This window comes from Hyperoodon ampullatus (genome assembly GCF_949752795.1).
Source record: "Hyperoodon ampullatus genome assembly, chromosome: 13".
Taxonomy (NCBI): domain Eukaryota; kingdom Metazoa; phylum Chordata; class Mammalia; order Artiodactyla; family Ziphiidae; genus Hyperoodon; species Hyperoodon ampullatus.
The window spans coordinates 6,383,951-6,454,581 of record NC_136926.1 but is presented as its reverse complement, the minus strand read 5'-3'; the positions used below and the strand labels follow the sequence as shown (position 1 = coordinate 6,454,581).

Below are 70,631 nucleotides of genomic sequence, written 5' to 3'. Positions count from 1 at the left end.
AAAGATGGAAACAACCCAATGTCCATCAAGAGTTGGATGGATAAAGAAAACATGGTCCATCCATACAATGGAATAGTATTCAGCCATTCAAAGGAGTGAAGCACTGACACAGGCCACCACATGGACGAACTTTGAAAATATTGTTCCAAGTGAAATAAGCCAGACTCCAAAGGCTGCATATTACATGATTCCAATTATATGAAATGTCCAGAGCTGGTAAATCCATAGAGATAGAAAGTAGTTTGGTGGTTGCCAGGGGCCGGGGGGAGGGGTGAATTGAGAGTGACAGTTAAGGGGTACATGGGTATGGGGTTTCCTTTTGGGGTGATGTCAGTGTTCTGGAACTAGATAGAGTCGGTGACTGCACACCATTGTGAAGGTACTAAATGCCACTAATGGTGAATGGTACGTTATGTATATTTTTAAAGGCTAAAAAAAAGTGTGTGGGAGGGTGATTACTAGAGCTACATTTCACCGAACATGAATATATTTCAAAAGAACTTTGGAAGGAAAAGCCCAGCTGCAGGAGAGCATGGAGCAGTCAGCAGCCCGGATCCCCTTGGCCCCCTGGGCCCTTGCCTGCCGCTCCCCCCCGACCCAGGCACTTGCGATCCCTCCCCGAGGACTCTCTCTGCCTGCGGGAGTGACCTTCAACTTTGAGGGGTGGGAGGGGATGTGTACTCCAGCATCCCCGCCCTCAGCGGACGCTCTGAGAGTCTCTCTACACGCTCAGAGCCCCCCGGGGACCCAGCCTCAGCTGCCTAGCCGCCCCTGGCCGGCTCAGCCTTCATTGCCTGTCCTCCCACCCCCAGTCCCTCCCTCCCCAGCCTCCCTGGCCTCACCTCCCACGTAAACTCTGCCCCAAATCCTCTTAGCCTCTGCTTTTAAGGGAACCCAAACTTAGACAAACGCCCATGATATCGTATCACACAGATAAGGTGTTAAGCCACGCAAAACAGTACTATAGATATTGCTTGGGGAATACACACACAGGTAGCAAAATGGCTAAGACACGTCTGGGAATGTTCAACCCCCAATTCAAGGCGGTGGGCACGGCCAGAGGCGGGGAGGGGCAGGTAGGCTGGGGGTACCCTCTGAGTAGGGTGCCCAGAGGGTCTCAAGAGATTTGAAATGTTTTATCTCCTAAACGTGGGTTGTAGGCACAGAAGGGCTTGTTATAGATATATTTCTTGAATGTTTGAAATAGATCATCATCATTGTGAAAGGAGGCATGAGGTAGGTGTGTTTGGCAGGCGGTTTAAGTTCAGAAATGCTGGACGATAAAGCCGAGCCTGGACTCTCGTCCCTGTGGTGATGGGGAGGCCAGGTGACACCACTCTTTTGCATCATTCTGCTTGTGATCCGAGGACCCAAGGCAGCGAGGAGGACCCGGGGCAGGGAGGCCACCGTCACAGCTCGAGTAAGTGGGCATCGGTGAGAGCAGAGTCAGAAACACAAAAGGCCTGGGAACAGGCAGGAGCCCGCGGCCAGCTCTGCTCACGGTGGGGTGGGAACCAGGAGCAAGCGAGGAGCTGGGGCTGCGTGTCCGGGGGACAGGTGACCGGGAGGACCCCTGCAGCGCTCTGGACCCCCACAGGGTTTTGTTTATTTGAATCTGTCAGAGAAGAGGGCTGGGATAGGTCTGTGCAGGTCCACACAGCGTTTGCACTTGCTGGGGAGGAGGGCGGAGGCGGGAAGCCTTCTGACCTCAGCACGTTGGATTTCCAGGTAACAACGGGGCTGTGTGCGCCCCAGCTCTGAGCCCCCTGCGAGCCAGCCAGCCCCTGCCTACAACACGCATGTGACCACCATCTCCAGGACCGCCTGCCAGAGGGGAGGAGAGACTCCATGGTGGCGGGCTCTGGGCGGGCACCTGACTCAACCCTCCTCAAAGCCATCCTGTTCTGGGGCTCAGGCACTCGCGGGAGATCTTAGGATGCTCTGCATCCCCACCCAACCCTGCTGGTGGATTGCATTAATGGCTCCCATTCTTCATCTCTCTTTGTAGCCACACTCTGCTCTGGAACTTGTTTTTCCGGCTTTATTGGGCTTTATTTCAGAGTACAGTTTGATAGATTTTGGTAATTGTATACCAAATTGGCATCATGACTTAGAGCTTCCCAATCACCCCCAAAGTTCCTTCGTGCCCCTTTGCAGTCAAACCTCATCCCCAGCCTCCAACCCCAGGTGATCTCTGATCTCTTTCTGTCACTATGATTTTGCCTTTTCTAGAATTTCATATAAACAAATTCACGCAGTATGAGCCTTTATGGACTTAAAAAATTAGTCTATTTTTTTCCAGCTTTGTTGAGGTATAATTGGCAAATAATCATGGTATATATTTAAGATGTACAATGTGATGCTTTGATATACATACACATTGTGAAGTGATGACCTCATGAAGCTAATTAACACATCCATCACCTCCCATAATTACCTTCTTGTGCATGTAGAGAGAACTCAAGATTTACTCTTAGCAAATTTCAAGTATACAATACAGTATTATTAACTATAGTCACCATGCTGTACATTAGATATCCAGAAGTTATTCCTAACTAAAACTTTGTACCCTTTCACCAATGTCACCCTCTATTCCAATCCCCAGCGTCCGACAGGTAACATCCTATTCTGTTACTATGAGTTCATCTGTTTTAGATTCCACATACAAGCGAGATCATACAGTATTTGTCTTTCTGGGTCTGACTATATTTCACTTAACATAATGTCTTCCAGGTCCATCCATGTTGTCGAAAATGGCAGGATTTCCTTTTTTGTGACCGAATAATATTCCATTATATGTATTTATACCATGTCTTTATCAGTCGACAGAAACTTAGGTTGTTTCCAGATCTTGGCTCTTGTGAATAAGGCTGCAATGAATGTAGGAGTACAGATAGCTGTTTGAGATACTTTGGATATATACCCAGAAGTGGGATTGCTGGATCATAGGGTAGTTCTATTTTTAATTTTTGAGGACCCTCCATCCTGTTTTCCACAGTGGCTGCACCAATTTACATTCCCACCAATGGTGCGTGAGGGTTCCCTTTTCTCCACACCCTCTCCAGCACTTGCTATTCCTTGTCTCCTTGATAATAGCCATTCTAACAGCAGGTGTGAGGTTATATCTCATTATGGGTTTTTTTTTTTTTTTCTTTTTTTTTTGCAGTACGCGGGCCTCTCACTGTTGTGGCCTCTCGCGTTGCAGAGCACAGACTCTGGACGCACAGGCTCCGGACGCGCAGGGTCAGTGGCCATGGCTCACGGGCCCAGCTGCTCCGCCACACGTGGGATCTTCCCGGACCGGGGCACAAACCTGTGTCCCCTGCATCGGCAGGCGGGCTCTCAACCACTGCGCCACCAGAGAAGCCCTCATTATGGTTTTGATTTGTATTTTCCTGATGATTAGTGATATTGATCAGCACCTTATTATATACCTATTGGCAATTTGTATATCTTCTTTGGAAAAATGTGTATTCAGAGCTTCTGCTCATATTTTTATCAGTTTATTTGTGTGTGTGTGTGTGTGTTTCTTGTTTTTTTTTTTTTTTTGCTATTGAGTTGTGTGAGTTCCTTATATATTTTGAATACTAGCTCCCAGTCAGATATATAGTTTGTAACTATTTTCTCCCATTCCATAATTTGCCATTTCATTTTGTTGATTGTTTCCTTTGCTGTACAGAAACTTTTTGGTTCATGGATTGGAAGAATTAATATTGTTAACATGTCCATACTACCAAAAGTGATCTATAGATTTAACACAATCCCTTTCAAAATTCCACTGGCATTTTCACAGAAAAAGAAAAAATAATTCTAAAATTCATATGGAACCACCAAAGACCCCAAATAGCCAAAGCAATCTTGAGAAAGAAGAACAATGTTGGAGGCATCACATTTTCTGATTTCAGATTATATTATAAAGCTATAGTAATCAAAACACTACAGTAATGGCATAAAAACAGACCCATAGACCCTTGGAACAGAATAGAGAGCCCAGAAATAAACCCACACAAATGTGGTCAACCAATCTTTGACAAGGGACCCAAGAACACCCAATGGGGAAGGAATAGTCTCTTCAATAAATGAAGTTGGGAAAACCAGTTATCCCCATGCAAAAGAATGAAATTGGGGCTTCCCTGGTGGTGCAGTGGTTCAGAGTCTGCCTGCCGATGCTGGGGACACGGGTTCGTGCCCCGGTCCGGGAAGATCCCACGTGCTGCCGAGCGGCTGGGCCCGTGAGCCATGGCCCCTGAGCCTGCGTGTCCGGAGCCTGTGCTCCGCAATGGGAGAGGCCACAACAGTGAGGGGCCCGCGTACCACAAAAAAAAAGGAATGAAATTGGACACTTATCCTACACCATACACAAAAATTGACTCAAAAAGGATTAAAGACTTAAACATAAGACGTGAAACCATAAAAATTCTGAGACAAGGATTTGAGTACCAGGGGATAAGGATTTGGGCGGCAAGCCCAGGAAGCAGCCAGAGGGAAGTGTGTGCAGTGAGATGGGGACCGGAAGGCTGCAGGAAAGGTTGCATTTTCAGGCAGGTCACTGCTGGGCTACTGAGGTTCAGTAGCCACTGGGGAGCCCTGGAAACCAGGATGGAGCATGCCTTAGAGCCATCCCCCTAGGGGGCTGCCCTGGTCACACCGTCCCCTGGGGGAGGGGCACGAACTCCCCGGTACTTCCAGCCCAGGAGCGCCGAAGGCATGAGTATGTAGCATCCAGGGCATCTGCTCCCCTCTTGGTCCCCTTCTGGCCCTGGAGGATGACAATAGGGAAGCACCAGGATGCTGAGTGGGTGGGAACCCTGTTTGGGCCTCGGAGTCCTCAGGCCCAATCCCCACCCCCCTTTGTCGCCATCTGATATCTTCAATACCCGGTTTCATGAGCTCCACAAGGCCTGCCGGAGCCTCCCAGGCTCCAGGCAGGGTGGGGTCTAGGCCTGGTGCCCACGCATCTCTGGGCCCTCCACCTCTACCCCAGCTGTTCGAGCAGCGCGAGTGAGCCCAGCAGCTGAGTTTGTCTCTGAATAAGGTGTTTGACTCACTCACAGTGATTGCGGCTGATAATTCCCGAGGGTCCCAGACCTTGTTTGGTTTGCATCCCTCGTTTATTATCTATGATAGGTAGGAGCTTAAGAGCATCACGGCTGCCTATGGAAACCCCTGGTCCCTCCTGCCCTGGGATCATCTGGGTCCCCAGGGCTCAGACTTTACAACCTCTGCTGCTGGGTTACCACCTCCCACGTGGAGCCCCTGCTGGTCTGGAGACGAACTGCTGGACGGTTCACCAGCACGGTCCAGGGAGCGTGCTGCCAGACCGGGCGGGGCTGGGTGAGTCACGCTGGACCTTGCTTAGTCATCCAGGTGTCAGGGCTGGTCTGTCCTGGATCATCCTGGGGGGCAGTGGGGGAAGCTCCCCAGCAGGGCCTGTCAAGGGTAATAACCCAGCAGGAGGGTTTATTTGCCTTCTCTGCACGACATCCGGGAGGGCAGAGCCTACATCCCAGCAGAGCTTGCTGCCCGGGGGCCTGTCCTCCTTGGGGGGGCCTCCTGCCTCTTGGAAGATAATCAGCCTTGATGGTTTGGGATGTTACCTTCCCTAAATGCGGGGTTCTCATTGTCAGAGTTTAACAGCAAACGAAACCAGGGTTTCTCAGAAACAGTCACTGCAGGGGAGCAGGTGACTTCAGGTGGAAAATTGAACGGACTTAAATGAGATTAACTCACATCATGAGAAAGTTACCCCCCTCCAATGCGCTGTAATCCAGCTGATTCTTAAAGGAAAAAAAACTCAGCCTGGCACTAATGAGTCTTGCCTCTCTAGGACTTCCTAATTTTTTTTTTTTAACAAGAAAGCTTAGGCTTCAGGCTGCAAGTCTTACACAGTCCATCCACCTGGTTAGAATTTAATAACCTTGTTTCATTTTCATCGAATTTACTTTTGCAGTTGTGTGTGCATGGCATGGTTTTCCATTTAGAGGACGGATATGAAAAAAATTTAGATTAATTTATTTTACTTTATTTATTCTTACACGGAGTCCTTAATATACTTTGTAAATAATAGTATGAATTGGGGTCTACAGACTGTGGCCCTGGGCCCAATCCAGTCTGCAGCCTGTTTTTTGTCAATAAAGTTTTATTGGCACTTAGCCACACCCACCATTGACACATTATATTGCTCTGGTTGCTTTAACAGTACAGCTGCAGAGTTGAGTAGTTTCAACGGAGACCATCCAGCCCACAATGCCTGAGATATGCACCATCTGGCCCTTTACGGAAAAGTTCACTGATCCCTGCTATAGGTGGTACACTGATATAGCAAACAATTTGGAAGTGATAAACAAAGGGCTAAAATTTGGAAATTATTGATGGAACTAAATGTGAGTTTCAGGGCCTTGGGTAATCATAGAAAATTACCAAACGTCTGCTTGTCTGATTACTTATCACCCTGAGATACTGCTATGATGACCACATGAGCTGGAATTCCATGTGTTATGTATCCTTCCCTGGTTCTGGGCAGCTGGTATTGGGAACAGGGGTGTAAATATCCAATTTCTCCTTCTCTTTTCCTGTCTGGTTAGACTTTAATTTTCTCTACTAACTTAAGGCTCTAGACCTATGCCTGGTTTCCCATTTAGTCCTCTGGTAGCTCTGAGTAATCCTCTTTTCCCAGTTAATTATTTAATTACAGTATCTGCCTCCCATTCAATAAGCAGTTATTGAGCTAAATTCTGAGTTGGAGATACAAAAATGAAAGACACGACCTATCCTTGTAGACAATTCACACCTTGTGGACAATTCACACCTTGTGAAACTCACCACCATCACTGCCACCATCACCACCATCACCACTACCACTATCACATAAATGAGCCAACCTGAAATTGCCTCAATGGTTGAAATACCCCAAGGGCACCACAAACAGTGTTAGAGGTAAAGCTTCTCAAGAACATTAGGGAACCCCTATCTTGCCAAATCACCAGCCCCCTTCTGCAATGTCCACTAGGCTGGAAACAGACAGGTCAGGGCTGTCCCGTGTCAGGAAGATAAATCTTCTTACGGCTTTGCTCAACTTCTCCCGGAAAAGTATTTGTGGCTGAGCAAGTTGTATTTTATATATATAGTTTTATAAATTTATTTATTTATTTGTTTATTTATTTATTTTTGGCTGTACTGGGTCTTCATCGCTGTGCGCTGGCTTTCTCTAGTTGCAGCGAGCGAGGGCTACTCTTCGTTGTGGTGCGTGGACTCTAGGTGCACAGGCTTCAGTAGCTGTGGCACACGGGCTCAGTAGTTGTGGCATGCAGGCTCAGTAGTTGTGGCCCACAGGCTCTAGAGCACAGCCTCAGTAGTTGTGGCACACGGGTTTAGTTGCTCTGCGGCATGTGGGATCTTCCCGGACCAGGGCTCGAACCCGTGTCCCCTGCCTTGACAGGTGGATTCTTAGCCACTACGCCACCCAGGAAGCCCCTGTATTTTATATTTGAGTGGCCCACAAATACATTTTCTAAAACTCCTTTTTCCTTTTATGTATTTGCTTACTCTAATTTAGGCACTTAGAAAAGACCCAGAATTCAATGAGTGAGTCCCCATCAAGCACCAAGAATAGAAGCATGACCAAGGCTCAGAGGGCTCTCATCATCCAGATGCCAAGACAAACACACTCGTAGCCATTGCCTGGGAAGCGGTGGCTTGTTGTTCAAGTGCCAAAATGGGGGGAATAGGAAAGACAATCAAGAAATCAACATAGAGAACGATTTCCCTCCCCAACTTCTCTGCCAAAAATGCCCGTGGCATTGCCAAGTGCTCCTCCAGTAGGCAGAAGACCTACAGACTATATCAAGGCCCTTTTTCACCAGAGGTCAAACTGGGATCTAGAAAAACAACGGCAAGGCCTGCCCCAGGCAAGTCTCCATCTCCAAAGCAGAAGCCGTTGGCTTAAGCCAACCGTTTTGGCAAAACCTTGTCTGGGTGAAAGGTACAAAGCCAGGAAAGAAGGCTGATGAGAAAACCAAGTCTGAGTGCTGCTCGGGGATGCAGCGTCATAATCTAAAGTTATTCAAATTTAAAAGTTTAGTTTTTAAAAGTATATAACAAGTCTTGGACTTGAAACCAACCAGAAGACCCCTTATTTTATGTCCGCAACATATGGCTTAGTACTTTCTACAGGACTCATTCTCTTGCCCTTGACTCATCAACATGGTAGCTACTGGCCACAGGTGGCTATTGAGTACTTGATCCACACTGTAAAGTACATCATGTTTCAAAGGCTTAGGATGGGGCTTCCCTGGTGGCGCAGTGGTTGAGAGTCTGCCTGCCAATGCAGGGGACAGACATGGGTTCATGCCCCGGTCCGGGAAGATCCCACATGCCGCGGAGCGGCTGGGCCCGTGAGCCATGGCCACTGAGCCTGTGCGTCCGGAGCCTGTGCTCCACCGCAGGAGAGGCCACAACAGTGAGAGGCCCGCGTACCACAAAAAAAAAAAAAAAAAAAAAAAAGGCTTAGGATGAAAAAATAATGTAAAGTCTCTAATTAATAATCTGTCTACATTGATTACATGTTGAAAGGATAATAGCTTAGATGTATTGGGTTAAATAAAATATATTACAATGAATTTACCCTGTTTCTTTTTATCCTTGTTAACGTGGCTACTAGAAAATTTAAAATACACATGTGGCTCGCATTTGCGCCTTGCGTTTTTGGCTCTTATCCTGTTTCCATTGGACGGTGCTGCTCCAGAGGGTCCTTCCTCCATCCTTGGTGGGTGAGATGTTTCCCTTCTGATGGACGCACATGAGATCGCATTCTGAATCCACCCAGTGTGACCACAGACAGATTCCTTAACCTATGTGAGCCTCGCTTTTGTCATCTGGAAAATGGGTATTATAATAGTGTCCACGTCAAGGAACTGTTATGAGGGTTACAAGAGGTGTTACATGTAAAGTGCTTAGTGCCTTGCCCGCCACACTGCAAGCCTTCAATCAATAAATAAAATGTTACTTTTCATCTTGAACCCCCTTCCTTTCACCTACTCTTAAGTCTGACTCCTTTTACTTTCCTTCAGAGGTTGGTTTTCTCTCTTATCCCTCCTTGGTAGCACCTGGTCCTCTTTCCCTGTGAACGCTTCCATCTTCCAAGATGCTTGGTCTCCCCCAGTTCTCAAGGGGAACATACCTTTATCTGGACTTGTTTTACGACTTACTGTCCAATTTCTCTCCTTTCTTTTGCAACTCACATGAGCGCCTACATTCCGTTCCTCTACTTTTTTCTTCAAGACTTCACTTTTTTTTTTAGAGCAGTTTAGGTTCCCAGCAAACTTGAGGGGAAGGTACAGAGATGTCCCATGTGCCCCCTGCCCCACCCAGGCATGGCCTCCCCGTGATCAGCATCCCCACCAGGTGGTACATTTGTTACAACTGATGAACCTACATGGACACACCATTATCACCCAAAATGCATGGTTTACAATTACAGTTCACTCTTGGTGTTGTCCATTCTGTGGGTTTGGACAAATGTATAATGACACGTCTCCACCGTTATGGTCTCATACAGAGTGTTTTCACTGCCCTAAACATCCTCTGTGCTCTACCTATGCCTCACTCCCTACCCTCTAACCCCTGGCAATCACTGATCTTGTTATTGTCCCCATAGTTTTTCCTTTTCCAGAATGTCAGAGAGTTGGAATCTTCCAGGGTATAGCCTTTTCAGATTGGCTTCTTTTACTTAGTAATATGCATTTAAGTTTCCTCCGCATCTTTTCATGGCTTGATAGCTTGAAAGCACTGAATAATATTCCATTGTCTGGGCGTACCAGGGTTTATTTATCCATTCACCTACTGAAGGACATCTTGGTGGCTTCTAAGTTTGAAGGAATAAAGCTGCTATAAACATCCATGTGCAGGTTTTCATGTGGGCGTAAGTTTTCAACTCCTTTGGGTAAATATCATGGAGTGCGATTTCTGGATGGTGGGTTCGCTCCTCCACTTTTGATCCATCTATCCCTTTCAGGATCCCTGGCAAACCCAGCTTCGGCTCACGCCCTCGGGCCAAAACCATCTTAAAACGTAGCCAGTGACTTTTATCTCACCTGCCTCTTGCCCAGTCTCATTGTTGTCAACCCTTTAGAATAAAAAACAAAACAAAAAACAAACTTAGGGATGCCCTTTTTTTTTTTACAAGTACTTTTTATTACGGCAATCCAGCTTTCCTGCAAAGGGTATCTGAGAGGTTGCCTCTTCCTGGAGATGGGTGGTGGAGGCTGCCTCTATCTTCATCTCTAACCTCCTTGCATGTGGGGCATGAGGACATTCCTGTTTGCAGATGGCTGTTTGTATTCTGGATGGAGCCCTTCCCAGTGGCCTGGAGGCAAGAGGTGCCCTGTGGGGGGCAGAGCCCCATCCTGGGGCCCCTCCAGCCCAGGTCCCTGAAGAGCAATATTAGCATCTCCAGTCCAATCGTTTTTTTCTGCCACGTGTGCTAAGCAATAAACAGCTCTCTGGGACCAAAATAAAAAGGTCTTTATGGAGAGAACAAACACAAGTAAATGCCAGAATGCAATTTAAATGAATAAATAAACCCAATTCCAAAAGCTGCAGGCCACAAGATTACAGCAAGACAAGCCAAGCAAGTTGGTTTCTCATGACTTGGCTTCTTAATGTGAGGGAGAAAGAGTTGTCCCAGGCCCTGTCAGCAAGTCCCAACATCTCCAAATCTGAGGGTCCCAGCCCCCTAAGAAATGAAAGCACACAGCACCCGTTTTCTCAACCAACAAGTAGCCTTTCAAATTTTGCATTTAGAAATAAAGGCAAGTTGAATCTCAGAGCCTCGGGGAAAGAGGGCATTCCAGCCTCGTGGAGACTGCAGGGGGGATGGGGGCCTGGAAGGTGATGCTGGCCCCAGTGATCCATCTTGTCATCTCAGGAACCCTGCCTTGGATATCCCCTGCCTGTATGGGGAGGGGGCCCTTTCTTGGTCTCCATTCGCTCCATCAACATTTATTAAGCATTTTGGGTGCTGAGCAGTAGACAGGGAAACTCACAAGGATTAAACACCATCCTTGCCTTGCAGGAGCTCTCCGTCTGGAGAGAGAAGCAGAATCACCGTCAGCTTCTAAGACGATCTCCCCAATGAGTGAGTGAGGTGGACGTGGTGAGCGCTGGGAGAGAGGGTGAAGGGGCAGTGAAGACCACCCGAGGTCTGGGGGCCAGGTCAGAGTGTGGCCGGACTTGTGCTGTGAGAGGAGAGAGGCTGAGAGACACTGCTTGGGTGGGGAGGTGTTGGGGGTATTGTGACGTAAACCAAAGAGGCAGGATATGGGTCTGGAGGGATTTTGATGCCATTTTAAGAAGCTGGCTCAGCATCCAGCAAGTGATAAGAGAGTCCCTGAGAGATGTGCTGTCCATCCTGGCATCTTCTATGAGTCACTCTGTGTGGTGGAGGGTGAATTTGAGGGCTTGATGACAGAGACTGCCAGCTGCCCCTATATCCCTGCACTCCCTTCCTTCCTGGGTGCCCCCCCCACAAGACTACATTTCCCAGAACCCTTTGCCCCATCACTGGGGTCATGTGACTAGTTCTGGGCAAGAATGATGCCAGCACTTCCAGACCTGGCCCCTAAAACGTCCCTAGAGAAGCTCCAAGCACTTTCCAGTCTCCCGGCTGAACACAGAAGATCCAGTGGAGGAGGCTGGATGGAGCCACAATACTGAAGGCATCTGGGTCCCTAGATCACGATAGCAAAGACCAACCTATGTCAGCAAGAGTGAGCCACACATTTTCATTGCTGTCAAACCACTTAGATTTTGAGATTGTTATTGGAACAGTGAGCTAATCTCATATGTCATCTGATTCAACATCTGTGATTGAGACATAATAGGAACCTAAGTCAGCGGATGGAGACAGGGATGAGAAGGAGGAACAGATTAGGCAAGAAAATGATCACCACCTGATAATGAACGAGACACGGGACGTGACAGAGAGGGAGCCACATCTAGCGTGGGGGCTGGTGGACTGAGAACCCAGGGGAAAGAAAAGTCTTGCCAAGGAAGGTGATGCATGTAAATTCACACTTGGTGAATCTGCGGGAGCCCCGTGAGGGCGCCTTGGAGACCAAAGTGAGGAGTTTGTGCCAGATGTAGACAGATGGCAACTGGGGCCGAGAGAGAAGTTAGAGCAGCATAAGCAATGCTTCAGAATGATTCCAGCCATCACAAGGGGTATTAGCAGACACCAGTTATTTTCCTCCACCTGGTCCAAAAAAAAAAAAAAAAATACAAGGAATACTGTGAACAAAAAAGAAAATTCACATAGGGTCCCTAATCTCTAGAAGTTTAGATTCTTAAGAGTTGGAGTCGGTCTTTGGCAAAAACCCCACTTTGTTTCACCAACTAGAAAAACACGAGTTAAAAATGAATGTTCTCAGCTGAAGCAAAATTTTGAAGAGAGAAAAAGTCTAGAGCTCTTCCCCCAGCTCTTCAAGCGCTCGCCTGGGGCACTTTCCTAACCTGAGGGTGGGTAACAGATCCTCAACCAGCAGAGATCTGGGAAGTTGCGGGTGTGGTCGGCGTCTGGTCTGCCCTGCTCTAGTGCAGAAATAAAGCGGTATTTTTTTGAGGGCAATGGGGCATCTTTGCCACTCCAGGCCATCAATTACACCTCTGGTTTGAACCTACAGTCTGGCTTTTTGGGGGGCGGTGGGAGCTGTGGCTGCCAGCATGAGGAGAAGCCCAGAATAATAGTATCTGTGTCTTTGCCCCAGACATCCCACCCACCCACACTGGGCCCTTGTGCAAGAGAATTGGAGCAAAACCGAGAGGCAAGGTCCCGGGCCTCGGGGGCCGCTCTGGACTCCCTGAAATCCTCACACTATTTTTCAAACACTGGGGGATTGGTTAAAATCCAAAGTCAGTTTTTCCAAGTTATGCTTTTTCCCCCTCACTTTAGCCTTATTCGTAACTCCACGGGCTTTTTAACCTTTGTGTGGGTACGGGTGTGTGAGTGTGTGCATATATGCACGGGTGTGCATGCATGGGTAGGCCTGTCTGCACACACATATTACAGGGGAATCGGACAGAGAATAGGAACTTGGGAACTTAGCACCATAGAGAATTGTAAGTAATGAATTCGTCTCAGTTTCCTTGGCCCTCTGGCACTCAGCAAGGGTAAGTTGGAAAAACTGGTAGAAGTCAACACTATATCATTCTATAGTAAAGAGAAGTTGTGATGGATTAACTGTGTCCCCCTCCCCAGATTCGTAGGTTGAAGTCCTAACCCTCAGCACCTCAGAATAAGACCTGATTTGGAAGTACGGTCTTTACGGATGCAATTAGTCAAGGTGAAGTTATACTGGAGTAAGGCGGTGCTAATCCAATATGACTGGTGTCCTTATAAACAGGGGAATTTGGACACAGACATGCAAACAGGGGGATGGCCCTGTGAAGGCTGCAGTTACGTTGCCACAAGCCCAGGAACTACCAGAAGCCAGGACAGGAGCCTGGCACCTCCAGTGGGAGCAGCGCCCTGCCAACACCTTGATCTTGGATCTCTAGCCTCCAGAACTGTGAGACAATAAATTTCTGTTATTTAAACCACTTAGTGTGTCATTGTGGCAGTGCTAGGAAACTAACACAGGAGTTATGATGTTGATGTTCAAAAGTGAATCATTAAAAAGGCATTTCTTGGGACTTCCCTAGTCTCTCAGTGGTTAAGAATCCGCCTGCCAATGCAGGTGACACGGGTTCAAGCCCTGGTCCGGGAAGATCCCACATGCCACGGAGCAACTAAGCCCGTGCGCCACAACTACTGAGCCTGTGCTCTAGAGCTGTGAGCCACAACTACTGAGCCTGCGTGCCACAACTACTGAAGCCTGTGCACTTAGAGCCCGTGCTCTGCAACAAAAGAAGCCACCACAATGAGAAGCCTGCGCACCGCAACAAAGTAGCCCCCACTGGCCACAACTAGAGAAAGACTGCATGCAGCAACGAAGACCCAATGCAGCCAAAAATAAATAAATAAAAATTTTTTTAAAAAGGCATTTCTTTTTGGTTTCTTGGGATGCATTTTATGTTTTTTTTCTAACAGACTTACTTTCCTTTTTTGTTTGTTTGTTTCGTAAAGGTAGACAAACAATGAATCTGCATTTCCTCACAATGCACTACAGCTGTATCGTTTCTTCCTTCTTTCCAGGGAAGAAGGAACTTTCTTTTATTTTTAATTTTTTTATTGAAGTATAGTTGATTTACAATATTGTGTTAGTTTCAGGTATACAGCAAAGTGATTCAGTTATACAGATATATTTTTTCAGATTATTTTCCATTATAGGTTATTGAATAAAGGTCCCTGTGTTATACAGTTAATCCTTGTTTTTATATATAGCAGAGTGTATCTGTTAATCCCAAACTCCTAATTTATGCCTCCTCCCTCCCTTTCCTGTTTGGTAACCATAAGTTTGTTTTCTAGGTCTGTGAGTCTGTTTCTATTTCATAAATAGATTCATTTGTATTATTTTTTAGATTCCACGTATAAGTGCTATCATATGATATTTGTCTTTGTCTGACTTAGTATGATGAACTCTAGATCCATCCATTTTGCTGCAAATGACAATATTTCATTTTTTATAGCTGAGTAATATTTCCTTGTATATATATACCACATCTTCTTTATCCATTCATCTGTCAATGGACACTTAGGTTGCTTCTCAATCCTGTTATCTTTCATTTGATTTTTGAAAAAATTAAAACTAGAGATGATCAAGAAGATTTCAAGATGAATATAACAAAAGCCACATGCCTGCCACTGGCTTAAGAAAGAAAACATCACCAAACAAACAATTGAAATCCTGGTGTCTCACCAGAGTTAACAATTATCCTGAATTTGGTGTTAGTTAATCCTATGCATTTTTAAAAACATTTCTACATATAGATGAACATCTCCTTAAACACTATACATTGTATGTGTTTAAGCATATATATACATATTATTATATATATACATATATACTATGTACATATATATGCTTATATATATATAGTACTGTATCTATTCTTACATGACTTGTGTCTTTGACTCAGTATTGTCTTTGTAAGTTCATCCACGTTGATACATGTTATGTTAGTTCCTTCATTTTCACTAAGTACAATATCCCCTTGTTTGAATGTAGTATCATGTATTTTTCCATCCTCCTGTTGGTGGATACTTAAGCTGTTTCCTGGTTTGGTTTACTGTGGTTTGTTTACTGTGTTTGTTTTCCTATCACGAACAAAGCTGCCAGGAATACTCTTATCCGTGTCTCCTAGTTTCTCTAGGGCAGTTTTGTTTTCAAAATGAGGGTGGTGCCCATTAATGAGGGTTGAAATCAATTTAGTGAGCCAAAGTCCACTGTGCCATGAAACAAAGGGATGAGGAAACAAAGCATTACAGTGCATCACACATAGTAAGACCAAGCATGGATTCATGAAACTTTATATCAGAAATGTGTGTGTGTGTGAGTGTGTGTGTATGTGTGTGTGTCTGTGTGTGCTGCCTGGTTTGAGATATAGAGTTCCTAAATGTGAGTCATGATGAAAAGTTTGAGAAAAACTGCTGTCTTAGTTCAGGCTTCTGTAACCAAATCGACTGATTTTACAGCTGGTGACACTGAGTCTTCTTAGTAACATACCTGAAGTCTTAAAGCTAATAGACTACAGAGCAGAGATTGTGAAGCTGAAGGGTTTGTCCTCAGAACCACATTTTGACCATCAAGACATAGTGCTTCATAGGGTTGCTTCCTACTTTATAAGGTTGAGGTGTTTGGGTATTTTTTAACATGATCAAGGAAAACAATGAGGTGAACGTGGGTTAAATATGTAGTTTGGACAGGGATAAAGAAAGTGTTCATGAACAGAGGAATGGATAAAGAAGATATGGTGTATATATATATATATATATATATATATATATATATATATATATATACAGTGGAATACTACTCAGCCCTAAAAAAGAATGAAATAATGCCATTTGCAGCAACATGGGTGGACCTAGAGATGATCATACTAAGTGAAGTAAGTCAGAAAGAAAGACAAATACCATATGATATCACTTATATGTGGAATCTAAAACCTGACACAAGTGAATTTATTTATGAAACAGAAACAGACCCACAGGCATAGAAAACAAATTTATGGCTACAAAGGGGAAAGCGAGGTGGGAGAGGGATAAATTAGGAGTTTGGAATTAGCAGATGCAAACAACTGTATATAGAAGAGATAAAATACGGGGACCTGCTGTATAGCACAGGGACCTTTACTCAGGATCTTGTAACAGCCTATAAGGAAAAGAAAAAAAAGAAAAGATAACAGGATTGAGAACCTGATGTCCATTTCTTTTCCGGCTGCCGAGTTGCCATTTTGCCTGCAGTTTGAGTAGTTTCTGCTGCATTCCAACCCTTATTAACTAAGAATTTGCTCCAACCCTTTATAAAATCTTAAGTTACAAATGCTGCGTGGAAGACCCAGCGAGCGCGGCAGCTCCACCGTGTTCAGTTCACTGTCTATGTTAAAGTGCAGTAATTTATAAGGGAAAATCTGCAGCACGCCCCTTGGCCCTGGGCCCATAACTAAGAAAGACTGCTCAGAAACATGCAGTCTTTAGTGCTTTTAATGGCCTAAGGAATGAAGTAAAGGAGAGGGGGCTGGGGGAGGGACCTCAACTTAAATTTACTATGACTCTGCCGCCACGCCTTTTCCCTCCAAGAAATTCTTTCCAGTTCTCTTGTAAAAGGCTTCATGGTGAACCAATGAATAGAGATCCCCGAGCAGGCTGGCCTTTATAAACAACACAGCTAGGTACTGTGGAGTAAGTCACTGACTGAGCAGCTAAAGCACCTGAGAAAGGGAACAGGGATATAACTGGGTCTCCTTGGAGAGCAAATTAAGGCAGGAGACATCACATGATGCACTGACCCAGCTTGGGAGGATTCTGGAATGTTTCCAAGAACAGAAATAAGGCCCCACAAGTGTGGAAAACTAGGGGGTTAGAGAGTGGATGTAGGCAGGAACACTCTCGCTTTTAACCAGCCCCATCGCTGCTCCCATCTTTCGCTGGTTTCTTTGTGGTCGGCCAGAGCAACCCACAGGAACGCCACCATTTCCCTAGGACATTGATTGGTCTCTTTAGCACACATCTCTGAATGCTGGCCCTCCATCCTGCTTCTGTTGCCCAATTTGGTAGAAAAAAAAGTCAACCCTCACCCTACTGAAAATCTGCCTCTGCGGTCCTGTCTTCCCAGGTGGGTGACATGAGGAACCTCCACTCTCGGAGGCCCCGTCCTCGCAGGCACAGACCCTGAGACCCTGGGTTCTCGCCCCCGGTGACCTATCTCAGGCAAAGTATTGATCATGCTGGAACTGTCACATCAGCTCTGGGACAAAAGCTTTGCCTCCATAACGGGTTGAACTGGTGCCACGACCTCCATCGAGGTAAGAGGCAGGAGAGGTTGGGGTCCTTAGAGAGGAAGGTGAGGTGGACACGCAGAGCAGGGAAATGGCTAAGAAAGGAGATTTGAGACAGAATGCCCCGCCCTGGCAGGATGACCTTGGCCAAGTATAACCTTGGGCGTTTACGGTACGCCATGCCTCCGTTCCCCTCCTCTGTATGTTGGGACGATACTAGTACCCATCTCAGGGGCCGAAGAGGATTAAGTGCGATCTCGGACTTGAAGCCCTGAGCAGAGCACAGGGCTGTAAACAGGTGCTCAGGCAACACCAGCTTCATTATCGTTGGAAGAGAACAGAGGGGCCCCGGTGGCTGGGGAGAGGCTGGGCAGCACCAGCAGGGAGTGTGCCCCTCACACTGGAGTCTGCGCCCTGAGGCGGGAGTGGGGCGTGCCGTTTTTCTCTGCCTCCTCTTTCCCCTTCGACACAGACCAGCGTCTGACACACACTCAAGCTGCATCGCTTTGGGCTCATTCCAGAGCTTACCTCCCAGGAGAATCCAACTCCCTGAGCCCCGGCATAAAAAACAAAGGTCTAGGTCTTTCTTTCGGCACATCCTTCATCTCGAGAGCAGACGCGCTAATGCTTCCTCCGCTTAGCAGCCCAGGTTGCCCTCTAACCCTCTGTATTTATTCCTGATGAGCTGTGTTTGGGTGGACGTGAGACTCAAAGAATCCAGCTATCAAATTGCTGAAGTACTGAGTGGGGCTGGGAGGCAAGGGAAGGAGGTAGGTGGAGCAGAAGTCAAAGGTGCTACCATTTCTCAGCCACTAGAGCGATTAATGCTAAAAAGATGTGAGCAGCTGGAACGCCTGTTCTCAGCGGGTCGGGATGCCATGCCGCTGGTAGGCGTTCACCCAAGAGAAATGGAAACACGTCCACACAAAGGCTTACACCTTTACGCCTAATAGTGCCACACTGGAAACAACCCAAATGTCCACAAGTCGGGACCCACTTAAACTAAAAAAGTATTCATTGATGATCTGAAATTCAGATTGAACCGGGCGTCCTGTATTATCTGGCAACCTTCCTTCAGAGGCACCCATGGGACCGCTGCCAGGAGGTGGTATTGGGGATGAGGGGAGGACCCACAGCAACACATTAAACATGATGTAGGGTTAATATTTGTTGGGCATTTAGTCTGTACAGTTTGTTCTCTTGGTTAAGAACAGGGGCTGCTTAGCTTGGAATCCCAGCTCTGCAGCTTTCAAGCTGTGTGACCTTTCGGTGCCTCTGTCTCCTCATCTGTGAAATGGGTGTAACCTTAGCCTCATAGGATTGTTTTGAGGTTTAAATGGATGGATACAGGTCGAGCACTTGGAATCATGCTTTACATGTAAAAAGTGCTCAAAAAGTTCAGCTACTATTATGGTTGTTGTCAGTTTCTTGTTAGCCGAAGAAAACCGGTATCAATAAAACTTGCTTGAAGTCATCTCCTTGAGCCAGGAAGCAAATTTAATAGAGAAGAGCAGAGGACGGGGATTTTTGCCTGGGACTTTATGCTGAAAACTGAAACAAGGTGATACACGTTTATCAGATGATAATTGTACTAATGCACTAAGACTTAAAAATAACAGAGGATAACTCAACAGGGGTTTGGGAGGGGGTGTGATTTTTCCGGCAAAATCACGTGGGTGCAGAATAAAATGTCCTTCCCTTCGGCAGCCTCCTACCTGGTCCCCCTCCCCCGCCTGCTACCTCTCCTCTCCTTGAAGCGTGCATCGCCACTGCAGCCCCAGTGCTTTGTAAAACACAAATCGCTTGTGTCCTTCTCGTCCTCGGAGGCATTTGGAGCCACTGGCCTACAGGAGAAAAATCCAACCTCTAGCATAACTCACAGGACCACAGTCTCGACGAGAAGAGATAAAAAGCAAGACAACAAACCAAAATGACAAAAAGTGATCTGGGTAAGAGAAGGGGACATGAAAAGGGAAACTACGATGACTATTTAAAACAGTGTTTTGGCGGGACTTCCCTGGCAGTCCACTGGTTAGGACTCAGTGCTTTCACTGCTGTGGCCTGGGTTCAATCCCTGGTCGAGGAACTAAGATCCTGCAAGTTGCGTGGTGTGGCCAAAAATAGAAAAAAATTTAAATAAAAACCAGTGTTTTGGAGAAATCAAAGGAGAGACAGCATCTGAGACAGAGAATGAACAAGGGTTTGCCCAGATTGCAGAAGGAGAAGATAAACAGATAAGAGGATGTCGGTAGAGATGGATGACAGTATCTAAGTAACTGGCAAAAGTACGGCCGCCAACAAAATCAGATATGTCGGTCAAAAATGGTCATTGAAAGAAAATCTCATGATGTTTGAAAATAGAAATAATACTCTAAAATCACACTTTACATACAGACAAAAACTGGGAACTGGCAGCAGAAAGTGGAAACTAGTTTAATGTTCTTTGTCTCGTTTTACACAGAGACCATTTCATTCCTGATCTTGATAATTACAGAGAGACTTGAATCCTCTTTATTTAAAGGCTTACATTAGTGTAACCAAAACCGTTTGACATCTTTCACATCACTAGAGGGAAAAAGAAGACAGTAGTATCCGTAGATAAAGGGTATTAAAGAGTAGAAATTGCAAAGATGACTGAAACAGAACCTAAAACAAGAGGAGAGAAGGGAGATAGTGTGTATTCGTTGTAAAAATAAATACAAGTTGGTTCAGCCACACAAAGACAGACTCTAATGCTGATTCAAAAAACGAAATCCAACTGCACGCCATATACAAGGGACATGCCTCAACAAAGTGACACGGTGAGGTTAGAAATACAGCGGGACAAAAACGTGAGGGGACAAATGCAGAAGAGAGAACAGGATTGGGAGAGATGGAGGGACACAAAACAAGTAAAGCAGACGAGGCACTGAATTCTTCAGAGGATGGAGACTTTTCAAGGGCAAAGCCTCAGGTCGGTCCCTCCATATTGATAAAATCTCTTAGCACCAAATAACCCAGCTTTGGGTCGCACTGCAGAGAAGATAAAGCTGAAACCAGCCTGAAATTTGATCTCCATCCTTTCCTTTCCCTCCCCACCCCCCACCCCGCACAATTCCCTGGTCCTCCGTTCTGACAGTGAGCTAAATATTTTTCAAGTCTTTTACTCAGAGACCTCCCTTTCTCTCTCTCCAAGGAGCTGATATTCAGAAATCATTCCAGGCATTTGGAATTCAGAATATAAACATCTCCGAGGCAGCCCCAGGCCCCCAAACTCCCCAACACGCCTTGTTTTCTCCCTGACACCTGCCTTCATGGTTCACTCCTGTTTTCCCCAAGCTGTTGGGTCTCGTCCTGTCCCAGGCATGTCATGCTTATTCATGAAGAGGCAGCTTTCTCTGGGGATCAGAAATAAATTCGTCCTTGTGTGCATTGTAGGAAACCAGCCAACACACCATTTGGGGATTCGAGAACGCTGAAGTGTTCAGCGGTACAGCCTTCCTTTCACAACAGCCAAAAAGTGGAAACAACCCAGATGTCCATTGACGGATGGATGGATAAACAAAATGTGGTCCATGCATGCAACGGAATATGATTCAGCCATAAAAAGGGCTGAAGCCCTGACACGTGCTACAATATGGATGAACCTTGAAAACATCATGTCCTGTGAAAGAAGCCAGACCCCAAAGGACAAAAACTGTATGATTCTATTTACACGAAATACCCCAAATATGTAAATTCATAGAGACAGAAAGTAGATTAGAGGTTGCCAAGGGCTGGGGGAAGGGAAAATGCGGAGTTCCTGTTTCATGGGGACAGAGTTTCTGTTTGGGACGATGACAAAAAGAAATGGATGGTGGTGATGGTTACACGACAGGTGGACGTGTGAATGCCATTGAACTGCACACCTAAAAAGGACTTACAAGGTAAATTTTATGTCATGTGTATTTTATTACAATGTTTTTAAATGGGAAGAAAAGTGGCCTTTCTGCTCTTGGTGTATGGAACTGCGCGCTCCACACTGGGGACGGCCCTCAAGGAAGCTGGGTGGACAGTGTGTAGCTGTGACGGACATTCTATCAGCCCTCCACCCCCCAACCCCTGCCCCAGGTGCCCCTTTGATGGGCCTCTGCATGGGAAGGACCCCTTCCCCCTTCCTCCCTCCCTCCTCCGCCCTCTCCTTTCTTATTTCTGTCCCTCCCCTTCTAATGTTTCTTTTTTCCCCAACATTCAGTTGAGAAAATGTAAAATCTACCCAAGTAGTGCCCCTTCTCACACACAGAGTGATGCTTTATTGAGCCCTCTCTGTGTGGCTGCTGTTCACTGGGCACAGTGAACACATTTAACCCCTCAGCAGCCCTCACGGTAGGTACTGTCATTGCTCCCATTTCACAGATGAGAACACTGAGGCTCAGAGTCAGCCAGTAGGTGGAGGCGCTGGCCTGTGAACCTTGCGGTCAGGCTGCTGTGTCTTCTCCTGGTCCCTGTCCCTTTCTGGTCCCTACCTTAGTGGGTAGATTCACCACAGACCTATGGAGACCAAGTGAGAGCACGCTGTTCATGGTGTGCTTTTTCCACTAGGCTCTGAACAGAGGCAGCCTTTTCTGATCTCCCTTCACTTCATTTCCTCCCGGGAACGTCTGCAGGCACTGAAGGAGAGCAGAACCCCTTTCCTCTACCCCTCGAGTGTAAACATTTCAGCACCACGCTGCCAGAGGAGAAAAAAAACCCTCCCCACCTCCTGTTACAAAACCAGAAAACCAGGCTGTGGAGACTCAAAGGGAGCTTTGTACCGGGAGCCACCGTGGAGAGGGGAGATGGGAGCCCTTCCAGGGCCAAGCCACGCCCTACCCCCGCCCCCGTAAGACTGGAGTCACAGCCTGATGGCTCAGGAGAACAGGCAGGACCAGAGCCGGGAACAACTGCGGATCCAGCTCTGAGCACTGAGATGGGTCTTTCCTTGCAGGCAGCGCTGAGGTCGCCAGCTAGGGCAGGGGGCTTGGGTTCCGCTACAAGGCGTCGAACTTGCTTGACTGGGGCCCCCAGAGCAGTGAGTCTCCCCCTAATTCTGTGGTGGCAGGTCCCCTCACCCCACCCCGTCCCCCGCCTGCTTCTTTATCTCGGGTGGCTTGAAAACAAAATAATTTTCATTTTAAGAAATAGAGGCCTGTGAAACTTTTGTGGCGGAGGGAAAGTGGACACATTCAGTCAAACCTATAGGAAGGGGCTTGGGGGCTTTCAAGAGGTTGGAAATGGCCATTGACTCTTCTGTCCCCCGAACCACACACTTCATGGAGGTCTCTTCACAGTATAGGCAGAGAAGGGTGTGGTGGGCTGGGCTCTGGGTAGTTCTGTAGGCGCTGTGCTCACGACTCTGGGAATTTAACACCAGGCACATAAGGCGCTCTCATTATGAACGTTCCCTGAAGATTCGAACGAAGTAGGGGACACAGGACACCATCAAGTCACGCTCAGCTCCCAGGGGACTGATCGCAAGCTAGCATCGTGCTTCAAAGGTGACCGTACACGCCGTGTATTGAGTGCCCGCCAAGTGCCAGGCACTTACAATTATCAGAAGTCGATACATCCCCACCACAGACCAAGGAGGCAGGCACTGTGAGCGCCTGTTTTACAGGTGAGGAAACTGAGGAACAGAAAGGTTAAGTAACTTGCCCGAGAACACATAGATAGTAAGCCGTAGATATGAGATTCAAAACCAGGCAGTCTGGGAGCCCGTGCACGAAAATCCTGCATTACACGTGTGCCCAAAATATTGATGCTTTCAGACAGAGGAAAGCATGGAGAAGCACAGCCCCCTGGGCAGACAGACAGACATGCAAGCACACACACGAATAAAAGATTCCTCCCTTGGACAACCTGCATGGCAGGAGCCCAGAGATTCTGCTCTTGCTGTTTGTTTTTTCACTTTATTATGACTTTTAATTTTAGCATAGGTTAAGACTCACAAGAAGTTGCTAAAAAAAAAAAAAAAGTACAGAGTCCTGCCTGCTCTCCTGAATCCCATGTACCCTTCACCCAGCTTCCCCCCGTGCTGACCTCTGACACCCAGAGCACGTGTCAAGGTAGGGAATCCACACAAGTAAGATGCTATGAACTCTGGCATAGACCTTACTCGGATTTTAGTTTTTAGAGGAATGAAAACATAGTAAAATAGCCCAGCCTTTTGGTTTGAACTGAGGAGGCTGGACTCACCGAGGGTGGCAATCTGAAAGGATTTTAAGATTTAGCATCTCTACAGGTGTCATTTCACAGAGCACCCCGCTGCGGGCTCAGGGCTGGGAAAACAGGCTAAATCTGCCCTTCCCTGGTCCAGGGACTCAAATCCTAGACTGGAAGGGGAGGGTGTGCCAAGAGCCTCAGGGCAGCAGGGAGCAGACCCCGCTCAGGATTCGAACCTGCTTCCTGCCTACAGTCTGTTCAGGGCATCCCCACAGCAGTGGAATAAGAGCCTGGGAGGAGAGTGAGGGCCAGGAGGTGGTAGCTGGAGGTGGGGCGATTCCACGGGTCCAGAGCTTCATCTGCTGCCTCCAAACCCTGGCCCGGAGCTGTGAGCAAAGGATCAATCTAGGGGGAGGAGGCGCGCCCTGGGGGCACAGCTTCAGCCTCAGCCATTTCCTCCGGATTAAATCTGAAAAGAGCTTTTTAAAAGGTGAAGCGTAATCTACATATAAAAGGTGAAGCGTAATCTACATATAATGAAATGCGCAGATCTGCGTTTGACACTTGTCTCCCGTCCCCCACCCCGCAGAGAGAATCCAGCCTCTTCCGCTTTAATACCCCCAGAGGTAACCGCTAGGCTGACCTCCATCACCTAAGCCAGGTCTCATCCGCTCTAGAATTTCCCATGAATGGAATCACGTGGTGTTTTTGTAACCGGCTTCTCTCCCTACGCCTCGAGAATCGGACGCTCATCCGCGCCGTGTGCCTCCAGTTCATCTGGATCACTGGCTAAGGCCTTCATCGTATGAACACACCGCCGGTGGTTTATCCATCCACCTGCTGATGGATATTTGGGTTGTTTCCAGATTCAGGCTGTTACAAATAAAGCTGCTGTAAACATTCACACACAGAGCTTCGCGTGAACATCCGCGCTCCATTCTCTCGGGTAATTACCTAGGAGTGGAGGTTCGGGGCTGGGGTAGGGGTGTGTTGAACTTTGATGGAGGGCCCTTTAGGATCGAGCTGCTCTTAGGATCACTGCCGCTGTTCTAAGCCACCCACTTTGTGGTCGCTTGTCACAGCAGCCCCAGGAAAACGAATACAGCCAACCTTTCCAAGGAAAACCGAGGCCCAGGACAGGACGTGACTGGCATGGAGTGTCCGCGTTTCAGCCCTTCACACAGACCTGGGGGAAATGCAGACCCGCCCTGGGCCTCGCGGAGGGTGTCTTGGCGATCGGCCAGCCGCTTTCCCTCCCAGCTCAGCTACAAGTTTCTATCAAGCGCTACTCTGTGCTGCATCTGAGCAGCTGAGCCCTCGGGAAGGATTCAGGCGTCAACAAACCTTTTGGAGCAACTCTCTGAGCCTCCGGTGATGCAGAGGTGAATAAACTACTGTTTTGTCCTATAGAGCCGGTAGCCTGATGGGCAAAACAGTCATAAAGAGACAACAAAAGTTAGGACGCTGAGTTCTAAGCACCATAAGGAGGGTGGGTCCTCACTGAGGTCGGGGAGACAGGGGCCGTAGAGGTGACAGTGGGGGAGGGAAGTGGTCTTTGGGCTGAACCTTAAAAGACCAGCACCGATTAGCCAGGTGGGTGTTGGGGAAAGGACTGCCAAGATGGGGAAGAGCCTGTGCAAAGGCCCAGAGGCTCGCCCAGGGGACCATGAGAGGAAATAACAAGCAATGGGCCAGCGGAGGCCAGATCATGCAAGGCCTCACCTGTCATGCCGTGGAGGTGAGACCCTGAAAGCCACGGGGGAACTTTGAAGACTTTAAGGAGGAAACTGACATGCATAGATTTGCTCTCTAAAAAAAGAAAATCACTACAACACAAAACAAAACACCAGGATGACAGAGTAGAGGGTGGCAGTATAGGGTAGTGGTTAGAGCGTAGCCCTGGGAAACAGCCTGGGTTCACATCCTGGCTCTTCCCCTTGTTATGTGGTCTTGGGTGAGTTCACTCTCTGTGTCTAAGTTTCCTTCCCTGTAAAATGGGGATAAAAGTAGTCTCTACGTTATAAGGTTATGAGGAGGCTTAGAAGAGTTAAAACCTGGAAGGTTTAGCCACCACCTGGCACATGGTAGAGGTGAATAAATGGGAAGTATTTAGGGAGGGGAATTGGGGTCATCGTCCAGGTGAGGTGTGAGGGCTGGAGCTAAAGCAGAGGGTGGGTGTGCAGAGGAGGGGGCCTGCACCTGTCTGGTGATGCCCCTGACCTAGGAGGCCAAGGGGAGAGACAGGAGCGGGGTCTCAGACAACCCCTAGGTCTCCCTGTCGTTGGCCACACTGCCTCCCCCGCCTGATCCCAGAAAGTCTGTACAGAGCTCCACACTTCCACGTGTGCCAGATTCTATAAAACCTTGAGCAGCAATTTATTGAAAAACCAAGAACCCCAAAATATAAAGAAGTCATCAGAATCACCCACTCCCCATTCTCAGGAGCGAGCAGACCCCGTCTCCAGCGGGTAGGCGCCCAGCGGTGATCCAGGGCCCCTCCAGCCTGTTTGCTCTGCAGAATCCTGACACATCCCAGCCCAGTGTCGGCTGCCTCAGCGTGGGCCTCACGTGGGCAAACGGACGGGTTTGGAAGAGCGAGCTGGCCGGGTTGAAGGGATGTTCAGCCCTTCTTTTTTTTTTTTTTTGCGGTACACAGGCCTCTCACTGTTGTGGCCTCTCCCGTTGCGGAGCACAGGCTCCAGACACACAGGCTCAGCAGCCATGGCTCACGGGCCCAGCCGCTCCGCGGCACGTGGGATCCTCCCGGACCGGGGCACGAACCCGTGTCCCCTGCATCGGCAGGTGGACTCTCAACCACTGCGCCACCAGGGAACCCCTGTTCAGCCCTTCTTTCTCCCACATGGGGACTGGGAAGGGGAGACGGTGCAGGGAAGGTGGGTTCCCACGCGGAGAAATAAGGATACAAATATATGGCCATCACCTCCGCCCTCCCCCCACCACCAACCACATCCTATCCTCCAGGAGTTCCTGGACCAGGCTTCTGGGAACCAAACAGAGTAAGCACAGCCTACGTATTGATTACGTGACAGAGAAACAGAGGCAATTCCTTCTGTGTGGAATCTCAGAAGCACGAGGTCAGCTTTCTTGAAATCATGACCCATCATCTTTGTCACTGAGACCCTGGTTCAAATTTTGGAGGCAAATCGTGTTTCCGTGATGCTTGGGAATTTGCATTTCTTGGGGCTGGCGTGTGCACTGGGGCCGTGGTGGGTGGATAGGGCTCTCCTGTGCTCCTGGGGACAGGAGAATGGCTAGAACTTGGCATGTCCTGAACGTGCCGGCAAGAAGAATCTTTATTTTATCGGCTTCAGTGAAGCGCTCGTGAAGACAGTCCTCAAGCTCTTTCCAAACTGCCATGTTAGCTCAGGACCCACACTTCTACCTCCTTTGTGTGACATTTTCCCTGTTAAGGGATTTCTAATGATTCTTCCCTTCTAAACATCTTCAGAGGGGCTCCCTATTTTTTTTTTTGCGCTACGCGGGCCTCTCACTGTTGTGGCCTCTCCCGTTGCGGAGCACAGGCTCCGGACGCACAGGCTCAGCGGCCATGGCTCACGGGCCCAGCCGCTCCGTGGCATGTGGGATCTTCGCGGACGGGGCACGAACCCACGTCCCCTGCATCGGCAGGCGGACTCTCAACCACTGCTCCACCAGGGAAGCCCCGGGGCTCCCTATTTTATGCATTATGTTGGTGTATGTATGTCGATATCCCTTCCAGTGGTTTGTCTGTAGAGCTTGCCTGCTGTAGAGGGTGAGCTCAGATCTCCCTGGGTCATCAATTACAATGTTAATTACGAGGGTAGCAAACATTTACCGAGCACGGACTTGGCGACGCTCCGAGGAGAACCTTCCCATCATCCCCGCTGACACCGCCCCCTCCCAAGCCACCCCAATAAATCTTCAGTATCGACAGTCTGCTTGCTGTGTGTGGTAGGATGAATAAAGGCCCCGCAAAGACAGCCACATCCTAATTCCCAGAAATGATCAGCAAGAGGGCCGGCTGGCTGGCGCAGCTTTGAGCAAAGGCCAGATCTGTAGCCTCAGTCAGAGCACGAGGGTGGGACCAGATCCTGCAGGGCCTTCTGGGTGTAGCAATGACATTGTTATCACCTCTGAGCAGAGCAATGTAACCCTCGTGCTTCACATAAGTCCAGGCAGCTGGCCATGTGGCAAATGTTCAAGCAGATAAATATATGTTTGGGCAAATAGGACTCTGGCAAAATGAAAACTGTTCAAACGCCAGTACGAGCAAAGGTGGCAGGGGATGGGAGGGGTTTCTTTCTTTTCCTGCCTCTCCTAAGGCCCCGTGTTAGCCTCTTAGGAAGGCTAAGTTACAACGAGGCAGCTGAAAACAAAATGTATTTTCTCACAGTTCCAAAAGCTAGAAGTCTGAAATCAAGGTAGTGGGTAGGGCCACTCCCTCTGGCCTCCAGGGAAGGATCTGTCCCAGGCCTTTCCCCCAGCTTCCGGTGGCACCGGCCATCCTTGGGCCCCTCAGCTGGTAAGGCGCATCACTCCGGTCTCTGCCCCCATCTGCACGCGGCCTCCTCCTCTGTATGTCTGTCTTCTGACCTTCTCCTGAAGACGCCTGACATTGGGGTTAGGCCCACCCCACTCCAGGGCGCCCTCATCTTTGCTCGATCACATCTGCAAGACCCTATTTCTAAATAAGGTCACACTCACGGGTCCCAGGGTTAGAACCTTTCTCTAGGGGGACACAATTCAATCCACTACAGGGCTCTTCTTTGCCTATGATTTGTCTCCCTCTGTGTGCACGTGTATGTGCACATGTGTGAGTGTGTATTAACTCATGGGGAATTCATCGCACCAGCTTACACTTCCAAGAACCTCAGTGTTTTGGTTTTTGTTTTGCTTTTGTTTTTTTGGTCGTGCCATGCGGCATGCAGGATCTTAGTTCTCCAACCAGGGATCAAACCTGTGCCCTCTGCAGATCCCTAACCACTGGACCGCCAGGGAAGTCCCCAGAACCTCAGTGTTTAATTGGGCTGCACTTCTCAGACGCCCCAGCCACAGGAGCTCACACTCGTAGATGCTGTCCAGGCTGCCAGCCGCATCACTGGACCCTTCCTTGGCATCTCCTCCCGTGGCCAGGAGGGCGCCGGGCTACCCGACCTCTTCCGGTCTGAGAGCCACGGCTCCGGATTTCTTTTTGCTCATTCCTTTCCCGGAAGACACCAAGCCCATACTTGCTGTCCTCAGGCAGGGCTCAGAGAGCGTCTCTCTGGTGCTCCAAAGAGCTCCTTTCCCCACCAGCTCCACAAAGGGAGGATTCAGAGCTGTGGAGGTAACCAGACAGGTGGAGCGTGTGATCAGGCTGTGGGCAGGAGAATGGACCAGTTCACAGGGCGGATGGAAATGAGGTCAGATCTGCAGAATCCAGAGGAGTGGAGAACAGGGAGCCGGGATAGTGGTTCCCCAGGGCCTCCGGGACACCGTCTCCCCTGGGAGGACAAGGATCCAGCCCACGCCAGGGCTCCGCACCACTGAATAAAATGAACAGAGCTTCAGGACTCAAACCGGGGGCCTCACAGCCGATGGGGAGGCCCAGGAATGCTGCGGTGGATTCTGAGGGTACCCCTTCCTTCTTCCCCAGAAGTTAGTGGAGATAAAAAGCTAAACCCCCCTCCTCAATTAATAAAGACCCTCTTTGATGATTATCTTCAAGGATCCAGACACTCCCTTGCACCATGACTGCTATAGACTGAATGTTTGTGTCCCCCCGATGTTCATAGGCTGGAACACTCACCCCCAATGGGATGGTGTTAGGAGTGGGGTCTTTGGGGTGATTAGGTCATGAGCTCTTCGGTTTAGAACATTGTGGTGCTTTCTTATTCTAACTCTGGGCTTTGGCCAATAGACATGAGGTAGATGTGATAGTGAAGCAGTTCCTGGGCCAGACCTCAAGGGGTCTTGCAGGTTTCCACTTGCAGAACATGCCCAGGCTAGCCCACCAAGGTCAAATCCCCACCAAGGTCAATCCAGAGCAGCCAGTGGCCACCTGACCTCCAGACACGTGAGCGAGCCCAGCCAAGATCAGCCAAGTCACTCAGCTGGCCCCTCTCTGAGGTATTGTGGCTGATGGTCATGTGGCCCAATAATCCATCAGCAGATGACCCCGCAAGACTGCAAGATCCAAGACAACCCGCCCCCTTCCCCATCGCCTCATCCTCCATGGTGTCAGAAATGGAAAAAAAGATCAAGAAGAAGAAAGGGGAATAAAACAAATGAAGGGTTAATCAAGATGACATATTATATGACACCATTCACGTTTTACCAAGCTGTCTGTCTCTCTGCCTTGAGACAAAAAGAGGAATCTTAGTTCATCTTTAGGCAAAAGTGGTCAGTGATGATAAAAGTCCATGTGGAGGGTTCTCTGGGGTTACTGACTGGGAGGGGGCTTGAGGGAGCCCTCTGGGTGACACCTTCTGCATCTGGACCTGGCTGGCGGTCACGGAGTGTAAGAATGCACAGAGCTGGACGTTTGAGATGTGTGCCCCCTACATGTGAAAACTGTACCCCAATAAAAATGAAGATGCAAAGAAATGATGCGCCCTACACTCAGAGCCCATGGAAAAGCACACATTAATAAATGCTTTAATAAGGGAAGGAATTGAAGGGTGCTCGCTTCTTCCTGGGGTTGCCTGAGGGGTGAGCTCTGGGGCCTCTGAGCCTCCAGGCGCCCTTTCTGGCTCCCCTGAGCAAGTGTGTCCTCAATGTCCTCAGGTTTGTCCCAGGAGGAAAAATACCCCGTGAGTCAGCTCTGTCAACTCAGCAAAGGACTCTCCCCACCACTGGTCACCTCATTTTACCCTTCCTCAACCACGAGCAGGGTGGGACAATGGCTCCTCTAGTATCTCTGCCCAGCAGGGGGGCCACACCCTCCGTGGACTTGGGGGTCCAGCCCAGCTTCTCCTGCCTGAGTTCAGAGATGCCACGGCGGGGGAGTCCCCCAGCCAAGCAAGTCACCTCCTGCCCAAGAGAATGTCCAAGTGTCCCGCCCACCTCTGTCATGCCTCTGTCACTTGGCCTCCACCATTGTAGTGCCCTAGAGCATCTGTTACCCCTACCCTCCGGTTAGGACTGCTGAGTGGAGTAATTTCCAGAACGGATGGTGCTGGAGAAGGCTCGTGCCACGGCGGGGGTTTGTGACCCCCTCTCCTGGGGCGCCCACGGCATCTGGGGTCCCCACGTGGCCTGCCTGTGTCCATGTATCAGGGTCACGTGATTTCCTTCAGCCCAGGTGGGACTGAGAGGCAGTAGCCATGTCGGGATACCCTCCTGTACCTCCAAACTCCAGCTGAGCCTCCCCCTTGGTGGTGGAAATCTTGGGGTTCACCCTAAGGCAGGTTTTAAAGAACCCTCTGGAAGGCATGCTCAGCATCCTCTCACCACCCAACCTGGAGCCAGGCATGAAGAGAGATGGCCGTCAGAGTGGCAGCTGCTGTTGAGCTGACTTTGAACTTGAACTAGTTTGAAATCCAGCTTATAAATCTCCAGCTCAGCCTGGGGGACTCACTTTCAGGTCGGGGTGCAGAGTTTGCAGGAGAGGCCCGGGGTTCCCAGCACAATGCGGCATTGACAGGGCTGTGTCGGGAGTGCGTGTGGACCCGGGGACCTGGTGCTGTGGACGGTGCCAGAGGGAGGGCGCCGTACATCTGGAAAGTGTCAGGTTTAATGCGCGAAGCCACGGGCCCAGGTCAGCTAAAAGTACATGTTTGCTTCCAGCCGCAGCTGTGCAAACTCCCGCCGCTTGGCTCTGCCGGGCTCATGTGAAGTTCCCTCAGAGACAGTGGTCCCTTTGTCAGGTTCCATCCCAATCCCCCTTGTCAAAGTCACTGGCCTGCCACGGGGCCCCTGCCGCAAACAGCTGCGGGGCCGCATCTGTCTGAGGCTGCATTCATTCTGCCTCGAGAAGGAAAATATCATAATTTAGGGGTGCACGTCTGCAGCTCCTCCACCAGACATCACCCCTTCCCGCCCCCAGAAACCTCCGTGTCCTGGCTGGCTTGCACCCAGCCCCTCGGGTGCTGCTAGCGTGTTGCAGACAGCACAGAGCGCACCCAACTCTACCCCTGGGGACTGGGTCCTTTGGTTCTTCACGGCTGTTGCTTGGGAGATCCTTTCCCTGTGGATGGCGTTTGGGAGGGTGATGGGAACACAGCAGTGTGTGTGTGTGTGTGTGTGTCCATGGACCACATTCATGTTTGAGAGGTGGGGATAGATTAGATGCCACCTGCAGACAGCCAGTGTCTTAGCCTGGGTTCAGTCCTAAAGCAGAGCTTCAGGCTTGCAAGAAGGTAGTTTGTTTGCAGCTGTGGTCCCAGGGAACAGAACTGAGGGAGCAGGGAAGGAGGGATGCCGTCCTTAGCAGCCGGAGCTCCGTCCTGTAGGACATTCTTATGAAATGCAGCCTCACAACTGTCCCCCGGGAGGATGGGAAGAGGCAGTGTTCCTGCATCAGCAGCTGTCCCCACTGGTGACCCCGTGGATCTGAATGCCCCACACTCTTGGGTTTCAAATGCACAAGGGCCAGGCAGGTCCCTACACGTGTGAGAAACCCCAGGGAAGCATCCAGAGGTCTGAGCAGTGCCCTGAGGTCGGAGCAGCCCCGCTGTACCTGCGCGGAGCTGGGCGGAGCCTGTGAGGTGATGTGGTGGCTTGAGGTGATGGAAGGTGGCAGAGAAGAGGCATGCAAAGCAACCAGCTTGGGTCACGGTGCCTGAGCCCGCCTGTCCTGCATCATCATGGGATCCTACTCTTCCCACTGCTGCAGCCCATTGGGAGCATTGCTATGAAGTGAACAAGTGCTTGGCCCTCTTCAGCCAAAGGGAATGGTGTGCTGGGGTTTCCTAACCTCAAACCTTCTCCCCAGGAGGACTGAAAAAGCTTACTCTCTTGGTGAAGAGAACCAGACACCAGTGGTGTCCCAACTGGCTTAGCCTGGAAGGAAATTGGCATTGCGCATATTTAATCATTTTTCAGGTGGAGAGAACTTGGCACTGTCGACAGCCAGTGTCCTGGGGTTCTGTCTGCTTGGGGGGAGCTGCTGATCAGTGGTGCCCCAACCAGCTCTGTTCTTCCTCTAATTAACTCAAGTTACAATTACCATTGACGCTTCTAGTGTATCCCTGTGATGATGGCAATAATAACATCAGCTAACACTTATGTAGCGCTTACAGAACGCTTCTGCACCAGCCACTGTTCTAGGTACTTTTCACGTACCAGCCCACTCAGTTCTACAACAGCCCGATGTGGTAGATGCTATTATGATCCCCATCTTACAGACAAGGAAACTGAGGCTCAGAGAGGCTAAGTAACTTGTCCAAGTAATGGCTAGATGGGACGTGTGGAGTCAGTGGCAGAGGCAGAATTCAAACCCAGACTCCTTAGGTAGAGAAGGCATTTGTTAAAAATCACAAAGCTATTATATAGGGCAGCTTTAGGGTTAGAGGAAATAGAGCCAAAGTACAGAGAGTGCACCACCTACCCTGCCTTCTCCCCACAGCCTCCCTTGTTATTAACATCTTGCACTAGAGCAGAACCTTTGTGACAATCGATGACTCAATATTGGCCTCTTTTTATTAATTAAAGCCCATTAAGATTCACTCTTTTTTGTTGTACGGTTCTATGGGTTTTAAAAAATGTGTAAGGTCGTGTACCCACCTTTACACTATTATACAGAATAGCTTCACTGCCCTAAAATTCCCCTGCGCCCCACCTATTCATCCCCTCCCCCCAACTCCTGGCAACCACAGATCCCTTTACTGTCTCCATAGTTTTGCCTTATTCAGAGTGTCATATAGTTAGAACCATACCATATATAGCCTTTTCAGATCAGCTTCTTTCACTTAGTAATATGCTTTTGAGGTTCCTCGATGTCTTTTTTTGGCCCGTTTCTTTTCGGTGCTGAATAATATTCCATGGTCTCATTCACGTCAACATTTTTATGAGTGATTTTTCACGAGACCTTCAAAGATGTGCTGATCACATTAAAAAATGATACAAAGCTGGGAAGAACAGTCTGATGAATGATGTAATGTTTTGAGCAAAGCATAGTAAAGATGAATTGTGCAGAAATCAAACCACATCTTAAAAAAACAGAAGAACTGGAAATGGAAGATATGAATTTATAACAGCACTTGTGGAAAAGACAGAACTTAGCTGACCTTGAGCTCAGTATGAGTTATTAAGTGCCAATATTCACTGAACACTCACAATATACCAGACACTCCGTTAAGTATTAATACTTTACACAATTATCTCATTGTATTCTTCACAATGACCCTGGTTATTTCATGCCATGCTTTGCACAAGAGTTGCATTCATTGCATCTCCTATGGGAAAAAAAGAGCATATGTATCCATTTTTCTGTAAAGAAACCCCCAGGAGGTAGGGTCCAGTCCTCCTGGAATGCAATAATGTTTTCTACCATTTCTTCTTCAATGTTTCTAACATGAGGATTCAATTTAATTCAACAAACCTTTATTGAGCATCTACTATGTGCCCGGCATTTTTCCAGGGGCTAGGGATTGATTGGTGCATAAAACAGATAAAGTTCCTTCCTCCATGGCGTTGCCGGCTAATAGTGTGAGAGACACAAAACAGTGAACCTCATAATTTTAGGTGGCGATACATTATATGGAGACCACAAAGCAAGGTGCCCGAATACAGTGACTGGGAGAGGAGGGTGGGACGATTAGGCAGAATCAGAGCAGAGCCCTGAATGGTAAGAAGAATCCAGCTGTTGGTTCCAAGAAAAACATTTCCTCCCCCTCCATTTCCTCTTTGATTAGAAACCTAGGCACAGAGGGTGACTATAGACAAGCCACTTTTTTGGGTCCGGGCAAGAGGAGAGATCCTAAGGAGCTTCCAGATGTCCAGCTTTCTGTCCAGCTGGCTTCAAAGTAGAATCTTCCCGGGATCCTTGACCCTGGCAGGTGCCAGGAGCCTCACCGTGGGCAAACTCTAGCGAATGTACAGAAAGCAAATCTGAAACGGGGGTATTTTCTTGACCTTGGATTATTTTTGCAGCTCCTGAGTTTCTTTGTACATTAAGGAACCCTGGGAAATTATTTGCTTAACAAGAGCGTTCGGTATTTCTCAAAGTCTGTTTTTAAATAAGCTGCTTTCCCTTTGCCCTGATTTTTCTTCTCTTTGTTTTGCTCTTGAGCAAAAACTTTCTACCCACTGTGATATTTTCCCCATGAATAGCTAAGTAGGATGGAAAAACAGTAGTAGGAAATGCAGTGGATGGCCAGAATCAGGGTAAACAGCAGCCTGGGAACATTCCAGAAGAACCAGGATCAGCATTCCAACCTCAGCTCATGTCAGCAAGTGGCTCCAAAGCCAAAGTGGCTTAAAGTTCCATGGAGGGGATTCCCCTTGCAAGATGCTGCTTCTCTAAGTCCCTCAGGTGGGACGTGGCAATTGCAGAGGCCTGGCTTAGTGCATCCTGTAGGGCAGGGGTCCCCAACCCCTGGTACCGGTCCGCAACCTGTTAGGAACCAGACCGCACAGCTGGAGGTGAGAAGTGGGCTAGTGAACGAAGCTTCATCGGCCGCTCCCCATTGCTCCCCATTTTTGCATTACCTCCTGAACCATCGCTTGCATTACTGCGTGAACCATCCCCCCCACCACTGCTGTGACCGCCCCCCTCCACTGCTCGCATTACCACCTGAACCTTCACTCGCACTCCCCGGGCCATGGAAGAGTTGTCTTCCACGAAACCAGTCCCTGGTACCAAAAAGGTTGGGGGCCGCTGTTGTAGGGAACAAAGAAAGACACATACTTTGGAACCATCTGCTGGGTGAAGTTGGTGATAGAGCATCTTGTATCCTCAGTCACTTGAGGGACAGTGGCTGATCCGAATTCACCCGGCGATACTAAATCTCGCCTGCAAGGCTGTGACTTGAATTTGAAAGGATTAACATAAGCCCTTGGAAATGGCAACTAAAGCCTTGAACTTTGTTTGCTATTTATTTATTTATAAATTTTTATTGGAGTACAGTTGATTTACAGTGTTGTGTTAGTTTCTGCTGTACAGCAAAGTCAATCAGTTATACATATCTCCACTCTTTTTTAGATTCTTTTCCCATATAGACCATTACAGAGTATTGAGTAGAGTTCCCTGTGCTCTACAGTAGGTCCTTACTAGTTATCTGTTTTATATATAGTACTGTGTGTATATGTCAATCCCAATCTCCCTCCCTCCCCCACTTCCCCCCTGCTAACCGTAAGTTTGTTTTCTGCATCTGTGACTCTATTTCTGTTTTGTAAATAAGTCCATTTGTACCATTTTTTTAGAGTCCACATATAAGTGATATCAAGATATTTGTCTTTCTCTGTCTGACTTACTTTACTCAGTATGATAATCTCTAGGTCCATCCATGTTGCTGCAAATGGCATTATTTTGTTCTTTTTAATGGCTGAGTAGTATTCCATTGTATATATGTACCACATCTTCTTTTTAACATCTTTATCGGAGTATAATTGTTTTACAATATTGTGTTAGTTTCTGCTTTATAACAAAGTGAATCAGCTATACATATACATATATCCACATTTCTCTGCCCTCTTGCATCTCCCTCCCACCCTCTCTATCTCACCCCTCTAGGTGGTCACAAAGCACTGAGCTGATCTCCCTGTGCTATGCGGCTGCTTCCCACTAGCTATCTATTTTACGTTGGGTAGTATATATGTGTCCATGCCACTCTCTCACTTCGTCCCAGCTTACCCTTCCCGCTCCCCATGTCAAGTCCATTCTCTACGTCTGTGTCTTTATTCCTGTTCTGCCCCTAGGTTCATTAGAACCATTTTTTTTTTAGATTCCATATATATGTGTTAGCATACGGTATTTGTTTTTCTCTCTCTGACTTACTTCACTCGGTATGACAGACTCTAGGTCCATCTACCTCACTACAAATAACTCAATTTTGTTTCTTTTTATGGCTGAGTGATATTCCATTGTATATATGTGCCACATCTTCTTTACCCATTCATCTGTCTATGACATTTAGGTTGCTTCCATGTCCTGGCTATTGTAAATAGTGCTGTAATGAACTAAACCCTTGAATTAAAAAAAAAAAAAAAAAAAAGATCAACTCTGAACCACAAGGGCTGTGAAAAGGTCAGATGTGAAGGGAAGGATGTCAATCATGCTTTTAGACAATTTTCTTGGGGGAGAAAACATAGAAAGTAAAAGAAAAAAATCATCCTCGGTCATTTGTCTGCTCTAAGCATTAAAGCGGTTACCACACTTTGGTAAATAAAAATGAACTTAGCTTATTTTTAGTTTTTATCATTTTAGATTTATTTTTCAGGATGAAGTTCCAATCAAACCTCTTTTTTCCTATTTATTTATCATACATTTTTTTCCTCTTGTTTTTGAAATATGGAATTTGTGGCCCCCATGTCAAGTGGCTTGACTCCAGATGACCCTGTTCTGTTACCTGTTACCTGTGGGAAATGAAGCCCTTCTATCCTTCCTTTCCTGGGCTTGTCTACTACCCTGGTGTCACAGGGAGAAGCATTTCATGCTCCTGGGCAGTGTCCCAGTAGCTGGCCTCTAGATACCACTGAGTGGAGAGCTCCTTCTTCTGGATTCTTCTGTGTGAAGGAAAAGCCCTACTTCTCACCGTCCCCATCTCTTCTGTATGGGTCAGGATAAGCAGTGTTAGCTGCTGTAACAAACAACCTCCACATCTCAGTGGCTGCAGAGCCGTCAGTCAGCAGGCTCTTCTCCATACAGTCACTCAGGGACCCAGGCTCCATCCATCCTGTGGCTCCTCCCTCCTTTAGGTCCTTGGAGTCCTCTCCATTCAGCCAGTGGCTGGAGAAGGTATGCAGGAGAAGTTCTACAGACTGGGCCTAGAAGTAGCACACGTGGATCCCACCCACATTCCAGTAGCTGGAACTCAATCCTGTGGCCACACCTAACTGCCCAGAAGCCTGGGGAATATAGTACAGCCTTGTTCCCTGGAAGAAGAGTGGAACTTCAAAACCAGTGAGCGTTAGCAATCTTGCCGCATTTAACCTATTTTCCCCTCTTCTTTTCGGTATCTCCTCCCTGTTCTTGATTATCTCTGCTAAACACTGGTGTGTCTGCCTCAGGCATCCATGTTCACCCCGATGTAGCAGGTAATCCTTACCTCTTCCCAAACCTCCTAGCATCAGTTTGCCAACTTGCTGATCCCAAGTGTCCGAGATGTTCTTTAAGTTAAGCTAGAGTGCATGTTCATTCTTATGCTCCACGTGGGCACATGTGTGTGTGCAAAATATTTATCCAACCTTTGCAAAATATAAACAGCATGGCTAATTGCAGAGAGACACGGTCTAGTTTGAGAATCCATCCATCCATCCCTTTGTTCGAACAATAATTAGTGAGCTCACAGTATACAGAGCATTGTGGTAAGTGCTGTGCAGGAAGGGGGAAAAAAGTTTACAAGGCATGCTCTCTGCCTTTGTAAAATTTATAATCTAACTGGGGAAATAAGAACTAAACACACACGAAGGCAGCAAAAATGCCAAGTCCACACATGCAGAGACAAGTAAGGATCATTCAGGAGAGAAGGCAATGTGGGCCTTCTGTGCACACACCCCGTCTCCCTCCTTCCCCCATGTGCACACGATGCATCGATTCACTTTTGTAGGCAGTGGCTTTCTTCCCCACACCCTCCATGAATTTTCCTGTCCTTTTCCTCCAGTCCTTCACAACTGGTCTCTTTTACTTTTCCCCTTCCATCTCCTGTGTCTTGTCTCCCTTTCTCTGTTTATTTTCCCCCAGTCTTCTCTCTGTGTCTCTCTCTACATTCTTCCCTTTACAAAGAGCACCTTGAGTTTGTGGTGGCCTCAGGGCCTTTGCACCTTCAGTGTCCTCTGTGAGGAATGCCCTTCCTCAGGCTCTACTCAGGGCCAGCTCCTTTCACCATTCAAACCCACCACCCAAGGGGCTTCCTTGACTCCCCTCACCACCCCATCAACAGCAGCTCCATAGTGGTTATTCTCTATCCTGTTGTATTTGTATAGTATTCATAAGTCTCTGAAATTATCTTGATGAACTATTTTCTCTACCACCCATCTCCAGCCCTGATTGGAAATTCCATAAGAATGGGGAGCAAGTTTGACTTATCCATGGCTGTATCCCCAAAGCCACACATACAGTAGGTGCTCAATTAATAACCACTGATTGACGGGATAGCAGACAAGAGGCTCTCTCCCTTTCCCTCAGTGTCTCGGGACTGAACTGGGAGCTTTGCTGAGCTCTCCGCCCACAGCCATGCCCTCCCTCAAGTCTGGTACCCAGACTCTGCCTTCCCAGAGCCCCCGGGCATCAAGCCAGGAGCCTGGAGCCTTTCCTTTGCGTCCTACTCGATGCCCTTGGTCTCCACTTTCAGCCGCAAACCACACAACCAAAAAATCTGTCCGGACTTGTGTCTTCCTTCAGGAATGAACAGAAATGGTATTTGTTTGCCCTTCTCTGCAGTGTGCTCACCCCGGGGCCCTCGCGGGGGGGATAGAGGGCCCCTGGCAGCTTTCCCTCGGTCCCTCTGAGGTGCAGAGAAAGAGCTCCGAGTTTGTTCTCTCCCCTGCACCCCTCTCAGTTACTCTGGCTTCCCTTTGGCTCTACCCAGGCTAGACTTAGTCTTATGTATGTTTAATGTGCACAGATATCCTGTCTGCTTCTTTATTCAGATGTAGCTGAGAACGACTGTCCAGTTAAAGAGTGTTTGCCATACCGGCTCTTGAAAAGCCATAGTGTTTTTTGGAGGACTTTTTTCTCAGCATAACAACTTTTTCATCCCCCAAACCCTCTAAATCAAGAAGTGATGTTTTGGCATTATGGGTCCAGGCACACATACACACCAATTCATGTGACATCAGGCTTTCAACTCAGAGAAAATCATTTGAAACCCATTTGGATGGTGTGCCACATTGGGAAAACCCCAAAACGTTTTGCCTTGCGTAGATTCGCCAAAAGAGAGGCATGAAGAAGGAGCCGCTTCCACAGCTTTTAGTCCGCTGTGCGTGGGCCCCGGGTCCACATGTGTCAAACCCTAAAGATATTTGCGTTTACTTTTAAGTGCAGCTTCTGAGCAAGACAACCGTGAACCCCTACATTGAAAAAATGGTAACAAAAGTGGTACAGAAACATGAATGTATTGGGACTTCCCTGGAGGTCTAGTGGCTAGGACTCTGCGCTTCCATTGCAGGGGCCGCGGGTTCGATCCCTGGTCGGGGAACTAGATCCTGCATGCTGTGCGGCACGGCCAAAACAAACAAACAAACAAACAAACAACTGGCCTGAACACTTTGAAACTGTCATTGTCTAGATGGACATAGAAAGGCAAGGGATTATTCTAGAAGAAAGGACAAAAGAGAAATGACTATTGAGGGTGTGAAGTGACTCATGCTCTTGTCTGAAAATGATTATCAAAGGCTGTAAAGATCTGAGATTTCACCTTCCCGGCCAGCTAAGAAGTTAGTCTGCCACTGTCGCCTGGGCCCTGGCAAAACACAGGACATTCCGGGGTCAGAGACAGAGGATGCTGTGACTCACAGCCTTCGCAGTAGACAGACTGCCAGCATTTTCTCGTGCCCTTTTTCCCGAGCCCCATGTCCCACAGGGCCACTCAAAGAAAGCCAAGTGACACCCGCACACACAGTGCCTTGCATTATAGCAGAGGAGCCTTGAGTTGAGGGAACCCAAATATTTTATAATGGACAGTAAGCCTGCCTGATCTTCCCCCGCCCGCCCCGGACCAGAGGGAGATATTATCTTTCTTTCTTTCTTTTTTTTTTTTTTTTTGCGGTATGCAGGCCTCTCACTGCTGTGGCCTCTCCCGCTGCGGAGCACAGGCTCCAGACGCGCAGGCTCAGTGGCCGTGGCTCACGGGCCCAGCCGCTCCGTGGCATGTGGGATCCTCCCAGACCGGGGCATGAACCCGTGTCCCCTGCATCGGCAGGCGGACTCTCAACCGCTGCACCACCAGGGAAGCCCGATATTATCTTTCTTATACTGGACAGTAAGCGTGCCTACACTTTGCTTTGGAAGGACACACTATCTCTACCTTTCCAGACAAAGGGCAGCCAGGGCTTCTGCTCCCAAGATGTTCTGAAACACAAGAGACCCCCGGAGAATTGACCCTCAGCAATGACAACTGAGAACGTCGTATGCTTGGACGCCAGATTGAAAAAGAAAGCAGCTTTCAAGGACATCCTTGGGATAATTGGGGGAATTTTGATATGAAATCAAGGCTATATAATATCATTGCATTAACAGTTGAGGTGTGGAGGAGAAGGGTGTTTGGGCTTTCATGATATTATTCTTTCAACTTTACAAAACAAACATTGGAAGGGGACATGGCTTCCCCAAGAACGCGCAGCTGGCCCGCCCCCCCGCTTCTCCTGACTTAAAGGACTGTGTTTTTACTGCACTCTGTCACTGATTTTATCCCTGCCCTGCCTTAATTAAGTGCTCTGAAGACATAAATAGGTTTTCTGTTTACTCAAGCTTGGGAGAAGCTGGCAGAAAAGGCCTTTTCAGCTAAAAGCTCCGTAAACCCGAAGGTGTGAACCAGTAAGTTAACAGCTGCAAAAACCCTTTCAGCTGTGGGCGCCTCTGCATGTGGCTGTGAAGTGATGCAGGCGACCCCGTTCTGGAAGGAGAGGGGGGAAGAGCAGCAGGAATACCAAGCTGGGGAGGCAGCCCGCAGACCCTTAAAGCAGTTTTAATGATCTCGCTCAAGGCATTGAGGATCCTGAGGCTGGTCCAGACCCACGCGTTCAGAGGTCCCCAGAAGAACGCAGTCCCGGGTCCAGATACACTCTGGATGCGTTTTGTCCTCACCTCCCTCTCCTAGTGGGGCAGGTTGTCAAGAGCTTGTCCTGGCGCGGACCTCGGTCCCTGCCCTCTGTGCACGGGCCCGAGGGCGGTGAGGCCAGAGCAGGCCCGGACCCCCAGACAGACAGCTGCTGCAGAGACAGAGCCGCAGGCTCAGAGGACGTACTAAAAATGAAGAGGTGAGTCACTGGTGAAGCTACGTCCCGGCGGGGACACCAGTGGCTTGCGCTGAGGACTGAGCAAGGGCGCTATGGAAAACTCTCAGGCCAGATGGGCAGCAGGGCAGGGGTGGGCAGGGCATCCACTGGCCGGGCCCCAGGGCTGGGCCTGGCTGGACTCACATCATTGTCATTGTACCGCACTGGGCCTCTCACTGAAAACCTATTCCATTGGATCCCATGCCCTTGGGAACAAATCTAATGGGAGAAACAGACTCACAGACAGAGAATAGACTTGTGCTTGCCAAGGGGGAGGGGGGTGAGGAGGGATGGACTGGGAGTTTGGGGTTAGCAGCTGCAAACTAGTATGTATAGGCTGGAGAAACAACAAGGTCCTACTGTAGAGCACAGGGAACTACATTCAATATCCTGTGATAAACCATCATGGAAAAGAATATGAAAAAAGCATGTATAGGGCTTCCCTGGTGGCGCAGTGGTTGAAAGTCCGCCTGCCGATGCAGGGGACGCGGGTTCGTGCCCCGGTCTGGGAAGATCCCACATGCTGCAGAGCGGCTGGGCCCGTGAGCCATAGCCGCTGAGCCTGCGCGTCCGGAGCCTGTGCTCCGCAACGGGAGAGGCCACAGCAGTGAGAGGCCCGCGTACCGCAAAAAAAAAAAAAAAAAAAAAAAAGCATATATATATATATATATATATATATATATATATATGTAAAACTGAATCACTTTTCTGTACAGCAGAAATTAACACAACATTGTAAATCAACTCTACTTCAATAAAAAAAAAACTCTAATGGGATTTGTCCAGAGTTTATGATAACAAAGCAACTGTTTCTCACCTCTCAGCCCTCCGCCTCTCTGAGCTCCAATTAAAGTCCTGGTGGCTACGTTCAAAAACTAAATAATGTTTGATTACTGTTATGTGCTGGATTCCCTAAAGGTAGACAATATCTGTGCACTCTGCACATAAAAGATAAAGACTTAGCTCACATTTCACCTCCTTCTCTTAAAAAAAAAAAAAAATATATATATATATATATATGTGTATGTGTATGCATATGTGTACTTATATACATATATATTCACTATATTGATTATATGTTGATATATTGATTATACATGCACACATATGTATTGAATATGTTAATTACTTTGGTCACTTACCAAAGTAATTTGGTGCTCATTACCTAGAGAGGAAGTGAGGTGCTGTGATTAAGAGCGGAGGCGGGTTAAGCCTGGAGAACTTTCTCTGGCGTCGTGCCGAGGGTTCAGCCTGGCACTGGCAGGCCTGGAAGCTGACTCCAGTTATCCTTACATTTAATCCCAGTAGGTTGAATCCTCATTTAATCCCTTTATTAATATCCCCGCTTTATAGACGGGGATGCTTAGGCACAGAGGGGGCATGCAAAGCGACCAAATCACATGGGGCTGGGGTTCAAACCCAGGCAGCTGAGCATGCCGACAGCAAGAAGACCCCCTTTCCTTCGAATGGGAGCTCTCCTGGGGGGTGGGCAGTATTTACAGCTGTGATCATACCCAGCGGTGGGCAGAACCTGCGCCTCATAGGCCCCATCACCCCACCCAGGGGTGCACCCCATTCCTGCCAGCAAGAGCTCCCCATCTGGAATTTGACGGAGGCTCCTGAAATAAGAGCAGACAGCTCTGATCTGCCTGCAGGCCCTGCATTCTCATTGGGGGAGGAAGGGGGCTTTTCGGTGGGTTTTGACTTTGGCCCCTGCAAAGGGACAGCTCCTTGTTTCAGACAGACTCTTTTTTTTTTTTTTTTTCGGTATGTGGCCCTCTCACTGTTGTGGTCTCTCCCGTTGCGGAGCACAGGCTCCAGACACGCAGGCTCAACGGCCATGGCTCACGGGCCCAGCCGCTCCGCAGCATGTGGGATCTTCCTGGACCAGGGCACGAACCTGTGTCCCCTGCATCGGCAGGCGGACCCTCAACCACTACGCCACCAGGGAAGCCCCAGACAGACTCTTGAATGATAAAGAATGGGCTCTGCTGTGTGAGTTTAGGCAAAACGCTCACCCTCTCTGTGCTTCCATGTTCTCATCCCTAAAGGTGATGTAATTCTCCATAGTCTGCTAATCTTTCCAGAATATGATGTCAACCATTGAGGAACTATGGGGAACTATACAGATCCGATTAAATAAACCAGCCACCACCTCCCCAGGGACTGCTATGTGCGTGACTAGGGCCCTTCTGGGTGCGTTGCGTAAGTACAATTACTCAGATTTCTGTGTGTGGTGTGCACAGCCCACCAGGAAACAGGATGGCCAAGCCCTGTCCTCAGGGGACTTCCATGCAGTTGGCTAGAGCAGGAGGTGATCCGTGAACAATCACCATGTCACATGAGCAGGATCTTTGCTTTCAGTTCAGCCTGGTCCTTTGGGGTCTTCAACGTGCTCCCCAGATGGGCCGTTTGCTTTGGTACTTTCTGTGCAGGTCACAGAAATGCCCGTTTGTCAAGCATTGGGACCTAAGTCTCGCCTCCCCCATTTCACGATACGTTAGTACCGTTGACAGCTTTCCCCCACGTCCATCCCCGCGGCCTCCGCTCTGCCTTTCTGCTTAGTAGCTGTGTGACCACAGGCAAGTCACTTAACCTCTCTGAGCCTCCATGGATTGATCTCCTTTATTTTAAATTAGAAGTAATACACATGCATCTGGAGTGTCAGTGTAGCTTGTGGGGTTCCAGGGTGAGACATTGTGTGAGCAGAGGCCTTTGTCAGCTGTCCCTGAAGGCACAGCCCCACTTCATGAATGTTCTTCACTGCTGCTCGGAACAAGTGGCTAATGGCTGTCCATGAAAAAGCCTTTTCTCCTCTGTGCCTTTCCCCTTCATCCTCTGGCCTTTCTCTCTCCCCCTCACAAAGCAGCCTGGGAAAGCCCCCCTGATGCCGGGGTGCTGGGTGAGCCCCATGGAGCTTGGGGCCATTCTAGGTCACCTTTCTTAAAAGCAGGTGACTCCACGAGCTCCTGAACGAACGTCTCCCTTCCCGGAAGTGTGTGGTATGGGGGGGTCTCCCTTTCTCTCCAGCACGGGACACCCACTTCAGGACCCCTTGTCGGGGTACCCTAATAACTTCTTTTCTGTTAAATATCGACTTTCTCTGCCCGATTTTGCTCAGTCTCCACTCTCCCCTCTTTTTACGGCTGCACCACGTGGCATGTGGGATCCTAGCTCCCTGATGGGACCCGTGCCCCCTGCAGTGAAACGCAGAGTCCCAACTACTGGACCACCAGGGAAGCCCCTCCACTCTCCTCTCTGTAATCCAACTTCGGAGGCAATTTGCATCAGATCTTTCCTAAACTCTACAGATTCCCCATCCCCTGGCCGATAAAGTCCAAATACCTTAGCCCCACGTACGGGTCTCTGCAAACCTGATCTCGCCCTCCGCCCACAGCACCTGGTCCAGAGCAGGCACTTGGATCTGCAAAGACCCCGCCCTGCTTGCTCTTCTGGCCTCACGTTACAGAGATTCAAGCTTCCTTTCCTCCAGAGACTGGCCAAGACAGCCCCCCACCCACTGCTAGCTCCTGGCTCAAGCTAACTTATGGAAATTTCGGCTTTTTCTCCCCTCTTTGACATTTGCGGACCATCTGACACAGTGAGAAACAGAAGCTTTTACAGTACCAGCTTTCAGTGGATGGGCAGCCCCCAGCCGGTGGTGGTGGATCCAAATAGGTCAGAGGTCATGGTCACTGGGGTCATTTGTGTGGGCCACTAACTGCGTGTTTGACATTTGTAGTGCGGTCATGTTTTTCCTGCTGCTGGGTGTAGACACATCTCCAGAGTTATTCCATTTCAGGGGAAGTTGTATGTGGGCGCAGGGAAACTTCCAGAACCCGAGTGGGCATGGTCATGAAGGCACCCCTGATAAGCATGAATGGCACAAGGGGGCCAAGATTAGGGTGAGGAGAGTAGGGCCCTCACCTGGAGTCCACAATTTAAGGAAATGTCCCAAACGTGGAAATCGCGACACATACTATACTTTACTGCAGTGCTGTAAAGGCCAAAATTAATGCAAAAAATTCCAGATGATCAAAATAGCAACATTTTAAATAAAGTCAAGATGACACTTCAATGATGCAATCCTGCCCCACATGCCTCCCCCTAATTCCCCACCAGCCTTCGGTGGATGTTGCTGCCAGATTCACTTCCCTGGGCTAAGAAGTAATCCGTTCCTATCAAAGAATTTTCTCCAGGGCAGCCCGGCAGTGAGGGCAGTGAAGGCGATCTCGCTTCTGGGGGCTTGAGTGAGTGAGCATTTGGGAAGGAACTGCATCTTAGTGTGCGTCTATTCTGCAAATCACAGCCCCCGCTTTTGTCCTGTGAGATGATAAGTCACCCACGTATTTCTGGTCACGGAGCCCAAGGCTGAGGAAGAATTGAAGAACTGAATGCTTGCCTAAGAACTGAAGCAAACGGAGTCAGCTGTTCTGTGTTGTGTTTTGTTTTGTTTTTTTCCTCCAGAATGCTCCAGATATTCAAAGCTCTGGCTTATTCTGTTTGGGCAGCAGACTGCCCATGGTCTTCCTGGTTGATATGGAAATGGGCTGCAAATTCACCTGATAACATGTCCTTCTGTGCCCCCCCCAGCACTCTTAGGAGCCCCCCCAACCTTTCTGTCCCTTCCTGGAATGCAACTCATTCTCAATACTGAGAGCACCTTTGCCCTGTTGTCTCCCCCGCCTGGAAGGCTAGTTCTCTTTCTCCAGCTCACACGCGGCTGTTCAGGACTCATCTTAAAACGTCCCCTCCTCAGAGCGGGCTTTCATGAACACCCCAGCAATGAACTGTCCCTCTGATGAGTCTTGCTGGCAGTGCCTTGTCAACGCCCTCCTTGAAACCCACGGCCTTTGCTTCCCGGTGTGTTTTCCCCCCTCATCTGACTGGGCGCCCCGGGGCCAGGCTATCTTGCTCGTGGGCCGTTCTGAAGTGGACCCAGCGCTGGGGGCACAGTGGCGGCTTGATCAGTCCTGATGGAATGACCGTGCTTTAGCCTGGTGCCCTCAGTTTGGGGGTGTCTGAAGAGCAGACACCAAAGGGAAACCGAACTAGTGTATCTGTCCACACTCTCACACCTTCCCTGCCTCCTCTGATCCCTTGGCTAGACGAGGACATTCCTGCTCTTTTCAGCGCAACCTCTAGGTACCCCTGGATTCCCTGCTTTCAGAATGGAAGGCTGGATCACCTGGCGGGGGGGAGGGGGAGTGTCTGTGTGGGTGGATGAGTGGGCGGGAGCTGGACTGACAAGGACCTCCTTGTCAGTCATCTGAAGAAAGGGAAGCAAGTGACTTCTCCCTCCCGAGGAAGGAAAAGAAGGGAAAGATGGGAGAGACTCCGTCAGCGAGCAAGAACCTGCTTGGAAGAAATTGGGGAAACAGCCAGATGCTGGAGGATTCAGGAAATGTTTCTAATCTCCCTGTCACCTGCCCCAGCCCCATTTCCACCCAAGGCTTTCCACCCCAGAGGACCAGTATGTTGGCCTTGGGTACCCAAATGATGGAGACACAAATACCCCGGGACCGTGGGTTCGTGTTTTAGAACATCAACAAAGGGGCGCACCGGCCCGCTGGAAAGAGGGGAGCTAAGGAACAGGTCTTGAAGCTTGCGGAGCATTGAAGCCTCTGGTTTCCGCCCGCTCCCTTGTAAGTTACAGATCTTCTAAAACAGAGGTCTCTGAGGATTCTTTTATTCGGACTTCAGTGAGCTGCAGAAACCCCGAAAGGTCACCTCAGACATTACTACTCCTACTACTGTTACTTGGGATGACTTGGGGACCCCACGAGTCACCCCTTGGTGCCGCCGCTGGGGTGTTTATTCCGGAGGATTGCCAGGCTGTGCAGACGCCCTGGGCGCGGGCTGGGGGGGTGGAGGCGCCAGACGGGGCGGTTGCCCACCGCGGAGGAGGCCGGGGGCGGGGTGGGCCGGGAGGAGGCGCGGGGAGGAGGAGGAGGCGCCTAGAAAAGGAGGCGCGGCCGGGAAGGTGCGGAGAGGGCCCGTGCGCCTCGGGCTGGGCCGGGCGGCGGGCGGCGGAGCGCGAAGGGGAGGCCGGGCCCGGCGTGGCTGGAGCGCGGCCAGCGGCGGCGGCGGGCGGGCGGCAGGCCCGGCGTGGCAGCGCGGAGGGGCAGCCGCCCCGAGCGCACGGAGCCGGGCGCCCGACCGCCGGCCCCTCCTGGGCGCGGCGCGCGCGCGCGCGCGCGCGGCCGGGCCGGCCGGGGAACCGGGGACTCGGGCGGTGGGGGGCGGGTGGGCGCCGGGCCCGACGCACCGCCTCTCGGCTCTGCCCGCAGGTCCCCGGCGCGCAGCCCCCGCCCCGCCGCCGCCCGCCCCGGGCCCCGGAGCGCGGTGGTGGAGTCCCCCAAGGAGCCGGGGGCCCGCGCCCGGCGCCCCCCAGACATGGTGGGCCACCTGCATCTGCAGGGCATGGAGGAGAGCCTCAAGGAGAAGAGCCGGGAGGGCTTGCTGGACAGCCCCGACTCCGGGCTGCCCCCCAGCCCCAGCCCCAGCCCGCCCTTCTACTCCCTGGCGCCTGGCATCCTCGACGCCCGCGCGGGGGGCTCTGGCGCCTCCTCGGAGGCCCCCGGACCCGGCGAGGCCAAAGCGGTAAGCACGCGGCTTCGCGCAGAAACCGGGGACAGAGCCAGCCCCCCGGATGGGGTACTTCAGGAGCCGGGACTGGGTTCCCCCCGCCATCCCCCCAGCCAAGAAGGTGGCCTAGTGACAGCCACGCTCCGCAGGTGGGGATCAGGGCGCGTAGGTGGGGACGGTCCAGCTTGACCCCTGCAGCCCTCTCTCTGGCTGTGGGCCTAAGGAGTGATCGTCTGTCTTACTGTCAGCAGTAAAAGAGCAGGAGTTGAGGACTGTCCGAAATTCTCCGAGAGGTTGGCTTCAGGCTAGGGGAGCTGGAACCCCAGGTTCCCTGTTTACTGTTCTCCCTGTGCTGCCAACGTGAAAGACTTTTTTTTTTTTTTTAACCAAACGCAGACAGGAGCCCTTCCTTCCCGGGGTGTTGAGGGCTGCTGACGTGGAGCCGAGGCGGTGCCTGGGGAAGGCTGGAACCCCAGGTCAGGACACGCGAGAGTTTTACCTCTTGCCGAACTTAGTGGGGCCTTCAGGTGGGCTCCGGGGGTCACCCAGCTTGGTGGCTGGGCTGAGACTGGGCTCCCCGCACCCCTTCCCCGGCAGGCGGGAGCCAAGCAGGCAGGAGCCAAGCAGGCGGGATCGGGCGCCTTTGGACTTGAGGAAATGACAAGTTGAGATCCGGAGGCTGCTAACAATCCCAGTGGCGTTTCCCTGTTCTCGCGGGTCTCTGCACGCCTTCACATTGTTTCTGCCGGGTGTCCTAGTACGACTCCAGCCCGGCGCCGCTTTCCTGGGGCCCCGGCAATGCCCACCTGGTACCTCACAGGGCAGTAAATCCTTCCCCCGAGTTGGAAATCCTCCCAGGAGCAGAAAGGAATGGTTCCCCTGCCTCCAGGACTATTGATGAGAATGTCACTGGTGTCTCCCTTGCTCCTTGGTCCAGTGGGTCCCAAACTTGAGTGGGCACGGGAATCTCTCAGAGATTTTTTTTTTAAAGTATTTATTGATTTGGCTGCATCAAGTCTCAGTTTCATCATGCGGACTCTTAGTTGCGGCACCTGGGATCTAGCTCCCCGACCAGGGATCGAACCCAGCACCCTGCATTGGGAACATGGAGTCTTAACCACTGGACCACCAGGGAAATCCCTCTCTTGGAGATCTTTAAAGCATATCCATGCCCACCTCATACCTCCAGACAGTGTCATTCGATTGGTAGAGCCTGCGACCTGGACATCAGGATTTTTTTTTTTTTTTTTTTTTTTTTGCGGTACGCGGGCCTCTCACTGTTGTGGCGTCTCCCGCTGCGGAGCACAGGCTCTGGACGCGCAGGTTCAGCGGCCATGGCTCACGGGCCCAGCCGCTCCGCGGCATGTGGGATCCTCCTGGACCAGGGCACGAACCCGCGTCCCCTGCATCGGCAGGTGGACTCTCAACCACTGTGCCACCAGGGAAGCCCTACATCAGGATTTTTAAAACCTCCCCGGGTTATCCTCATGTGCAGCAAAGTTTGGGAACCGCTAGCTTAGACCAAAATCATGCGTTGAATTTGAACTTTGGTCTGTCTTTTGGGGGCTGGGGATAGGAGAGGCGTTCTGGACGTCCAGGGATTGATAGATGTGACCCAGGCTGTTGGCAGTGAAATTGATCCCACTGTCTGAACGCACCAGCTTTCCTGCAAGAGTGTCTCAGACTTGGCACAGTTGAATGGAGGGGGTGGTATTTGGGCTCTTGCGTGGGGAATAAATCCCTGTGGTGTCCTACACAGTGGGCCTTGGAGAAAAGGGACAGGGAAACAGCCTTCCTCTTTATTCTTTGGATGACCTGGAATCCCCCTTATAGAAGGTTTTTTGGATGCTTTTCCTGCCGGCCAGGCCAGCCAGGGGCAGCCATAAGAACAGTGTGCCTGGCTTACTTGTCTTGGCTGTCCTAGTTGATTGTATTTTTTCCCCCTCCTTGCTAACTAGATGCCAGGTATGGGACTGAGCTGTCTCTGATCTTTCTAATTTGGCTTGAAGGCAAGACCTGGGGCTGTTTCCACACAGGTAACGACGTCTGCATTTAGATAGCCTTCCCAGGTGCTAGGAGCTGTCCTAAACTCTTTACTTACGACAACTCATTTCATTTTCACAGTAGTCCCAAGAAGTATGTAGGTGCTCTTATTACACCCATTTCCCAGAGAGGGAAGCTGAGGCACAGAGGTTAGCGACTTGCCTAAGCTGATAAGTGGCGGTGCTGGATTAGAACCCAGGGAATTGGGCTCCGGAGTCTCTACCCTTGAACCTTGCATTATCCTACCTTTCACTGTGCAGCTAATTAACTACCTGTGTTCTGTTGTTGTTGTTGTTGTTGTTGTTTTTTAAAAAAACAAAATACCTCTGAACCTACAGGATTTGGAAATGCTGCTTTTTTTTTTTTTTTTTTTTTTTTTTTTGTGGTACGCGGGCCTCTCACTGTTGTGGCCTCTCCCGTTGCGGAGCACAGGCTCCGGACACGCAGGCTCAGCGGCCATGGCTCACGGGCCCAGCCGCTCCGCGGCATGTGGGATCTTCCCGGACCGGGGCACGAACCCGTGTACCCTGCGTCGGCAGGTGGACTCTCAACCACTGCGCCACCAGGGAAGCCCATTGGAAATGCTGCTTTTAATAAAAAGAGAGGAAATGGTTGCCACAGGGAAGCCTCTTCTCAGCCCTGGGGCCTGCAGCTAGGGCCCCGGGCACCTAAGTTATTGTCACACAGGCCACCTCCACCACCACCACCCCCGCCCCCCACAGGTTAACTCCTGTTAAATGTTGCTAATCTGGTGTTTAACAAAACCCTGCTTGCGGGCGACTCACTGACCATGCTTTCCAGGCGCAGATGTAGGCAAAATATTGGCTGCCGATCTTGCACAAAGGGACAGAAACCTCTCCTGCGTCTTGGAGTTGATGGTTTCAAATGGCTGGCTGCAAGCAGGGCCACGTTTGCTCTGGCACCCCCTTAATGGCACCTGTCAGACCATGTGGGCCTGGGGTTCAGCCTGGGGTAGGCATCTTTGTTCTGACACCCAGTTTCCAGCACTGCCTTCCTGGTCAACACTGGTGGCACACACCCCAGCCAGGGGGATGAGCTGCAGTCCTGTCCCCACCCCCCTGGCCACTGAGGTCCTCGCTAGCTTGTCACCGTATTTATTATGCTGGAAGTGCAGGTTAAATTTGCTCACCCTCTAGAAAGAGGTTCCATTTCTCCCCACTTTGTTTTAATAAGCTGGACTTACCTTCTGGACAGTACCCCGTGGATGTAGGGTAACTGGCTGGCTGCGACATTGCCCCCCAAGACGTAAAAGGCACTGGGGAGCAGGCTGGGTATAAATGAATCCCTCAACCCCACCCTAACTTGATCATAGGTCTTTTTCTGGCCCACTCTGTGGACCAACGATGGTACCGTTCCTGGGAATTCCCAAACCAAAGGAAGATCTAGGAATCGGTCATTCGTCCCACCAGTACTTACTGAGCACCTACTGTATGCCATGTGCTGTTTTGGGCCGTGGGTGACATAATGGTGAACAAGATGTTCGAGGTCCCTGCCCTCATGGAACTGGCATTCTAGTGGGAGAGACAGTCACCAACTTAAACATGTGATAAAACACCAGGTGGATTGTTAAGTGCCCTTAAGACAAAGAGCTGGGTTCAGGTAGAGCTCCTTTAGACTGGATGGTCAGGGAAGTGACATTTAATGGAAACCAGAAACAATGAGAGGGGGGCCTTTATGGTCATAGGGCTGAAATGTGCGTCAGTCCAAGGGGATGGCAAGTGCAAAGGTCCTGAGGCGCGGTTGAGTGGCAGCCGTGAGGCTGGTGGAGGGCAGTGCAGGGACTTGTGGGCTAAGCTGAGGCCAGAAAGTAAAATTCCATTTGGTCTTTCCAAAATGTACTTGTGACTGTTTTATTTTTATTTTTTAAAAAGGCCTCATGAGCTCCCAGACCCTCCAAATTAGAAACCCAAATCAGAGACTTGACTGAGAAGTGCCTGTGCAGAACAGGCTCTGTGGAGGGCTTGTCTCCCTGCAGTGGGCCCCTGGTCGCCTGCAGGACACCGGGACAGCCAAGGCCGCCTGCCGGGCCAGCCAGGGTTTGCCTGTCAGCTGCATTCATCCCACAAATATTTAAGCCAGGCCTGGTGAGGGATACAGCTGTGAACAGGACAGCCGCTGTCTGTGTCACCTTTGAGCTCTCGGGGCCTGGACCTCCGGCTCCCGATTGAGGGAACACTCCATGTCCTTCCTGCCCCCCTCCCCGTCCTGCCTGGTGGAGCTGTGGGGAGAGGTCGTGCTGCCAGGAAGGATGAGTGAGTGTGTGTGGCAGATACCCATCTCCCCAGGTTAACGTGGCCGGTTCAGGGAACTAGCCCTGTCCCCTCTTACCACCCTCAGGGAGAGCACAGATGGCATTTGGGGTCGCAAGTCGTCTTCTCGGGGTGCACCTTTGAGGGAACAGCCACCACCGGGGTGGGTGAGGGAGGACAGATCACCCACCTGTGGCACATGAGGGGCTCGGCCCTCTGTGGGGTGGTGACCGGAGGTGACCGTCTGAGCCGTTACCCCCTCCGCTGTGGATATGGGTTCTCTAGAAGCCAGTGGCCTGGGCCCCATCGTGCGTTGCCCCATCACCCCCATCTGATCTCCTGGGCTTTGATTACACATCGAGTGTATGTCCGAGTGGCACACTGGGGAATTTCCCTAAGGACGAGGTGCTGGTTCCCTGGGCCCAGATTCCGAGGGAAGCCCTTGGGGCCGGATCCGGGTAGAATTGGGGGTGGGGAGTGGGTTGTCTTTGCCCATCCTCGAAAATTTCCCGGGGCTGCCCAGCTCTTGGAAATCTTTGTCACTGCCAACTCTTAGGATCTTGGCTGTCACCACCCCTGCCCCCAGCCCAGGACACCTGGATTTTCTCATTTCTCTGTTTCTGGTCTGTGATGGTGAAACCAAGGCTGAGGGCAGAGAGGGAAGCGAGTTAGGAATTTAGGGCGTCAGCACCCAGCGTTAGGAAGGACGGAAGCACGGATGGACGGACACACGGATGGATGGATGGATGGATGGACAGACGGAAGGATGGACAGATGAGCGTGTGCGTGGACAGATGGATGGACAAATGGATAGATGGATGGATGGATGGAAGGGCAGATGGATGGGTGGATGGATAAATGGACCGATGGATGAATGGATGCATGGATGGACACACGGATGGATGAATAGATGGACACACGGATGGATGGATGGATGGAGGGATGGATGGATGGATGGACAGGCAAGTGGATGGATGGATGAAGAGAAAAATGGATGGACCGGTGGATGGACAGATGGACTGAGGAGACAGGGGTCAGCCCCCATGGCCCCCTTGCAGGCTCACGGTGTGTCCCTGACCAGCGAAGGTGCCTGTGAGCAAGCTCAGGTGCAAGAGAACCAGGTGTGTCAGGCCACGGAGGGAGGAGCCTGTTGGCGGAAAGGAAGGCCATGAGGGGCCAGAAACCCTGGTGCCTCCTTTCAGCCCCCGTCCGCTTAATCCTGGATGAAGTGGCCTCCAGCGGAAATTCAGCAACGTCTCTGACAGCCTTGCGTCTCTGTGAGAGGCTCATCTGAGCGAGAAGTTCTACCTGTAGCTTTAGTGTGCAAAGAAGACAAATAGGCCCATGCCCTGCCAGGTGCTCTGGGGGCGAGGGAGTGAACAGGAGCCACCTTCCTGGGAAAATGCCCCTAGGCGGGGACTGACGGGGACTCTCCTTGGGGTGGGCGTGGCCTGTCCTTTGTGCCCTTGGGACTCCTGGCCTCCCTGCTGTGGGGTGGGGGAAACAGATATGGTACAAAGAGGCCTGAAGTCTGAGATCCGGGTGTCAGCAGGGCCATATTCCCTCCGGAGGCTCTAGGGAAGAATCCATCCCTTGTGTCTGTCCCAACTTCTGGTGGTGGCCGGCCATCCTCGGCGCGCCTTACCGTGGAGATGCACCCCTCCATCCCTCCCTCCGTTCCCCCGTGGCCTTCTTCCCTCTGTGTGTCCTGTGTCCAAAGTTCCCTCTTTTTATAAGGACACCAGCCGTGTTGAATTAGGGCCCGCCCCCGTCCAGTGGGACCGCATCTTAACTTGATCACATGTGCAAAGACCCTGTTTCCAAAGAGGGTCACATTCACAGGTCCTGGGGATTAGGACATGAACATATCTTTGTGGAGGCCCCAAACCAACCCACCAGCATCCTGCTGGCTTGGGTCCATCAGGCACCCAAGGGCATCTTGGGGAGCGGGCCCGTCCCTGAGCCCTGCCTCTGACCTGTGATGTATGGGTTTGCTCAGTTTCACTGCTCTGAGTGCCAGACCCTACGCCTGCCCTGTTTGGGGTCTCCTGGGCTCCCCGAGCCTGGCCCACTCACCACCTCTGTTGTGCCGTGTTGTGCAACGAGCCTTTGGAGTCCCTCCCCTGATCCCAGGATTTGCCACCCATACCCAAGGCCTTTCATAAAAATGATAAGAATTCTTGGGGCGTAAATGTCCCTCCTTGGATCACTTTCCTCATGGGTGCAGGTCAGCGTCCACCTTAGCCCAGCATGGGAGCTTTGGGTCTCAAATCCCAAAACACGCCGAAGATACTCAGTTTAATTCCAATCGCGGTAGAAGCCATCCCCCACCAGTGAGGTCAGTGGCCTGAGAGAGGCTGTTTCGGCCCTTACAAAGGTTCCCTGTGGCTGTGGTGAGGGGTCTCCCCGGACCCTTCCTCCTGACACTGACCCTCCGCTGATGGGGGCTTGACACTCCCTAAGTGGAAGGTTCTGTGGGTCACATGTGGCTTCAGCCACGTCCCGTGCGGTGGCAGGTGGGGGACCGCCGTGCGTCACACTGCTGCGCCATCCCTACCTGTCCCTGCCAGCCAGGCCCAGACCCCCGGTGGGGCTGGGCTGTCACCGCGCGGCACGGAGCTCTCAGGACGGAGGACTTATCTTTCTCTGCCGTCCTGTGGGCCGTGCCCTGTACCGCAGCCAGGAAGGGGGAGCTCTCCAGACGCCGGGGTGTATTTTTACTTCCAGGCGTGGAGTATGTATCCTCACCCACCCGGCGGCTCCAGGGAAGGCGCATGAATCACTGGGTGAGGCGGGGCGTGGGGGCATGGTAGGCGGAGGGCAGCCCGCTGTTCTCTGGGTCCCACTTTCTCAGAAGCACTCCCTAGTCCCTACACACACACCCTGCCTGCCCAGGAGACCAGGGAGCCAGACCAGCCCCCCTCCCCAGGCTAGAACAGGGTTCTCCCGGTCCCTAGAAGGAGCTGGGGGCTGGAGGCTGGCCCAGCTGTGTCTCCATCCCAGGGTGGGCGTGTGTGGCGTCTGGGAGTCTGGAGTCCGGCCTTCAGCTCTCAGCTCCCCCGTGCGTTCCCCTGCCCCTGCAGCCCAGGGCTGCGAGGGGACCCGAGGACACCGGCCAGCTTGCGCCCGGGCATCAGCCTCATTGTACGGATGAGCAAACTGAGGTACTGTGAACAGGTGGCTGGCACAGGTGGCTTTCTCAACGGGTCCTCTTCAGAGGGAAGCAAGCACCAGGGCCTTTGGGGAAACGAGCTGGGATGTGGCTGCCCCAGGGTTGGGGGGCGATGAGGGGAACAGGGCGCCTGGGAGCTTTCTTTGCTCCAGGTGGCCCAGGCCAGGCCATCAGGTACAGCGGCAGCAGCAGGGGGTCCCCTGGGCGCTGGAGCCCAAGCCCCGTCCTCAGCCCGCCCCCCACGCTGGCGGCTCCGATGGGAATGTGAGTCCAGCGTGGCTGGAGGGCTGCCCTTGTAGGGCCAGCAGTGTGCCTTCCTGGCCGGCTCCCAGGGCTGGCTGGGCTCCGCACACAGCGCTGCCATGTTGATGTTAAAACACCGCTGCAGCTGCAAGACTCGGCTCTGAGCTTCCGGAGCCCAGCGGCTGTGGGATGGCCGGAACTGCCACTGGTCCCTGGAGCCCTGCGGGGGCAGCCTCAGGCCTCGGCAGCGACTGCCTGAGCTGTCTCGTCACCCCCGGGGCCCCTGGATGCCAGCCTGCGTCTGGATTTTCAGAGGCTTCCTCTCTCTCTCTTGTATCGTGTTCCCAGGTGGGGCAGATTTTAGCTGTTTTTCCACCAGGGCCCTTTGGAAAACGGTGCCCAGAGCTCCAGCTTCCTGGCCTAGTCTGTGAAGTCAGCCTTGTCCCCTCTGCTGGCAGCCAGTGTGGGGAGTGAGATCCGGCCAGAATGGGGCCCCAAATGTGCACTCGGGCCGCGCCAGGAGGCTCAGGGGGGCCCGAGAGGGATGGTGGTACCCAGCTCTGCACCGAAGGCTTTGCCTCCCAAGGAAGTCCTCCCTGCCCATGAGCTTGGGAATGGTTCTTTCTTGGGGGTGCAGTGGGGGGATGGAGACCAGTAGCAGGCTGCCCCTCCCCCGCTCCAGTCCTTCCACCTAGAGACACCTCCCAAAACCTTAGCACCCATGTCCATAGCCCCTCACACGCCTGCCTCATCCTCTCTCCTCTTCAATGTCCACAAGAAGGGCCCTGGGAGGCACTGTGCCTCATCCGACTCACACAGGGCCTGGCGCACAATAGGTGTTTTGCGCACAGTAGGTGCTCAGCAAACCCCTGCCCACATCTGGGAAAGCGCCATACTTCACGCTTCAGATAGTCTTACGGGGAGAGAGTATGATTTTTATAAGCATCAAGTCATGGAGTTTTACAGTTGAGGCCAGAGCCACAGAGGATGCCAGAAGTGCCTATATCTTGTCACTGTTTTATTTTTTTAACTTTTTTTTTTTTTTAAATTTTTGGCCACACCGCGCAGCTTGTAGGATCTTAGTTCCCCAAACAGGGATTGAACTCGGACCATGGCAGTGAAAGTATGGAGTCCTAACCACTGGACCGCCTGGGAATTCCCATCACTATTTTATTTTTAAACTTAAAGCTCCTGAATGATGTCTACTTGCTTCTGAAAGGTAGGAGCACGGTTGTCTCAAGGTTAATAAGGGTGTGGATTGTACCTCTCTCTCCTGAGAGGACCGCCCCCCCAGGCACCACCCCTCGAGCCTTTGTGAAAAGCACTCAGAATACAAGCCGTTTCTCCATAGGCTTGTATTCTGAGACTTTTATACAAGACTTTTGTGTGGCGCTTGCTCCGTGCCGGGCACTATCCAACACATTCACACACTTTGAATCATTGTCCTGACTGCGGCCTGGGAGGCGGGTGCTCCTGTTGCCCCGCTTTGGGGACCAGGAGGCTGCAGCCCCGAGAGGGGAGTTGTTCTCTGGGTCACATGGTGTAGTAGCTTCCTGTCGCTGCTCTAACAAATGACCCCACGCATAGTGGGTTAAAACAACACAGGTTTAATATCTTACAGTTCCAAAGTTTAGAAATCTAAAACAGCTTTCACAGGCTAAAAGCAAGGATTTTGGCAAGGCATCCTCTCTGGGTGCTCTAGGGGAGGAGAATTCTCACCTTTCCCACCTTCTAGAGGCTGTCCACAGTCCTTGGCTCCTGGCCCCGTCCATCCTTAAGGCAGCAGCATAATGTCCTCAATTTCTTTCTGACTCTGACCCCCCTGCCTCCCTCTTTGACTTATAAGGACCCCTTGTGAAGACATTGGGGGCCCGCTGGATACTCCAGGACAGCCTCCCCATCTCAAGATCCTTAACCACATGTGCAAAGTCCCTTGTGCCCTGTAAGGTCACGCATTCCCAGGTTCTGGGGATTAGGACGTGCACATTTTGGGGGCCATTATTCCACCTGCTATGCCCAGCAAGGGAGAGATAGGACAGCTTGATGACAGCTGCTGGGGGCCTAGGGAGAACCCCCTCTTTCTCCAAGTCTTAGATCTTTTCTTCCTGTGGTCCTTCCTCGGCCCCTGTTCTGGGGACGCTGTGAGGGGGCTGAGGAGGGGGCTGCGGGGACCATGTCCATAGGCTGATAGCGGATTTGAAGACAGGTGTGGGCCTGGCCCAAGGGCTCACAGGATGGGGGTGGGGAGAGGTGGAAGGGGGGCAGGGCGCTGCTTTGCACGCGTGAGGTCCTGCCTTTGGACAGCATGGGGTCTGCGAGGTGCCAGGCGCTGGGGCCAGAGAGGTCATCAGGTCCTGAATCTTAAGGAGCTCGTGGTCTGGGGGCGACACCCAAAGGGGTCGCAGCGATGGAGACCAGCAGGTGGGAGCTCCAGGAGCCCCTCAGAGGATGTTGGGGGAAGACACGGGAGCTGATGCCTGAGTTGTCACCCTGGACGGACCAAGTGAGAAGGAAAGGGAAGGACGTTCCTAGTGCAGGGAACAGCATAAGGCAAGGCACAGAGGCAGCCTGGGCCGTGGCCCAGGCGAGTGAAAGATATGTGGGCAGAGGCCTGTGTGGGAAGCGCCCTGATCCTGTGTGTGAGGGCAAGCTTGCTCTGAGCAGGAGGTGACAGGACAGGTCTTGGGGCTGCAGCACCCGTCCCGTGGGCCTGAGAGGCGGCCGGGGAACATGGGTGAGGGCGCAGACTCTGGAGCCAGACCGCCAGGGTTCCAACCCCAGCTCTGCCTCTGCCTAGCTGTGTGGCCTCAGGCAAGTTACTTAGCCACCCTGGGCCTCAGTTTCAGCATCTATAAAATGGGGATGCTAGTAACAGCTCCCTCCCGTGATCGAACGTATGGAAACATGGAGCGCTCAGAGCAACGACTGGTGTGGTTAGCGCTCAAAAAGCATAGCCGCTGTGATCTCTCCTCGTCCAGGTGAGGACAAGGAAAGCCCTGTGAAGGCGTTGAATGAGGGGCCCACAGCCACGCACCAAGAAGGGCCGGGAACTCTTCCCTCGATGAGCACGGTTTTCAGTCCCTCGCAGAGCTCTGACCTGCCGTGTCACCCAGGGGCGCAGCTTGCGAGGCTTAGGCTCAGGGGCTCCCTGAGAGGGGTCCCAGTTCTACAGGGCTCTGAGCCTGGCTCCTGGAGCTCGGGTGGGCTGGGCGTTGTAGAAAGAGGCCGTGACCACATCCCCTTATCGAGATGCCCAGGAACTGAGGGGCAGGCCGGTGGCTGGGTGGGCATCAGAGCGCTTGGATTCCACAGAGGGACGCTGGGCTGGGCTTCCCGATGGACCCTAATGGACCCCGCAAAGCGGGCTTCCGGAAAACCAGGACTGGAGTGGTGTGGGGCAACCCTTGTGCCCGGCGGAGAGCTGAGGTTGCAGTGCCAAAGGGCTGCTCACGTGACCCTGTGTCCCTGGCTCTCCCCGCAGCCCCTCCCCCTCCCCCCGAGCACCCCGGCGCGCGAGATGAGGCCCCGGATGCTGCCCGTGTTCTTTGGGGAGAGCATTGAGGTGAACCCAGAACCCACGCCTGAGATCCGGTGAGTGGGGCGGCTGGGCTGGGTGGGGCGGGGTGGCCAGGCCGGGGCACGGCAGCCCCTCCGCGTGCTGCTCCCCGAGGAGGCATGGCTGTGACTTGAAGAGACTCTGTCCCCAGGTGGCCTTCCCTGCCACCTCTCCAGCCCGTCCCGGGCCCACATGCGACCATTTCCACGCTGACCTTCACCCCCAACCTGGCTGGGTTTTATTTTGAATTTGCCCCTTTATCCCCCAGGGAGCCATTGCCCTGAATGTGTATTATTAGGTGCCCTCCCACGTGTAGGACGTCTCAGGTGGCACCTGCACTTCTGAGTTAAGGCCACCCCACCAGGAGCTTTCCCCCAGCCATCTGCCCTCCTTGGAGGGCTTCTGGGGATCGGGTTTCCAGAAGGTGGAGTCTAGGGTCCGTGGGTCTCACCCACGTATCCCTGGGACGCTCAGGATGGATTTGTCCATGTCACCCCGGCCTGCCCATGGGTGTGGGACCCACTACCTCCTCCCGCTTCACCTCTGGATAGGGTCCCAGGTCCCCTTTAAAGGTTTTTCTTCCCAAAGAGCGCTCCTTTTTAGTTTTTATCACAGAGGCCCCAGCCAGGGTGGATGCGAGCTGCCTGGGCTCTTGGGAGCCCTTCTCTTCCCACGCGGGTCACCTGTGGGGTGCAGCGGGGAGGGAGGCAGGTGAAGTCCCCACGCCCCTCCCCGGAGCTCTTCCTTCCCGTGTGATGATCTGGGAACAGAGCTGGGGGCACTGGCCAGCTGGTCACTCCTGAGGAGGGTCACTCACCTGGAGGTGCTGAGGCTACTTGGGGGGAAACTTATTTTGATAACATTTCAAACTTAAGGAAAGTTGCAGGAAGAGTACAGGGAACCCCCGTTAGATTCATTGGCTCTTTCCACTTGGCCCCATTGGTTTGAATATCTGCCCACTGTCTCGTTCTACATAAACGAAGCTTTCTTCTGACCCGTTTGAGAGGATGTTAGTGACACCGTGACCTTGAACCTCTAAGTAACCCCGGCTGGTGTCCTTCCTAAGTACAGGGACATCCTCTCACATAATGACAGTGCACTTGCCAAAATCGGGCCAGCTAAAGCTGAAACACGACCACTGCCTGGTCCAGTCCCGCCCACTGTCCCCAAATGTCCTTTTATGGCCTATTTTTATCCCAGTTCAGGATCCAGCCAGAGTCACGTGCGGCATTTAACTGTCCCGTCTCTCGAGTTTCCTCCAAGCCAGCTGGGTCCCTCAGCCCTTCCTTGCCCTTCTGACCTGGGCATTTCGGAAGAGCCCAGGCCGTTCTGTGTTCGCACTGCCCCCCGACCACGCGGGACAGTGACCTGGCTGCCCCATCCGGGGCTCACCCCCGTGCTCCCGCCCTCCCCCGCAGCTGCAATTCTGAGGTCAAGTACGCCTCGGAGAAGCACTTCCGGGACAAGGTCTTCTACGCGCCGGTGCCTACGGTCACGGCCTACAGCGAGACGATCGTGGCCGCGCCTAACTGCACTTGGCGCAGCTACCGCAGCCAGCTGACCCTGGAGCCGCGGCCGCGCGCCCTGCGCTTCCGGAGCACCACCATCATCTTCCCCAAGCGCGCCCGCAGCTCCTTCCGCACCACCCTGCACCTCAGCCTGGGCCGGCCCCGCCGCTGGTTCACGGCCAGCGTGCAGCTGCAGCTGTGCCCGCGCCCCGGGCCCGGCCTGCTGGGCCCCGCGCCGCTCTGACCGGCAGCCCGGCCCCCGCGGCGGCCGGAGCACGGGCTCCACGATCGGGAGAGACCCCGGACTGTGTCTTGCCCGCGCCGCATCCGCTTTCTCAGCACCTACCTGATGAGGCAGCGTGGGCCTGGCTTTCCCGAGGAGCCCGGGGCGGGGGCAGGTGGGTAGGCGGTGCCCGCCCCGACGGCCTGGGAGAGAAGAAGGTGTGTGTCCCTGGCTGCCCTTGAAGCGGGGGACACCCCGAACGCCGGCAGGACAGAGGCGTCCGTCCCAGCCTTGGCCGGGGGGCCCCCCACCAACCCCGGCTCCCAGGCCACGTGGGAGGGAAGAGGGGTGCCATCCAGACACCCACCGCCCCTGGAGAGGGCTGTTTCCAGAGCAGGCCTTTCAGATATGTGCAGCTGGACGCCCAGAGCCATAGCCCAGCAGCCTCTGGTGGACGGTGAGCCGGGAGGCTGGGCGAAAGCCGGAAACGCTGCCAGGGCTGGTTGTGGGTTGTGTGGGGAGCGGCCTGGAGGAGCCCCGCCCGCGCTGTCCCAGGGCCCGTGCCCCAGTGCGGAGGATGGAGGGCAATAGCCCGTCTGCACCGAGGCCTTTGAGCTCTGTGTCCGGAACCTCACCCGCAGGGCCTCCTGCTAACCTCTGTCCTGACACCTTCAGGACCAGGACTCTGGACCGTCAGAGCCCTTGCGCCAGGTGCCAAGGGGAGGCGTCTAAGCCGTTGGAAATGACCACTGCCACCTGCCCGAGGCTCCCGGCCAGCTGTCAGCTTTCAGATTCCGTGGGGTCCAGTGCCCTCGCTCAGGCCTCCCGTTCCTACGGTGATGACGCTGCAGTGGCCAGTGCTGCAGGGTTCACCACACACGTGCAAGGTCAGGGGAGGAAGACGGGAGACCCTTGTCTCCCTGGGAAGAGCCAGGATACGTGGGTGCTGGGGCCACGGCCTGGGGCTGCCCGCCACCAGTGCCCCAGAATCCCCCAACGTGGCCGTGGAGATGCCTTCAGACCTGACTGGACCCAGCAGGTGGAGGCTGCCCCGCCGCTCCTCTGGCATCCGCCCCAGGACGGGGCTTTAGCTCCCTCGCTGCAGGGAAGGGCTGCTCGGAGCTAGCGTTCAGGAGAGGCGAAGTGACTGATATATTTTTATATATCTACAGACTGTGCATGTTCTCGCCACAGAGATGCTCTCTGATTAACAAAGAAATAACTTAAGAATCGATTGATTATCTTAATAAAATGTGCAGACTCGAAGAGACTCCCTCTTCCGTGTTTCTGAGACCCTCAGACCCCACCGTGGGTGGGACTGGTCTTCATAGGCCTGTGGCCCCTCCCCACTGCCCACAGGGGGCAGGGAGACACTTGGAAGGCTCAGAGGGAGCCCTATGCCCCTCACCCCATCCCTGTAGACAGCCTCAGAGTGCGCCAGCTCCACCCAGGAGCTAGGTAATAAATGCAGAGGCCCAGGGCCCACGCTGGGACTTGGGTCTGACTCCGGGGACGGCCCCGGGAATCTGCACGTTGGATGCTCCTGTGCTTTGCACTCCGCGCGCCAGCCCTCGGCACCTGCAGACGCCCAAAGCCAGCTCTGTCCCCGGAGAAGCGCCCGGGCTGCCTCTGCAAAGCAGGTGGCCTCAGCCTTGGTACACCCTCTGCGCATCGGGTCCACATCCTTGGGAGGGGCCTCCGGGGCCCCAGACTGGGAGTGAGGAGGACTCTCGGGGCAGTGTCCTTGAGGGGGAGAGTGCCGGTGCCTTTGCAGGGGCTCCTGCCTCAATGGAGGACGATGTCTAACAGGGCGGGGCCAGGGTGAAAGCCGGGAGGGCAGGGCCAAGGGACAGGGTCATGTCACTGAGAGGAAGAACCTGGAGGCGTCGGCCGCTCAGTACGGGCAAGCGGGGTGCAAACACAGCCTTGGGAACTCCGAGAGCGCAGCCTGTGTAGAGAGGGGACTGTGTGCAGACACACGCTGGGGGGCGCATCGCGGGCACCAGGCAAATGCAGCTGCACGAGTTTGCTTTCCAATCACAACCCTGATTTCCCCACTTGGGAAGATAAGTGGGTTGGGCTTCCTGACACGTGCAATTACGGTGCCAACGAATCCGGTGACCTTGGAGATGCCTCTGGGATTGCCCTTCAAGAAACAACTTCTGAGGCGTGCAGTTAGCGGATGGCCTCTAACTAGAGCTTTCCAGCAGCTGCCAGGCTCCTCCCGGGCACCCCGCCAACGGGAGTGCGGTGGGACGGGACCAGTCGCCCGAGGCTCAGTCCCTGCCAGGTCCTGCTTCCTGTCCCTTTTGCCTTTCACAAGCATCACCCTGACAGGCCTCAGACCCTCCTGACTCCATCTCGGCACCACCCTGAGGACCCGGGCCGCACATGTCAAACAAGACCGTCGCCTTTGATCATGCAAACGGCTTCCGCCTTCCCCGATGACCTTGGAACTCCAGCCTGGGAGGAAGAGGACGTGGGGTGCAAGGGCTGCGGCCCGTCAGGCCCCCAAGTGCACCCCGGTTTCCCTCCGAAGCAGCTGTTGTCTGTCCTACGGGAACCCAGAGGACTTGGAGACCCGGCAGAAAGAGGTGGCAGCTTCATCTAGGTCCCGTCCCAGCCCTTGGGATTTCCACCCCCAAAATAAAGAGCCTGGAGGCCAGTGACCCCGCTGCCCGCCTTAGGGTGCTGCCTGCAGAAGCCCCTCCTGTCCTCTGCCTTCCTCCACACTCCCCGGATCCAGATGCACTGGGCAAGGGGACAGAGGTCACTCACTGACGCCCCCTGGGAGGGAAGACCAACACGGGGAGGGCCCGGTGGCTGGAGAAAAAGCCTGTCGCTTAACTTCTCTAAGCATCTGCAAGGAGGCACATGGACTTACCTGCCTGGCGGCTGGGGCAGTGAGAATCCGTGCTGGTAAAGCTCGGGCTGCCATCCAATCAAGCCGGGACCCTGCTGGGGGCAGGTCAGGGTGTCCATCCTCTCTCTCAAAGGGGCAGAAACACTTCCCAATGTCGAGGGCCGGCTCTGGCCCCAAACACCCATCCTGAGGCCCCTCGCTCAGCCTCTTCTGCTGTCACCCCGGCCAATCTCTGGGTTCATCTCGGGATTCACACTCGCAGGCCTCCAATCAAGCTCGGCGGCCCCCACCCCACAAACAGGTGCCCCGTCCGTCCGTCCAAGGGCTCGTCTCTCCTCCCCAGAGTAGCCTTGGTGAGAACAAACAGCCCTGGCGGCCGACAACGTACACGGAGCGCTGCCTCTGTCTGCAGACCGCTTGGCCCTGCTGTCAGAATTTTCTGCATTTAATCTTCCCAGTGAGCCTGTGAGGTAGCTGGTGAGACATTCTGATGAGGAAGCGTGACCTGGCTGAACCCCGGAGGAGGTCGGGTGGAAGGACAGCCCGTCACGTGGCTGCCACAGCTAAACCCTCCCGGCTTCCTGGAGAAGCCATGAAAACAAAGGCGTCTCCTTTGATGGCCCTCCTTGGCCTTCTAAAGGTGGAATGACCAGGGGGCCCTCCCACCAGCTGCCAGCGATCAAATCAGTTTATCCCTGTAAATATGCAAATAAGATTCACCGTTGCCGGACCACCTGGAGTTTTTTTCTCTTCTCTCTCCTTTCCTCGCAAACCCATTCTTTCTTTCTTGCCTTGTTCCACTGACTCCTGCACAGGTGAGTAAACTGTGTCTCTATAGAGCTACACAGCCCATCTCTGAGGTACTCCTCACGGCAGTATCATTATCCCATTTTACAGATGGGGAAAACAGAGGCACAGAGGGTTCAAATGGCTTGGCCAGGGTCACATGGCCATTACGTGGCAGCTGGCTCCACAGTCTGTCTTTACTCGCGTGCTGCACACCCCCTCTCGCCTGCCTCATACGTGGCCTGGCCCCATCCCCACTCCCCGAGGCGGTGGGGCTCTGTCCTGGCCTTCTCTGCCGTGCCAACCCCCATGCTGGCCCTGCACTAGCCTCCTGGACTGCTTCTCCCTCAATACACCCAGCACCCTTGCAAGCCAACAAGACCCAATTTCAGAAAACCAGCAAATCACCTTACTGGGCATTGACTGTTCCGTCTCAGAAATTCCAGGGCCTCCACACTGCCTTCTGTCTAAGCCACCCTGGGCTCCTGAATGCCCCTGGCTGGGTTTCACCTCCCGGCCTTTGCCCACACAGGTTCCTTCCACTCAGCCCCTCCCCTCCCCAAGACCCACCACCTCCAGGAAGCCACCCCGACTGCTCCAGGTCAGCTGTCACAGTGTCTGTGTCACCTGGCCCGAGGTGGGCTTGTCCTGAGCCAACCCTAGTGCTGTAGGGACCAACCCGTTCCTGCCCCCCTTGTGGGCGGCAGCTCTTCGGGTTGGTGGGCTGGGACTCCCTCTGCAGAGCCGCTTGTGCCCTTACTGGAGAACTCCTGGCCAGAAAGAAGTGAAGGGACCAGGTTCTAGCTCTGACCTTGGGCACCACCCTCACCATCATGGTGAGGGCTGCAAGTCACCGGCGTCAGAAACACCTGGGCCGCTGGATGAAAACACAGATTCCCAGCCCCAACCCTGGACCTAGAGAATCATTCCTATCCTCTGGGTGGGGCCCAGGAATCTGCACTCTAACCAACGTCACAATGTTCTAAGATGCTGGGAAATTAGCCAGCAAGTGTCCTGCGCTTTGCAGATCACGTTCTCATTTTCTATGGAATCGGATCCTCACAGCATCAGTTCAGCTCAACAGTTGCTAGGGGCTCAGTCAACAACAGAGTCAGGAAGAGAAAGGCAAGATCTTTGCTCTCGAGGGGTTCTGTCCAGTAGCTTGCGGGGTGTCAGCAGAGACCCAGAGGAGAGAGAAGATGGGGAGGGATAATGGGTTCTTAAGAGGAGAGAATGGCCCAGCTGGGTTTTGAAGTATGTGTAGGAGTTTTCCAGAGAGATGGGGATCAGGGAACAGCAGGGGCCTCCATTTTAAGATGGAGCGGTAAGAAAACCAAACAAGATGGGGGTGGGATGAACCCTTTGGGCGGGTGCTGAGGACTCGCTGGGTGAGGTTGGAAGAGAGGGTGGACCCTTCACAGGCACCAGGAGGCCGTGAGCTCTCCCTACACCCCACAAACATCACTGTGTGGGGTCTGTGCCACTGGGTGCCAAGTGGTGTCAATTCTGAGGCCATGGAGACAGGGGGATGGCAGAGGTGAGCCTGTGGGCTGACACTTGTGTCCCTCCCACCCCCGTATCACTCTGGTCTGACTGCAGCTGAGGGAAGTGCCATGGGATGCTGGGTGGCACCAGCAGGCATGGCCAACCCCTTGTGGCTGGTGTGGCCAGCACGACCTGACCCATCCTGGATTCCAGGTGGGGGCTGGCCTGCACCCGGGACCGGAGGGAGGCCCGGAGCAGGACAAGACTGTTTTCTGGCCCAACACTGCCACCTGCCCGTCGGCATCAGTACTACAGCCCAGGCGCCAAGCTGAGCCCTGCGGGGCTCCAAAGACCTCTGCTCGTTTCGCCTCACAGCACAGGTTCCCAGGGTCAACTTGGAGCGCCAGGGAGGGTGGGCAGAGTCCCCTGAGGACGCAGATCTCTCCGCATGCCCAGGTCCACACCCTGGGGAGACGAGGTGCCGGGCTGACCACCAGTTCACAGGTAGGGCAGGGGATGGGAATTTCTGCATCCAGTGGGTCTTGGTTCTCTCCTCCACTGCTGCCCACACCCTGCCCTGCCCCAATGCTGCAGGCACGTCCGTGGCAAAGAATCGCAGCCTCTCTGGAGCTCCAGCTCTGCTCCTGAAGGAACACAGCTCGTGTCTGAGAGAGACACGTTCTACCAAGACTGCAAGACGCCAGTTGGCAGCTGCCTCAAGACCCAAGCTGGGAGGGAGGGCTGTTCTCTCTTCTGCTGCGTATCCAAAGCAGTGACGGCAAAGGGTCTGTTTGTTCCCTAACATAGTGTGGGCAGGAATAATTTTTAAAGTATTTAACAGTTAAGAGCTGATGATGGCCTTCTTGGATACCGTCACCATGGCTGTGAATATCTGACACCCTCCTCGTGGGCGTGAAAATTCAATACTCTCACCATGGGTGGGACAGTTCAAGGTCTGCCCGGTGACATCCTTACCGTGGGCGTAAATATTCGCCTGCAGAGGGGAGAGACTGGTGAGGCAGGGGATGTGCCCTTGTCCCCCGCAGGGTTACACACCCACCGTTCCCCCCGCCGGCCCAGTCGCCTGTCCTCCTGGCTGCCGGGGCCAAGATAGAGAAGGAGCCTCTGTAAGTCGAGTATAATTCGCTTTTTAATGAGAAGAACGTGTGTAAATGACAGGACGCCACCGCCGTGCGCAGATGGCGGTCACAGAATCCCCTTCAAATTCATTCTGCCCAAGGAGGGGAGGGAGGGAGGACGCAGGGGGGCTCGAGAGCTGGCAGCCCCTGCCCCACCTTGGTCCTGCGGGCTATGGGGTCGCCGACTGTTGGCCTGCGCACGCCTCTTGAACGGTAAGCAGAGATCGAAAGCACAGCAGCAATAATACTGGGTAAGTCCTTCCTTGCTTAAAACATCTGAATTAATTCATTGAAGGTATCAAAAATATACCCTGTAAACCAATATATCATTTACACCTGCCTTTCCTTCCCACCGCTGCGGCAACGATGTATGAAAAAAACAGTCCAGTTCCTCGGAGCAGCCGCTCACCCCAGGCCGCACCCGGCCCTGTCGCCCGCCCATCTGGCCTGACTTGGTTTCCAGCGGTCTCGTCGGCTGGGGCAGCCCGTGGGGACTGGGACAAGAGCGCTGGGGCCTGGACAGGGCCTGTGTCCGTCTGTCCAGAGTGCTAAGCGGGATGGGGACGGAGGGCGGGTGCGGGGGCTGCTAGCTCAGTTTAGACTTTGGTTCCAAATGCGTTAGGTGGGGAGGCAGTGGCGTGGGAGGTGCGTGGTCGTCCTGCTTTGGGTCCCTGGCCGCCCCGGCTGTGCGCGTGTGGCCGCCACACGCCTGCCGTGCCCCCTCCCCGGCCCCTCCCCTCCCGAGCACCAGGTAAACATCCCCTGAGTAAGGTCACTGCACAGGGCCAGCCGGGGCGGGAGTCGTAGTTAAGGCTTTAGACAGGCAAGGATGCCGGCTCTGGACGGACGGACGGACAGACGGGCGCACAGGCAGACTCAGGGGCTCCTTCCTCGGTGGGGGGAGTCGGCAGCCGCCCGCTCCTCGTCCCGCTGCTCCGGCCGCTCGCCGGCCCACCCCGTTCTGAGCCTCACTCGCTGTCGGAGAGCGTCTCGTACTGCGAGCAGAGCAGCGGCTTGGGCTCCTCGTCCCAGGCGTGATGGGGGCCGGCCAGGGGCCCGCTGCCCGCGGGGAGGCCAGGCGGGGGCGGGGAGGCCATGACCCCCGCCTGCAGCCGCATGATCAGGGGGTTGTAGGGAAACGGTGTGGACCCTGCGGAGAGGCCGGGACAGAAGCCCCGGGGGCCCCGGTGAGCCTGGCGGCCCCCAGGGGCCCACCCACCCGCCACCCCGGGAACTGGGGCCTCGGCCTCCTGCCTCCCACCCCTTCTATCTCCTGGAAGCTTTCTCAAACTGCCCGCCTGGCCTCACTTCCAGCACTCCCACGCCACTCATGCCCGGCAGCCTGTTGCCCGGCCCAGCGGGAGCCGCCTCGCTGTTCCTGCCCTCACCCCACTGCGTCTGTCCTGCAGCCCAGAGCTCTCTTGGACCTGCGGGAGATCACGCACCTCCCCCAGGGACCTCCTCGCACGCACAGAGGCGTCGGGGGCTCCCCTGAGGCCCCCCCCAAGCCTGTGGGACCGGCCCTGCCCACAGGCCTCTCTCGTCACTTCCTGAATCCTGCATCCTCTTTCTAAATCGTGCTCTTTCTCTCCACCTGGGCCCTAACGAGAAGCATCCTGACCACCTGTGAGCCCCAGTTCAGCTGGCCACGGCCCCGGGCGAGTGTCTCAGAACAGGCCTGACCGTGCGCTCTGCGCACAGTAGGTGCTCGGGCAGCTGGCCGGGCCCACCTGCCCGCCCCCGGTGCCCACCTGCGGACGAGGGCCGGTCCTCCCACACGCGGTTGGTGAGTGGGGTCCGGCGGTTGCAGTCTCCCTCCGAATGCACTGAGGAGACGGAGGGTGGCCGGTCCCCAGACGCCAGGCCTGGGGCCGGGGACTTGGCTTTTCGGCTGCTGGGTCTGCCAGAGACTTTGGCCTTCCCGCCACCACCTGCAGGGGGACACGTGGGAAAGGGCCGAGTTGGACTGAGGACAGCGCTCGCACTGTACGGGTGGGGGTGGGTGGGTGAGGCCCTGGACCCCTGCTTCCCGGGCCCCCCAGGGAGGGGGAACAGCGGCCCAGCCCCCTGGGAAGCCAAGAAGGTCGACCAGATGGCCAGACCCAGCCAGGAGCCTGGATTTGGAGGGGGTTTCTACTAGGGGAGTGAGTACAACTACTTGCAAAGCCCCCTCAGGCTGCCCTGAGGCCCCCTACCCACCAGGGGCTAACACCTCAAGCACGGAGCCTCAGGCCTCTGGCTTGACCCTGACCACTGCCCCAGGACTGTGCTGGGGCTGGGCAGGCTGCAGGCCCTCTGCAGAGAAGCCAGGGCCCCTGAGGCCAGGCCTGGGCCTTCATTAAGTCCAGAAACTTCTGGGGGTCACAGTGTCTAGGTCAGAAAAATGGCTCCAGAACTCTCTGCCTGGCCCTTGCTCTGATAGGCAGAGTGTTGATTAGGGACCCAGGGCAGAGGGCGAGCCAGCCCGTCTGGTTTCCCTGATTCATCTGAGTTTGGATCTGGCACACAGATGCTGGTCTCCACCCCATCAGCCCCGAGGGCCAGCCGTGAACATGCCTGCTGGCCGCAGCAGACACTGGGCCCACTGGCCTGGCTGCCGTGAGCCCAGGGGTCCCCCCTGATCCACACAGAGAAGGTGGGTCCTCACTCCAGCCTGATCTCCCCCACGGAGACACAAGCTGGGCCAGGACGTGGGCATCCCGGGACGAATGTCCAGCCGGGGAGGAAGGCAGGGCAGGGCTCGGGCAGCGGCGTGAGTGTTTTTAGAAAAGCGGCAGCTCGTTCGGGCCCAGCGGGTGAGGGCGGGCCGGGGCTGCGCAGACACCTGGGGGTGTCCGCCCGGCTCGGGGTTACCCAACTCCAGGACCACGTCAAACACGCACAAAAATAGAGTCACAAGCTCCAAAGCTGGAGGGGGGTTGGTCAGAGGAACGCGGAGGGAGGCGGGAGGATTAATGACACCGGCTTGGGACAGACGGGGTGGAGGAGGCCTGCAGACCTGGCGAGGTGAGCGCGTGTTCCCTCCGTCCGTCAGCAGCGGTTACGGGCATAGCAGCGGGCAGGCTGGCACTGGCATTCAGAGGGT

At 52.6% G+C, this 70,631-nt stretch overlaps 2 protein-coding genes across 6 annotated transcripts in view; one reads left to right on the top strand and one right to left on the bottom strand.

Annotated features, from left to right (window-relative positions):
- Nucleotides 1-48,051: 48,051 nt before the first annotated feature.
- Nucleotides 48,052-61,294, top strand: LOC307061758 (refilin-A; the record flags this gene model as incomplete). 2 transcript variants are annotated; one of them, XM_079717039.1, is made up of 3 exons in its annotated part: nucleotides 48,052-48,273; nucleotides 59,468-59,577; nucleotides 60,961-61,294. In XM_079717039.1, 3 exons carry the CDS (start codon nucleotides 48,067-48,069, stop codon nucleotides 61,292-61,294), a joined length of 651 nt encoding a protein of 216 aa, XP_079573165.1. The 2 variants fall into 2 exon arrangements, with proteins under 2 accessions (XP_079573165.1, XP_079573164.1); XM_079717038.1 differs by having other exon boundaries at nucleotides 48,067-48,273; nucleotides 59,408-59,577.
- Nucleotides 61,295-67,539: 6,245 nt separating this feature from the next.
- NCOR2 (nuclear receptor corepressor 2) overlaps nucleotides 67,540-70,631 on the bottom strand; it is a gene marked incomplete at its 5' end in the record, with an annotated part of 153,266 nt that continues 150,174 nt past the window's right edge. For 3 of the 4 annotated variants that reach the window (XM_079718205.1, XM_079718207.1, XM_079718206.1), the window contains 3 exons: nucleotides 67,540-68,696; nucleotides 69,298-69,477; nucleotides 70,545-70,631. The exon at nucleotides 70,545-70,631 is cut by the window's right edge and continues 135 nt beyond it. In XM_079718205.1, the coding sequence (XP_079574331.1) occupies nucleotides 68,515-68,696; nucleotides 69,298-69,477; nucleotides 70,545-70,631 (449 nt within the window). In that variant the 3' untranslated portion in view covers nucleotides 67,540-68,514. The remainder of the gene's footprint in view (nucleotides 68,697-69,297; nucleotides 69,478-70,544) is intronic. The other variant, XM_079718208.1, reaches the window with a different exon arrangement.